A 72,089-nucleotide genomic window follows, 5' to 3' on the forward strand; every position below is an offset into this window, starting at 1 on the left:
TGTAAGTACGATGGGCCCGCCACACCCTAGTCTAGACTGCCAGGTGGACATCTACAACTCTACATTGAAAGCCACATCGACTATCCATCTTCCACCTCCTCGTGGGGTGGTTAGCAGCAATCTGAACATAGATATCTTATCTATAAGCTACGGTACCGTGCTCTTTAAACTGAACTAAACTAACATTTGGGTTCTAATAACATATAGTACATGATAATATAACATTTAACATAAATAGATTGATAGCATTTCTATAATTTCATAAATATGGCCTCAGGCCAAACATTTTATAAATACGACCTCGCGCCGAAATCATACGTAAAACATGACCTCGCGTCAGCTATCAATCATGGTCTTGCGCCAAATATCTCATACATATCATTCAGAATAAATAAATCATTTATCATGTACTTTAAAATCATAATGTACTGCATTCTTTCATAAACTCTGAAAAACATACTTCATTCATAACATTGTCATATCATAATACTTCTCACGTAAAATAATATTCATGCCACACATTTGCTGTATAAAACCATACATTGTATTCTAAAATCATAATTTCTAGCATCTCACACATATATATACATTTCAACATAAAAGCAGTATTTTCCCAAATGTGCATTTCCTTCGTAATATACAGATATAATACGTGCTTTCCTGAAAATTAATTTACTGATAAATAATAATAATTTGCATGGAAAATAACTGCTTTAGTTTATTTCCTTACCTGACACTGAAAGAAACCCCCTAAAAACCTACTCATTCTGCACCCACAGGGATCCTCGAGCAACACCCTGAAACCAACAACTCACAGAACTAAACTTCGGTATTTTCATGTGAATATCATTTTCTATAACTACAGTAAGACCAAATTTGACATAAAAGTCTTATCTCAACTCAGGGATAAATTTCGACTAGCTTCCACCAATGATCCGCTCCAACAGATTTGGAGAGAACTTCCCCAGGAGCGTCGTGGCGGCCTCAGATCATGGATCCGGCGAGCGACGGTGCCAAATTTGAAGAGAGAAGGGAGGGGAACGAAGGGAGAGAGAGAGAGAGAGAGAGAGAGAGAGAGAGAGAGAGAGAGAGAGAGATAGAGAGAGAGAGAGAGAGAGAGAGAGAGAGAGAGAGAGAGGGAGTGATTTTTCTTAATTTACTGCATTTAAATTTGGGTTTTAGCTATTTATAGGGTTGGATTCGTCAACAAGATACGTCACCTCGTCGATGACTCCTGTAGAAAGTTCGTCAACGAACCTGCACCTTCGTCAACGAATTTCAGACTTCCCCAAAAATCCTCTCTTGGCATCTTCTCATCAATGAAACTTGTCTTTATCGATGAGGCCCTCTTGTACCCTCGTTGACGAATCCCTCCCTCTTTATTATTTAAATATCATTATTCTTCGGGTCGTCGCGATTAGCCATTCTGTAGATTAATTGATTTATTTGGATTGTGGATTTGCATATATGTAATATTGCCTTTGACTCCTTCATCATCCATTATTGTGACAATTGAAAAGATCTGACTTCTGGCTCTTTTTGCAGATAAACATCTTTAATTTGGGCTTTCTTCAAACCCCTCACTTAAGAAGAACAGTGTAGGGGTTGTAGCTTATGGGATGCTTATCTAAGTTTTTATTTGGTTTGCTTTACAAGATTTTCAACATTAGATCCTACTAAGAGTATCAATAGTCATAAATTTAAAAAATTTGAATACGTAAAATAATTGATTAATCAAAATCTAATTGAGGGCAGTATAGTTTCTAATTAATTATTATATTAAACTATAATGATTAAATTATTGTTATAAAATGATAAGTATATTATGTAATACTTATCTTATTAATTCAGGTAAATAATAATGTTACTTTTATTTTACTGATAATTTATTATTTTAAATATAATAATAGAGCGTGATATACTATATCATAGCTAAGGGCATTGTTATCCAACCCCTTAAAATAGTGAGCACGATTTGGTTCAAAAAGTAGGGATTCTCATGGACTTCTCTATTGGAAGGGTGGGAATAGGATGCACATGAAAACCCTTTCAATCCTAGGAATGTAAATATTCCTGTCACTTTAGATTCCTATGGTTATACAAACATGAAATGAGATATTATGGACATCACAATCCCGTAAGTCTTGTCGACCAAATGTCCCTTTAATTTTTATTTTTTTATCAATTTAAAAGTTACATTAAAAAATAATATTTTTAGCACATTCAAAACACCATAATTCGTATCATATAATGTTGGAAAAAAAATAAATATAATAAATTAATAATAATAACACATATACTTATCAAAAATTTTGGATCATTGCCTTAAAATCGAACAATATTTGCACAATATCTTTTAAATTGCACAAATAAAATAGAACAATAGATTAAAAAAATATAGTCATCAAATAAATCAATAAATAATAAGCAAGAAAAAAAGTAAAGGAATAACACATCCAAAAATGAGACACCAAGAATTTACTTCGAAAACTCCCAAAGTGGGGAAAAACTATAGGACATCCAATCTAGGCCAAATTCACTAAATAAGAGAAAAATACAAGGGTGTAGACACCCTAAATAGTTCTTGTTGAGAATTCTACTTGTGAGTTTATCTCACATTTGTTAACGTTATAGGTTGCACCCGGTTTTGATAATAACAAATACTGATATTTGATGATTGTCAAGTGTTTGTGCAGGCTCAAATAAATATCCCAAGGAAGGACACTTAAAGAAACAAGAAGAGCCTGAAGACTTGTAATTTGTAATTGTAAATTTTAATGTCTGTAATATGGGTCTGTAATAGTAACCTAGGTTGTGGTTTGTATGTTTCTTACCTGCACATCATGCATACATGATAGATCGTAAACTCAATAAGACCATAGCAAGACCCTAGGTTCCAACACTCACACACACATAGCATATAATATATAGGTGTGTTAAAACTGTGCTTAAATTGAACAATTCTAAGCAACTTGATAGAGCTCGGGCGACCGAATCCTTGGAGTACAAAACTCCTCGGGCACCCGAATGTTGACAAGTCAAAATGTTGACCAAGCTCTCGGGCAACCAACCCTTGAATGCACACACCATCCACGGGCACCCAAACCCCTCGAAAGGGACAACTCACCAACTAGGGCAACCGATCATTTTAGTTCAAAACGGAACCCCGAGCGACCGAACTTATGGATTTGAGCCACCGAATATTGGTCCGAGCATCCAAAGTCACGAAGCTTCGCTACTAACTTTGATTCAAGCTACCAAAGCTCTATTCGGGCGACTGAACTGCTTTGAACACCTTTTTAGCATGTGTCTGGATGGGCAACCAAACTTAGGTTCAGCTATCCAAACCCCAGCCGGTTAAAATTATTTTAACCACGGTAAAACAGGGTTAATTCGGGCTAATTGTCTTTTAATCATTTGAGACTTTTTTAATTATTCCCATTATATCTCAAACGGTTATATTTTTACCCTTGGCTATAAATATGAGTTCATTTTTAAGATTAGAGGGTGGTTAACAAAGTGATTAGTCAAAAAAATTCCTCTCTCTTGAAAGTTCACCCTTTGCCCAAATACTCTCAAACTTGCATCATTTTGATAAAATTTGAGATTGTGAGAGTTCTTTTTGTATAAATGTGATTGTTATTCTGTGCTAATACTCCCACTTGTATATGTGTTTGATATAATTTCTTGGGACCTTAGCTTAGGTTTATCCCACGGATTTTTCTATTATAAATCTTGTGTGGGATTAAACCAAGGAAACTTTGGATATTTGCATTTTGTTGCAAGTGTCCAATAGCTTTGTTTTTTGTGTGTAAAGATTTTTCAAACAAGCAAATATTTTTAAACTAATATTGTGCATATTACATTGAGGAAAATTCTCTTAAGCTAGTTTGATTATTTGACTTGTATACTTGGAATATTAATTTGTTATTGAAATATCTTGTTTTGATTCCAAGTCATTGCTTGTGTTGAATACTCGTGAGCATCATACTGATTATACTGTGTTGAGTATTGATTGGACAAAACTTGCATCATTGAACTTACACTATATCCATGTTATTGATGTGTATGTGAACGTGCGCATTTGGGTACATATTTGCTTTACGTGAAAACAGTATTTTTTGTACCATCTATTTAAGAGAATATTGTTGTATTTCCAGGCGTGGCCTGAGGGGGTGGTACTCCAGCCCGGTAAGGATTGATTGTTAAGGTTGAGGTCAGCCATATGCTAATTGACCTAGTTTGTATAGGTGCTGCTCCACCCATTTAAGTGAGCAATTATAGTGGTAATCATTGTGCTTGTTAGCCAAGGCAGGGACGTAGACAATTGGCCGAACCTCGATAACATTTCTGTGTGTCACTCTTACTTTACTACTTTCCAGTGCATATGCTGTTAATTAAATTGTTTTATTTAATTTCTGGTATATTTACATTATTTGCACTAGATTGACCATAGGGTTGTGAAAATATTGTTTTTAGGAGATTGACGTAGGGCTTAAATTTTAAAAGTACTAATTCACCCCCTTTCTTGGGATCACGATAAAGGTGTCAACATTGGAAAAAGTGAGTGAATGATGAGTGCTTATATATATGGTTGGCAGGGCCGACTCTTCATTAAGGTTATTGAGGTGCTTGCTTAGGGCCCCAAAAATTTTGGGGCTCCTAAATTTTTTTTAATATAATAATGTTAACTTTAGTTATGAAATTCACGTGTTTGGTGGGTGGAGTGCACATGCAGTACAGCTAAAATTATTTGATGTACCTAGAAAAATTAATTTTAAATAAAAATAAAATTAAATAAAATATTAAGGGCCCCTAATTAAATCACTCGCCTAGGGCCCCATATTGTGAAGAGTCGCTCCAGATGGTTGGGCCCAAGATCCAATAGGTTTAAACTTTTGGGTCAAGTTGGTGCTCACCCATGTGTATCAAGCACACTTATGGACTCTTCCGGTGCTAACAAGTAGTATCAGAGCTGATGGTTTATAATGCTGGGTGTGGGAGTGTGTGATCAAGGCTGAGAATGATCATCTAAGCTGCCAAAATGGATCCAAATTGGGTTAAGATGTGGGAGGTAGGATTTGTTTGGAGGCGCCATTTGGAATACAATCGGAGACACATAAGATGACCCACTTGAGTTGTTGGAGAATTTGTCCCATGAGGGAGAAGATGGCTTCCGTTCAAGGGGGAGCATGTGATGGAGCTTTTATTCAAGGGAGAGCAGTTGGAACTCACAAGTGAGAGGGAGATTGTTGAGAATTCCACTTATGAGTTTGTCCTACATTAGAAAAAGTGAGAAAATGATGGGTGCTTATATACATGGTTGGGCCCAAGATGCATTATACTTAAGCTTTTGAGTCAAGTTGGTGCTCACCCATGTATATTAAGCACACATATGGACTCCTGTGGTGCTAATAGTCCGGACCCTTATATAACAAAAATAAACAATATTTTATTTATTTTTTAATGAAAATGTTAAAACTTGATGTACATTGTTGGCCCATAATCTAACAGCTCAAGCATTTAGGTAAAGTGATAATCTAACGTGGTATTAGAGCTAGTTACCAGGAGGTCCTGGGTTCAGTCTTGTTGCTCGCAATTTAAAAAAAAAAAAAAAATTACATTCCTTATTATAGGTGTTATATATTATGTGTTTATCTCTCCACGTGCTGTCGGGTTGCACATTCGGGTGAGTGTTAAAGCTTGATATACAATGTTGGCCCATAACCTAACAACTTAAGCTTTTAGGTAAAATGGTAATCTAATAGAAAAATATAAATACAAGGAAAATAGATCAGAAATAAAGGTGATTTGTAGGTTAATTCAAAATTGCAATTTTGATTGATCAAACCAGGTAATTTGTTTTAAAATTTGATTGAGCAATCAAAATTATTTGGTTAATCAAATTGAATTCAAATCACTCATCTAAGCCTATAAATAGAGGCTTCTAACATGAGGAGAGGACAGAGAAAAATACACACAAGGATACATCCACAGAGAGACAAACATACAGGGAACTAAGAGTAAAGAGTTCTTAAGAAGTTGAGATTGAAGAATTTGCGAAGCTGCATAGAGAATTCCAAAGCTTAAGGGTTGCTAAAAGTCAAAATTTAGGATTAAGGATATCAAACAAAACCAAAAGGAAAGCAAAAAAAACTGAAGCATACATGCAATTGCATATCTACACACTAGGTTTTCCAGGCCAGTTGTCCATAGGTACATTAAACCTGACATATTTTTCTTGGATCAACAGAATCTTGTCAAACTATTTGATTTCTCACTTTGCATATCGATTCCTAATGGCAAATCATGTGTACAAGATGGATTGTATGGAAATTTAGGATTTATTGCACCTAAGTATTTAAGTTCGGGTAGTGCGAATGAGAAAGCTGATATCTTTTCTTTTGGTATGCTTTTACATGTTATTTTAACTGGAGAGAGGCCTTGGCCTTATCATTTTGTAAGAATGAAGTTCATATTGAATTTTTTTTGGCTCAAAGAGAAAAATAGAAAAAAAATCAAGTTTTAAAATGAATCAATATAATTAAACTCTTACAAGCTTGATCTATATAACACAAAGTAGCTCTTTTGGATTCCCTATATCCCTTTCTCACCTAGCATAAAAATCTCAAGTTTAAACTTTTGAGATGCACTATAGGAGACAAAAGATACCTATTCTAATTCTTGTAAAAATAAAAATTAAAGGAAAAAATGTTGTGATATGGATCGAATAACAAAGATGCACAGCAAAATAAACAACAAGAAGTAAATAACACAAAACCAGAACAAGAACAACACAAAGATTTACGTGGTTCGACAAAGCCTACATCCACAGAAGCAATGACACAAATTTCATTATGGAAATCACAATGTTCACAATACACTTCTCAAATGATCATTCTCTCTTCAATATATACCCAGAATAACATATATAAAATTTCATCGAAGGTTTCCCTCCATTTACCCAACCACCCAACGTTCAAAAATTCAAAATTCAAAATTCAAAAAAATTGCTCGCAACCTAGGCACCATTTGTCAATGAGTATAGGCTTCATCGACAATCCAAAGAAGACAATTCATCGACGAGAAGACGATTTCGTCAACGAGTCCAAATCTCCAAAATTTTCTTGCTCTTGGTATTTTCTCATCGACAATTTCAGAACCTTCGTCGACGACTCGTTGCTGTCCACTCATCAACGAACACAGGGCATTCGTCAATGAGCTCTGATGTGCTTCCCCTTCATGTTTTTCCATCTTCCTTCTTTTGCCTACAAAAACAAAGTATAAGAATCACAAATAACAATCTCCACCTTGGCGATTATACGCCCCTTAGGAGAATCCCGAAAAACATGAACTGCTCCATCTTGAACTTGAAAGCTTGGTTGGGTATGTCTCCCTTCTATCATTTGGAGACATAGAGTAAGTCCAAGCAATGCTTGAACTTTTCTGAAGTAATTGATTTAGTTAGAATATCCACTGCATTTTCAGAAGTGTGAACCTTCTTTAACACAAGTTCACCCGAAGCAATCAATTCCCGAACCCTATGGAACCTCTCATCAATGTGTTTGGTTCTAGCATGGTATACCTGATTCTCCACCAAGTAAATGACACTCTGACTATCACAATGTAGCACCACTCCATATTGTTGTAATCCCAGCTCTTTGACTAAACCGATAAGCCATAAGCCTCCTTTGCAGCTTCAGCAACTTCCATATATTCTGCTTCAGTCATGGATAATGCTACCAAAAACTGTACCATGGATCTCCAACATACCAGTCCTCCCACAAGGGTAAACACATATCTCATTGTAGACCTTCTGTCATCCATATTTCCAACATAATCAGCATCAACAAACCCCATAACTGAAGGATAACCCTATTGCTTGCCGAACATGATGTCATATCTCGATGTACCCCGTAAGTATCTAAGTATCCATTTGACGGCTTCCCAATGTTGCCTTCCCGGATTAGAAAGAAACTTACTTACCATGCTCACAGCATGAGCCAAATCTAGCCTCGTACACACCATGGCATACATCAAACTCCCTACAACACTATCATAGAGGACCTTTGACATATCCTAGATTTCCTCATCCGAACTTGGGCAATCTACAGTAGACAACTTGAAATGATTCGCTAGAGGTGTACTTGCCAGTCTTGCATCAGCCATGCTAATCCTCTCCAACATCTTATGCATATAACTGCCCTGAGATAGCCATAATCTCCTTATAGTATTGTCTCGACGAATCTCCATCCCAAGTATTTTCTTAGCTAAACTAAGATCCTTTATGTCAAATTCCTTATACAACAGGTCCTTTAATTGATTCACCTCAGTTAAATCTCTTGTAGTTATTAACATATCATCGACATACAATAACAAGAAAATAAGTGAGCCATCATCGAGTTTATTCACATATACGCATCTGTCATACTCACATCGTTTGTAGCCAATTTTTATCATATAGGAATCAAACCGTTTATACCATTTCCTTGGAGAATGTTTCAGCCCATAAAGAGATTTCTTAAACCTATAAACAAAATTTTCTTTTCCCAGTTCAATGAATCCCTCCAGCTGAACCATGTAGATTTGTTCCTCCAAGTCACTGTGAAGAAACGCCGTCTTCACATCCATTTTGTAACGACTTGCTTAATTTACTACATAATTATACATATTAAATACTCTGACACCATTAACTTATAACATAACAAAGTCAACCTAATCCCGTGGGTAACGGGGACACACCTATCATTCACAGCGGACACCTAAGTAGCAGTAAATATAAATATCATCCAACCAACCATAGAATACAATACCAGAGTTACCTACATTCCACCATATTTCTGTATATATATATATATATATACAATCCTTAAAACATCAAAATATAAAACTAGGATCTTACATAAAAAACCTACTAACTCTAATTCAAAAGACTCATCCTCCTAGTGAGGTAGTACAGCCGCCTCAACGGCGCGGGGCTCGGTCCACCTATCTTTCTGGATTTCCTGAAATGGTTTAAGCTGAGGTGGGACACCTCTTAGTAAGGGAAATAAACTAAATACAGTTGTGTGGCAACATAAATATTTACGTGCTTGAATAAATATATAATACATATCACATGTTTGAAAAATTAATAATATCATAACTGAATAAACATGCAAATTCATAGTTATACTAAATCATACTGCATCTCATTGTTCTTAAAATCATCTTATATAACTAGTAATTTTGAAATTTACCCAAGATGAATAGCTAGCTGGTGTCATATATTACCCCCCATGACGGGTTGTGCAACCCAAAGGCGGGACCCGACAATGGCTGGCTAACCACTGCCGAGTCATATATGTTTGTAAGTATGATGGGCCCACCACCCCTGGTTCGGACTACCAGGTGGATATCTACAACTTTACACTCAAAGTCACATCAACTATCCATCTCTCACCCCCTCTACTAGCAAAGGTAGTTAGCACAAGTCTGAACTAAACTGAACTATATAACTATGGTACCGTGCTCCTGATAACTGATCTGAACTATCATCCAGATTCTAATAACATATAGGGCATAATAATATACTGTTTTAACATACATAGATTGATAGCATTTTCTGAATTTTGTTATAACATAAACAATCATGGCCTTGTACCGGATACATACATAACTATGGCCTTGCACCGACTATCAATCACGACTTTGCGCTGAACATTTCATAAATACTGAACTGAGCATATGTACTGTTTATCATATATTTTGAAATCATAATCTCCTATTTTATCATATTATTCCTAAAAATAACTGTAAACATGTTTTTTCTGTAAGTATGACTTAACATAATTTAATATACATGAAATAATATTCATGCCACACAAACTAAATAAAATCATGAATTCTGTTGTGAAATCACAATATACATTCCTATGTAACAGCAATATTTTCCCAAATATATATAATTTTCCAATTATACTCACACATAATACATGCTACCTGAAAATTAATACGCTATTAAATAATAATAATTTTCATGAAAAATTAATGATTTAGTTTACTCCCTTACCTAACTACTAAAAAGCCCCTAAAATGACTAGTCCTGCACCCGTTGGGTTCTCTGTTCAACACCCTGAAAACAACATCTTCCTGAACAAAAATTTAGTATTTCTTCGAGTACTACTTATTCTACAACTACAGGAAGGTTAAATACTCAACACAAAACTTTACCCTGAATTTGGGATGGAGTCCAAGTTAACCCCACCAATGATCTACTCCAGCAGACTTGAAAAGAACTTTCCTAGGAGTAGCATGGCCGCTTCGGATCGTCGATCCGGTGAAGAATGGACCCAAAATCTTAGAGAGAATGGAGAGGGGATGAACAAGAGAGAGAGAGAGAGAGAGAGAGAGAATCTGTTTTGGTTGAAAAATCTGCACTAAATCCGAGTTTGGGGCTAGTTATACTCCTTCCCTAGTTGACGAGCCACGTCACTTCGTCGACGAGGCTACGAAGGGAGTTCATCGACGAAGGCTTATTCCTCGTCGATGAAATTCAGAACTAAAGATTGCCTCTCAGAATCTTCTTATCAACGAGGTGCGTGTCCTCGTTGACGATCCCATCAAGTGTGTTTGTCAACAAACGTGCTGCGTTCGTCGACGAGACTCTTATTGAATTCCAAATTCAATTTCCTTTTCTCTCCTCATCCTATTATTTAATTAATATAATTTACTAGGTCTCTGCACATTTGTTCCAAATGAAGATCATAATGAGCTACTAACCCCAACACAATTCTAATAGAAGTATGTCAGACCACTAGAGCAAAGATCTCATCATAATCTATCCCCTTCTTTTGTGAGTATCCTTTTGCCAATAACCATGTCATGAACTTCTCACCTTCCTTTTCTGATATTGCCTCCTTCTTCCTATAAACCCATTTGCAACATATCAGTCTTTTTCCATTTGGAAGCTCCACCAACTCCCAAGTTTGATTTTTACGCAGTGACTCCATTTCCTCAATCATTGCTCCCATCCATCTATCTTTCCCTTGGCCGTGCACTGCCTCTTGAAATGTAGTTGGATCATTGCAGCTAGTAAGAAAAGCATAAGACACTAACTCTTCAAACGCATACCTTGGCAGAGGCCGAATAGTGCGTTTGGATCTTCTTAACAGAATATTGTTGACTTGCTGGCTTTCTAAGTTAGAGCTCCTTACAACCGCGGGACCATGATCATTTTCGTTGCCCTGAGCTTCCAACTCCACCTACACGATATGTTCATCACTGCCCCAGCTTGCTGGCTCCTTTTTCTATTCACAACATTCTCAAGTATGCTTCACCATAGTCTTCTCATCAAAGACTAAATCCCTACTTATCACCAGCTTATTTTCCACTGGGTCCCATAGATTGTACCCCTTTACACCTATTGGATACCCCAAAAAGATGCAACGACGAGACTTCGGGTCAAGCTTAGACCTCTCCTCACTAGACACGTGGACATAGGTTGGACACCCAACTACTTTCAATTCGGAATAGTCTACTGCATTTTTCGTCCAAACCTCTTACGCCACCTTACCCTCTAGTGACGCTCTTGGTGATCTGTTTACCAAAATTCAATCCATACTAATTGCCTCAGCTCAGAAGTTTTTTCGATAGCCCTGTATTCAATCTGAGTCATCGAGCTCTATCAGCAAGAGTCCGGATCATCTGTTCTGTCACACCATTTTTTTTAGGTGTCCAACGAACTATAAAATGTCTTTTGATACCCTACTCCGCACAAAACTACATAAACCAAGAATCATCATACTCGGTCCCATTATCGAACCTTAAACATTTGATTCTCCTCCCGTCTGGTTCTCCACTTCAGCCTTCCAAATCTTAAACTTGGCAAACATACTTGATTTGTGACGCATGAAGTAGACCCCAAACCTTCCGTGAGTAATCATCAATGAAACTCACATAATACACATGTCCACCCTTTGATACAACTCTAACTAGGCCCCAAGCATCTGATTGTACATTGTCAAGAATACCCTTTGTCTTGTGAATAATTGGTATAAACTTTGCCCCGTTCACCAGCTGACATGATTTCAAGCCCTTCAAGAGTTTCCTATTGTGTAGTTCCTTCATGTCGTGTTCCCCCATATGCCCAACGCGCATATGCCACAAGACGGTCTCATCCGATTCAGCATCCACGGCTACAACTCCACCTACAACAGTAGTTTCCTACAATGTGTAAATATTCTCATCCAGTTTCTGCCCTTTCATTATAGTCAGATTACCTTTCCATACCATCAAGACTCCACCTTTGGACTTGTAATTGAAGCCATTACAATCTAAAGTGTCAAGAGATATTAAACTCTTTCTCAACTCAAGTATATGTCTTAAATTACACAATGTTCTTACAACATCATCAAACATCTTTATCTTTACATTTCCTATGCCAACGATCTTGCAAGAAGCAACATTACCTATTAGAACTGATTCAGAATTCACTATCATGTAAGTGCTGAACCACTCCTTGTTTGGAGTCATGTGATAAGAACTTGTTGCGTAACAACCCGAAGAATAATGGTATTAAAATAATAAAAATAAAGGAAAATGGAAACAAAAAATAGAAGGAGGCAATCGACTTCATCGACGAACGACGACATTGCATTTTGGAAAGGATAAATCTCAAGAAATTCTCAGCTCCTCGTCGATGAATGCAGGGGACTCGTCGACGAGGGTTGGAATTTGTCGATGAAAATATAATTGAGTTCATTGACAAGGGTTGAAGTTCATCGACGAATTTTCTACAGGACTCGTCGACGAGGTGACATGGCTTGTCGACAAGGAAATACTGAGAGGATGATTTTGGGGTTTCTGAATTTTGTCGACGAAGGGGACAATTCGTTGACAAATTTTGTACTGACCTCGTCGATGAAGTGATGTGGCTCGTTGACAAAGGCCACAATTTAAATAGCCCTAAAGTTCATTTTTGGATGAAATTCTCTGCCCAGATCCCTTCTCTCTCTAGATTTTCGGTCCCTGCTCCTTCTCTCTTCGATTTCAGGTTGGATTTTCGTCGGTTCGATGATCTGAAACTACCACGATGCTCCTGGGAAAGTTCTCTACAAGTCTGCCGAAGCAGATCGTCGGTGGGGCTGAGTTGGAAACCATCCCAAATCTAGGGTAAGACTTTCTACTCAATATTTGGTTAATTGACAGTTGTAAGAAGTGATATACGCGTAGAAATACTGAACTTTAGTTCTGAAAAATTTCGTTTTCAGGGTGTTGAACAGGGAACCCTGCGGGTGTAGGATAGATTTTCTTAGGGGCCTTTCAAGAATTAGAAAAGGAGATAAACTAAGTTAGTTCTTTTTGAGAAATATATGTATATATAGCATTTGATTTCAGGAAAGTAAATATGTTCATATATATAATTAATATTTGAGAAAACATTGTTGAGAATGATGGTATGTTGAATATATGAAAAACCTGTTAGTGTGGCATGAGTAGAAATTATTTTGAAATACTGTTTTGAGAATGTGATTATGATACGAATTTTTATAATGGAAAATCGGCGTACGGACCGTGATTTTGATATGTTTTTCGAGCGTACGGGCCGTGCTATAAATGTGATTTACCAGTGTACAGGCTATGCTATGATATGATTTGCTGGCGTACGAGCCGAGCTATGGATGTAATTTGCCAGCGTACAGGTTGTGCTATGATTTGTCGGCGTACGGGCCGAGCTATGGTAAAATATGTAATATCGGCGTATGGGCCGATGATTTTCATGATAAACGTATATATGCAAAATGATATGATTAATTTGAAAATGAATGATATGAAATATCCATGTATCACAGTTTCAGTGTGTGTTATATAATATCATAACCTAGTTGGCTTGGTCTAGGCTAGCATTTGCACGGTACTGTTGCTATGTGTCCATGGTCTTCATGATCATGATATTGGTGTTAACGCCGCTATATGAAGTGGTGTGAGATTGGATGGTCGATGTGGTTTTTAAAGAAGTGTGTGAGCGCTCCTGGTGTACGAACCAGGTCTGGCAGGCCCATCAGACTTACAGATTGTACTTTTGACTTGGCAGTGGTTGGCCAGCCATTGTCAGGTCCCGCCTTCGGGCCACACAACCTAGTCATTAGGGGGTAATACATGACAACAACCAACTAACCTACTAGGAATGTTTTTGTATTATTATTATATGAGATGAAGTATGTTTATGAAAATGTAGTATGTTCTGCCATGTTTTAATGATATATATATATATATATATATATATATATATATGTTTTCCCAGATTTGAAAAAATAGTTACTGAATATGTTCTGTATGGTATATGTATAACACGGAACACTCATGTTGCCACACACTAGTATTAGTTTATTTCCCTTACTGAGAGGTGTCTCACCCCAAATTTTCATAAACTTTTCAGCAGCCCCAGATAGGAGAGCAGGAAAAGCCCACTAATCTAAAACTGTTTATCTGCCCTCTTTGAAGGGTAAGTTTTTGTAGGGACAGTTAAATTTTGTGGAAAATGTCCCTAGATCTGAATTTTTGGATGTATATACTGAAATACAGTGGGTATAGTGACTCTGGTATTTATGGTGATGTGATGGATGTTTTTGTATTTATAATATTGTGATTGTATGTTTCCTGCTGCTTAGGCTTCCGTTATGTGTTCTGATGTATCCCTGGTACCCACGGGTCCAGGTGGATTATGATTTGCTGAGCTGAGATTTGTGATATTGGTTTTATTATACTAAAAAAAATGTAGAAATTAAGCAGGTGATGCCGAGTCAAGTATCCAAGAGTCCGTTAGATTATCCGACCTCGCTCAAACTGATAGAACATCACCATCTGTTGAATCTTCTTCCTGAACAACATTCAAAGATTTTGAAACACCTTCACGTTTCCCATAATTTCCCTTCTTCCAATCCGGACACTTCGGTTTCACATGCCCCCTTTTACTGCATTTATAACACTGGATTTCTTTCTTCTTGTTGGATTGATTTCGAGATGATTTTTTACTAAACCCGTTCTTAACCTTTCCTTTGCCTCGCTCATTACTACCCTTTACCACAAGTCCTTCTCCTTCATTACATATCTTTAACCTTTGATGAAAATTTAACAAAACATATGTTACCTCTTTTAGATCAAGAGTTTCTTTTCCCCACGTAAGAGTGGTCACAAGATTTTCATAAGTATGAGTCGAGAGTAAAGAATTTAATAGCATCAAAGCCTTATCATCCTCATCAAACTTCACATCAACTCTCATCAAATCACTTATGATTTGGTTAAAAACATTGATGTGTTGATCCAGACTTGATCCTTCAATCATCTTAAGTCAATATAAACGTTGCTTAAGAAAAAAATTGTTATTGAGGGATTTAGACATGTATCGACTTTCTTACTTTCACTAGATAGCCGCTGGAGAATCCTCCTCCATCACCCAATAGAGAACTTCTTTAGCCAAACACAAGCGTATTGTAGATGCTGCCTTTACTTTCAAATCTACCCATGTTGCCTCATCCATTCCTTTTGGTTGAGTATCAAGCAAAGTCTTAGTCATTCCTTATTGCACAAGAATGTCCTTCACTCTCCTCTACCATAAATCGAAGTTTTCGGTTCCATCGAATTTGACAACGTCAAATCTTGTAGAAGATGATCCCGATGCCATAACAATAATCGCTCTGATACTAATTTTGTTGTAATATGGATCGAATAATGAAGACATACAGCGGAATAAACAATAACAAGTAAATGACACACAACCAGAACAAGAACGACACAAAGATTTGCATGGTTCGGTAAAGCCTACATCCACGGAAGCAATGACATACAAATTTCATTATGGAAATCACAATATATACAATACAATTCTCAAATTATCACTCTCTATTCAATAAATGCCCAAAATAACATATATAGAAGTTCCTCAGAGGTTTCCCTCAGTTTACCCAACCACCCAACGTTCGAAAAATCAAAATTCAGAAAAATTGCTCGCAGCCTAAGTGCCATTCGTCACGAGTACAACGCTTCGTCGACGATCCACAGAAGAAAATTCGTCGACGAGAATAGGCTTTCGTCGATGAGTCCAGATCTCTAAAATTTTCCTGTTCTTGGTATTTTCTTGTCGACGAGCTCTGTTGTGCTGCCCCTTCATATTTTTCCATCTTCCTTCTTTTACCTACAAAAATAAAGTATAAAAGTCACAAACAAACAAACACAAAAAAAAAAAAAAAAAAAAGAGTAACCGTTGCAAGCTTTGGTATCTTTAAGGATTATTTAATTTTTAGGGTAAAAGACACTCACTTCCCTTGAGATTTGAGAAAGAAAAAAAAAAAAACAGACTTCTCCTAAAGTTTCAAAAATGGCGTAAAGCTCTCTTGAGATTTGCTAAAAAGACACAAATCACCCCTCACAAAATTTGTCTTCTTGTAAAATATAAAGGGAGGTTTATGTCTTTTTGCAAAATTTCAGGGGAGATCTCTGGAATTCTTGAAATCTCAGCAAATGTCCCTAAAATTTTTGAAAGTTCAAGAAAGATCAGTGTCCTTTTATCAAACCTTAGGGAGGACAATGCCTTTTGACCTAATTTTTAAGTTTTACAAAAATTAATCTAAATTTTTAAGGGCACTCAAGCCTACATCTATATCTTGTAGTTGTTGCCAAAGTCAAAGGGAACCTACTTTGATTGTACCTCACCCAAGGTTCCAATTCTAAACATGTAAGGTATAATTTAAGCTTTCAATTTAAGTACAAATCCCTTTTTATGGTTGCATTTTAAAATTTCTTTTGAATGGAGGTAAATAAATATATAAATAATAAAATATTATAATTTATATATTTTTAGAGTAAATAATTAAAATACACATACATTCATATTTAATATAGTTATTATTTAAATAATATTCATTTATAAAAATGTAAAAAAAAAAAAAACACTTAACTTTGAATACATCACTATAATTAACTTGTACTATTTTATTTATTTAACTTAAAAATTATGAGTCTTTTATATTTGTTATTTTAAAAAATGGACAAAATGATATTTTCATTAAAACCCTTAAATTTACTGAAAATTTTTTTTCAAAATTTCAATGAGACAAGTGCATTTCATCCGCCGCTACTCGGATAAAAAGGTTTGGCTAATTCATTTCGATTAATATTTTTTTATATATATTTTTGTGTACACAAAATCAATGGGGGAGCGCATTCACAGGTAGGACATGTGGACACTTTGACATGGAGGAGGTGTGGGTGTATACATAAAAATTTTTGAGTATTTTCTTATCAACACATAACTTTTTATGGAAAAATAAAAAGTATTAATTTTTTTATCTATTAAATTATAATTGACTAATTCATAAGGACTCTTGAAAGTTTCCTTATCTTCATGTAACTTTTGATGATAAAATATAAGTATTAATCTTTTTTATCTATTAATAAGGATTCTCAAGGGTTTCATCAACTTCATATAACTTTTGATGGTAAAATAGTATTTGTCTTTTTATCTATAGATAATGGTTGAGTGATTTATAAGGATTCTTAAGAGTTTTCTTATCTTCATATAAATTTTGATGACAAAAAAGTGAATTTAAATCTTTTATCTATTAGATTATCGTTGAGTGATTTATATGGATTTTATAGAGTTTCCTTGTCTCTATATAATTTTTTATGGTAAAATAATAATTATTTAATCCTTTTATCTATTAAATTATTCAAAATGGATAATTATTATTCTAAAATAATATATAGTCCGATCATATTCTAATTTCAAAAGATGATAATTGTGCGAAATCTACTTCCGAAAGTGCTCAAAAATATTTTAATTTTCCTGGGATATTAAATAATTCAAAATAGATAATTATTATTCTAACATCACTTATAGTTTAATCATATTTTGATTTCGAAAGATGATAATTGTGCAAAATCTTTTTTCAAAAGTGTTCAAAAATATATTATTTTTCTTGTAAGGATAAAATGTAAATACCTTTTCTATCCTTAGATTAATTATCTATTAATTATAGTCCACAATCAGACATTAATTGCTTAATTGATAAACTTCTAATCTCATAATTTTTTGTAGGAGATGGACACTTGGCATGTGCTCAAAATTGATCACAAGACAAACAATACTCCTAATTAGCTTAGTGGACTTGAATCAAGGTTAGTTAAGGATGATCTACTTCTCTTAAACCTTTCCTTAGTTTGCACAAGTATTATTAATGCCACGTGGCATTTTCGTTATTTTTCTTAGCCGCGTGTCGTTCTACCATTGAATAATTTAGATTGCCTTATTTAAAATTGGTCGATACCTCCAAAACAATCACGATCCTCCTTCACTGAATAATAGTCACACATTTAATTAATACTATAAATACCACCTTTCTGGCTCTGCTTACGGATTTTTTTTGGCCCCTAATTTTCTCCTGACACTTTCTCTCTCTAACCAAAGCTTCTCTCTCTAAGACCACTAGCATCTTTACAGCATCCCCAGCACCTACCACTTGAGCTTTACTTCTAAGATTTGTTCGGTTCTCGTCTCCTGGCAACCTCTGTTGTATTTTCGTTACCTTCGTTACCTGTATGCGACATTGTTTATCATCCACATCCAAAAATTCACATTTGCAACTTTCAAAATGAAAATTGCAAATGTTAACTACTGGTTGTAAACAATTAAATTTTAAAATCGAGGCCTATTTAGTCGTGGGAATAATCTTCATTTTTTTTTTTTTTCTAAGCAATTACAAAAATAACATCTTATTTTTAAATTTTTAATATTTGTACAATTTCAAAAAATAATGAAACCTTGTTTTCAAATTTTTATTGTAAAGATTAAAAAACTTGAAAATAAAGTGAAATTTTTAAAAATTTTCAAAATAAAAATATTTTCCAGAAGTAAAGAGACAACGCTTGTAGAAGATTTGTTCAAAAATTACAACATAAAAAAAAAAAAAAAAACATAGAAAATTAAAAAGTAAAAATTAGTAACTAACAAAAACTAATAACTAACTGAAAAAAGGTCAATGAACTTGGCGGCTAGCGCAATGGTCTCAGGCAGAGGGTAGCTTATGGCTTCAACTGCTTTAAAACCACTCAAATCCAATCTCTTCTCATCTTCATGCTTCCTTTTCGTATCCATTATTTGGTCCTCAGAACTCTTTTCAGACTCTTCTCTTATTCCTTCGCAACCTCTGCTTCAACAAGCAAAGATGCCCTGTTCATCCAGTCACCCCCGATTGTCCACAAATTCTTGTCACTCTTGCAAGAATTCTCGAAAAATGGCATCTGGGTCAGGTCGATTCATGCCCAGATTATCGCCAGTTCCCTATCCACTAACCAATTTGTCGCTACGAAACTTGTTAAGACGTATTCCGATTTGGGTAGTTTGGAAATTGCCCGCCAGGTGTTCGATCAAAATTTCCACCCAGAAGTATTTCTTTGTAATGCAATGATGAGTGGGTATCTGCGAAACCAGCAGTACAAGGAGACCATTGAGTTGTTTCATATGATGAGACATCGCAACTTGGAAATTGATAGCTGCGCTTGTAATTTTGTGCTCAAGGCGTGCACGGGTTCCCTGGATTATGAGACGGGGATTGATATAATTAGAGTTGCTGTGGAAAATGGGGTGGACGGAGATCGTTTCTTTGGGAGTTCAATGATACATTTTTTGGTGAAATTTGGTAATGTTGACGATGCTCGAGGGGCATTCAATAAAATGCCAGATAAAGACGTTGTTTGTTGGAATTCGATGATTGGTGGTTATGTGCAGGCACATCAGTTCGATAAGGCTTTTGATCTGTTCTATGATATGCGTGGTTGTGATGTTAGTCCAAGTCCAATAACTATGGCAAGCTTGATTCAAGCTTGTGGTGCGAGTGGAGATTTGGAACTTGGAAAATGTATTCATGGGTGTGTGATTGAGTTAGGAATGGGCAATGATATTTTAGTGCTCACCTCATTGGTTGATATGTACAGTAAGATGGGAGATGCCAAAAGTGCTTATCAGATTTTTAAAAGAATGCCCATGAGAAATTTGGTTTCATGGAATGCCATAATCTCCGGATTTGTTCAAAATGGGTTGACACATGAATCGTTTGACCTCTTTCGTAGATTACTCATAGATGGTTGTGGGTTTGATTCTGCTACGATGGTTAGCCTCCTTCAAGTTTGTTCCCAAACAGCTAATCTGGAAAGTGGAAAGGTCCTTCATGGTCTCATTTTTAGAAGGGGCATTGAATTGAATCTCATTTTATCTACAGCGATTGTTGATTTGTATTCTAAGTGTGGTGCATTGAAGCAGGCAGTTACTGTCTTTTACAGAATGAAAGAGAGGAATGTGATATCATGGACTGCTATGCTGGTAGGGTTAGCACAAAATGGGCTTGCAGAGGATGCATTGAAATTATTTGGTCAGATGCGAGGAGCGGGAGTTGCTGCCAATTCTGTCACTCTTGTCAGTTTGGTCCACTCTTGTGCCCATTTAGGCTCTCTTAAGCAAGGAAAGAGTGTCCATGCTCATTTAATTCGACATGGCTTTGCTTTTGATGTAGTCAACATGACAGCCTTGATTGATATGTATGCCAAGTGTGGAAAAATAAACTCTGCCGAGAGAGTTTTTAAAAATAGGCCCATCTCTGAAGATGTTATTTTGTGGAACTCTATGATAACAAGCTATGGAATACATGGTTGTGGACATCAAGCTGTGGGAGTTTATAATAAAATGATAGGAGAAAGAATTAAGCCAAATCAAACTACCTTTGTTTCTCTTCTGTCTGCCTGCAGTCACTCAGGGCTTGTGGAAGAGGGGATGACTTTGTTTGACAGCATGAAAACCAATCATAATATAATGCCTACTGAGAAGCACTATGCTTGTTTGGTGGATCTTTTGAGTCGAGCAGGCCGTCTTCAAGAAGCTGAATCTTTGATTAAAAAATTGCCTTTTCAACCAAGTAGTGCCATTCTTGAAGCTTTGCTAAGTGGGTGCCGAACTCACAAAAACATTGACATGGGTATACAAACTGCAGATAGATTGCTTCAGTTAGATGCGATGAACCCAGGAATTTATGTTGTGTTATCTAATATATATGCTGCGGTAAGGAGATGGGATGCTGTAGATTATATCCGAGGCCTCATGAGGAAGCAAGGGCTGAAGAAAACACCAGGTTATAGCTTGATTGAAGTAGGAAACCGAGTCCACACATTTTTTGCAGGAGATGATTCACATCCAAATTGGGCAGAAATTTATCATATTTTGGAGAATGTAAGGTTAGAAGTGGAGGCTTCTGGGTATGTGCCTGATACTAGTTGTGTTCTCCGTGATGTGGATGAGCATACGAAGGTGAAATTGCTTTGGCGCCATAGTGAGCGACTTGCCATTGCATTTGGGCTTTTAAGCACTCCAGCTGGAAGCTTGATTAGGATTACTAAAAATCTTCGCGTGTGTGGTGACTGTCATAGTGTAACAAAATATATATCAAAGACAGTTAAGAGAGAAATTATTGTGAGAGATGCCAATCGTTTTCATCACTTCATTGATGGAAAATGCTCTTGTGGTGATTATTGGTAATGACAACCTGCTCCAGGACGAAAGGACAAGTCCAGTAAGGTTCCCCCGCCTCCACCTCCCAGATAGTATTATTCAACTTTCATCTGCAGCAAGTTCTCGGACAGGATTGTAGCTGTAAACCTCCCGTGGGTTGCTGCAAGAAAAAGGATTTTGGAAGTACCTAGGTAGCAAGCATTTTGTTGGATTTTATGTGAATCTCTTTCAACTAAACAACTATTTTGCATATTAAAATTATTTGAATCATCATGTTTTCATCCTAAAATTTTAGACGGATGATTGTTCGTCTTATCTCATATATTGTTGTCTTGTTTTATTATGAAAATTGGGAAATGCATAGTGAAAGGATTCTGCAAAATAGTACTTGGGAAGGAATGAAGTGCCTTCTTCTAATGTCATCCAAATATGCCATAATTTGTAGTATTTTTTTATATAAAAAGAAAATATATTGGGACAGAAGAGAATTATAATGAAGAAATCAGAAAAAGAAGACAGAAGAAAAAGAGAGACAAGATAACGAAGAAAAAATCAAACTAACAATGACATTCAATCTCATGGAAAGCACACTCCTGTGAAGCAACTGGATGAAGATTCCTATAAAGAAGCCAGAAAACTAACTCTATCACAAAGCAAGCGTAAAGATGGAAATAGACCACCAAAGCTGTGAGCATTCCTGTCTAGCCAGATAGCTCAGAATGCTGAAAAAACAGCACAGTTCCACAACTTGCTTGCATCCTTCTTCCTACTTGCTGGACAATTGGGTTCAGCTTCTAATTTGATTATTAGATTGGAATGCTATAATGTATTATGTTTTAATCATTTTTTTTCTGATGCTTGGACTATCATTTATCTGCTGCACTGTTACTACTAATCTTGCTCAACTGATTCAGGTGCGATGTTCTTTGAGTCAGAAAATTATGATCGTTCTGTTTCAATCATTTTTAGTTGATGCTTGGACTATCTTTTTACAAGTTTTTCTTTTTTAGGATTATGTTTCTCTTACTTTTTATTTTGATTTATTTGTTAGAAAAATAATCAAAAAGTTTCAGCTAATGCAATATTACTACTAATCTTGTGCAACTCATGCAGGTCTGTTTCATGGGTCAGAAAATTGTGATGGCGTTACTTGGCTTCTGTTTTCTTCTGTCTTCTTTTTTATTAAACAATGTTAAAAAAGAGTTTCCTGAGATTGTAACTGTTAACACTTTATTGAGGATAAAATTGTCACTTGATAATAGTTTTTACCTCCTTTTATGATATATATATATATATATATATGGAAACATATATGTGTGTGCATGCATGTGTGTTTATGAATTTTAGACATGAACATGCTGAAAAATGGAGTAGGCATTATTATAGACAAAAACTTAAAAGATAGTGTGGATGTAACTAGAGTAAGAGATAGAATTATAAAAATCAAGATTGTATTAGGATAAGATATAATAAATATCATTAGTGCTTATGCTCCTCAAGTTGGCTTAGCAGAAAATCTTAAGAGACAATTTTGGGAAGATATGAATAGTATTATACAAGGCATACCAGGGACTGAGAAAATATTTATAGGAGGAGATCTGAATGGATACATTGGAAGAGATAATAAAAATTATGAGAGGATATGGATATGGAGACAAAAATGAGTTTGGGGAGATGATCTTAGACTTTGCTATGTCATATGATTTTAGTATAATGAATACTTGCTTTAAGAAGAGGGAAGAACACTTAATAACCTTTAAAAGTGGACAAAATAGAAGTCAAATGGATATGTTTTTTTTAACTAGGAGGGTAGATTGTTTATCATGCAAGGATTGTAAAGTTATTCCAGGTGAAAGCCTAACCACACAACATAGTCTTAGTGTTAGATATATGTATTAAAAAATGAAAGAAAAATGATAAAATAAACCAGTGTAAAAGAACTAGATAGTGGAACCTAAAAGGAGAAAATATAATAAAATTTGAAGATAAAATGATCAAAAATAGGGATTAGACCATAGAGGATGAGATAGATACAAATACTCTTTGGAATAGATTAGCTAGTTCTATTAAAAAAAATAGAAAAAGAGATTTTAGGTGAATCAAGAGGAAGATTCTTGAATAGCAAAGAGAGTTGGTGGTGGGATAAAGATGTACAAAAAATCATAAAGACAAAAAAGAATTTCGTATAAAACGTGGCAAAAATGTAGAAATAGAGATAATTTTGAAAAATATAAGGAGGCAAGAAAAGATGTAAAAAGGGCCGTTAGTGAAGTTAAATATAGATCTTTTAATAGTTTGTATGATAGATTAGGTACAAAAGAAGGGGAAAGAGATATATTTAAACTTACTAAAGTTAGAGAAAGGAAGAGCAAGGATTTAGGAAATGTAAAATGTATAAAAAGTGAGGATGATATTGTCTTGGTTAAGGACAAAGATATTAAGAAAGAGGACGAAGTTACTTTAGTAAATTGTTTAACGAAAACCAAATAGAAGGCTTAAACTTAGAATTATCAAATAAGGAAAACACTAAAAATATAAGATTTATTTGCAAAATTAGAGTTAACGAAGTTAAGTTTGCACTAAAAAAGATGAAAAATGGGAAAGTTATGGGACCAGATAACATCCCAATTGAAGTTTGGAAATGCTTGGGTGATAACGGAATTATATGGTTAGCTAATTTATTTAATACAATTGTAAAAACTCAGAAAATGCCAGATGAATGGAGGAAAAACACTTTAATACCTATATACAAAAATAAAAAAGATATTCAAAATTGTAATAACAATTGTGGAATTAAACTTATAAGTCATACAATGAAACTATGGGAAAGGGTAGTTAAACAAAGATTAAGGTTGGAAACGAAAATCTCAGAAAATCAATTTGGTTTTATGCTTGGGAGATTTACCACAGAAGTTATTTATCTTTTAAAAAGATGTCACGACCTGCTCATTTTTCCACAATTTTTTTTTTATTATAATCAATACCACACATCTCATATCCCAACTCAGCAGGTCACAATCCACCTGAACCCGTGGGTACCAGGGATACATTAGAGCATACAGCAGAAGCCTAAGTAGCAGGAAATATACAATCATGTGCATCTAAATACCATATATCACAATATACCAAAGTCACTATACCCACTGTAGTTCCATATATACATCTCAAAAATAAAATCTAGGCACATACCCCACAAAATCTAACTGTCCCTACAAAAAACTTACCCTTCGAAAAGGGCAGATAATCAGCACTAGGTCAGCGGGGCTTTTCTCGCTCTCGTATCAGGGGCTCTTGAAAAGTTTATAAGATTAAAGGGTGAGACACCCCTCAGTAAGGGAAATAAACTAATAGCAGTGTGTGGTAATATGAGTATTCTGTGTTCTACATATACCATACATAACATAATCAGTATTGCTTTATCAAATCTGGAAAACATAAATATATCAGCACATGGCAGATCATACTGCATTTCATAAACATATCTCATCTTATAATATAATAATAACATAAAAACAATCCTAGTAGATTAGCTGGCTGTTGTCATGTATTACCCCCACATGACTGGATTGTATGGCCCGAAGGCAAGACCTAACAATGGTTGGCCGACCACTGCCAAGTCAAACAGTAGTCTGTAGGTCCGATGGGTCTGCCAAATATCATGATCACGAAGACCATGGACACATAGCAACGGTACCGTGCAAGTACTAGTCTAGACCAAGCCAACCAGGTTCTGATATCATATAACATATACTAAAACCGTGATACATGAATATCTCATATCATTAATTTCCACATCAATCATATCATTTTGCATGTATATATGTGTGTCATAAAAATCATCGGCCCGTACGCCGGTATTACACATTTTATCATAGCTCGACCCGTACACCAGCAAATCACAGTTACATAGCACGGCTCGTACGCCGGAAAATCATAGCCCAGCCCGTACGCTGGCAAATCACAATCTCATAGCACAGTCCGTACGCTGGCAAACCACAGCACAGCCCGTACGCTGGCAAATCACATCCACATAGCATGGCCCTGTACGCCGACAATCACATATAAAAATCTCGGCCCGTACGCCGATTTTCCATCATAAAATCCATACCATAAACGCATTTCCAGAAATAGTATCTCATACATTTTATACTCATGCCACACAACAGATTTTCCAAATATTCAACGTACCAATATTTTCAACATTATTTTTTTTCCTAAATATAAATCACATAAAATGTATATATATATTCCTGAAATCAAATGCTACTATATATACATTTTCTCAAAATGAACTGGCTTAATTTATCCCCTTACCTGATTCCTGAAAAACTCCTAAAAAAAATCTTCCTCGCACCCGTAGGGTTCGCAACTCAACACTCTAAAAATGGATATTCTCAGTATTAAAGTTCAGTATTTTTACACGTATATCACTTTCTTCAACTGTCAACAATCCAAATATTGAGTAAAAAGTCTTACCTTGGATTTAGGATGGTTTCCACCTAACTTTCACCAACGATCTGCTCCAGAAGATTTGGAGAGAACTTCTCTAGGAGCGTCGTGGTGACTTCGGATTGTCGATCCGGCGAAGATCTGGCCCGAAATCGACGAAAGAAAGAGGGAGAACCAAAGGGGGGGGGAGAGAGAGAGAGAGTTAGCTTCTGAGAGAAGCTTAAAATTCGGATTTTCATATTTATAGAACAGGGGATTTCGTCGACAAGCCCGTCCTTCGTTGACGAATTCTTTATTAATTTCATCGACGAAATTCAGTCCTTCGTCGACGAAGTTCAGTCAGCTCCAACCCCCTCTCGGTATCTCTTCGTCAATGAGTCCCCTATATTCGTCGACGAATTCTCTGAAGCCTTCATCAACAAATCCCCTGTATTCGTTGACAAAGCCCTGCTGATCCCCTTTTTCCTTTATTCCTTCCAAAGTTCAATGTCGTCGACGAACTCCTTTTGTTTCCGGTCTTCATTTCTCTTCCTATTTATTATTTAAATTCCATTTTTATTCGGGTCATTACATCCTCCCCTCCTTATAAAAATTTCGTCCTCGAAATTTACTGTTTCTGTAACTCGTCATCCCTTAACCAGGAAAAGGGTCTACTCATTTTATTACCTACCCTCACTTATGGCGGAGGAATACTGTGGTTACATTCCAAGTCCTGGAAGATTACATATACAAAAGAAAACTTCTCCCATAACTAAAATACTACACTAATTAAACCATTACATGTACCTGCCAAAGAAAACTACTTAACCACTTACATTTTATCCACTCAGACCTCTTGAAATAAATGCGGATACCTCTGCTTCATCTGCTCCTCGGACTCCCAAGAAGCCTCTTCTACTGCATGATTCCTCCACAAAACTTTTACCTGAATAATCTTCTTGTTACGTAGCTCCTGCACTTTCCTATCCAGAATATGTACTGGTATCTCCTTATACCCCAGTGAATCACTAAGCTCCAATTCATCATAACTGATGACATGAGAAGGGTCTAGGATGTATATCCTCAACATAGCCACATGAAATACATCGTGGATCCTGGACAACACCGGAGGTAAAGCTAACCTATAAGCTACCGGTCCCACTTTATCTAAAATTTCAAATGGACCGATAAACTTAGGATTAAGTTTACCCTTCTTCCCAAATCGCATAACCCCTTTCATCGGAGCTATCTTCAGGAACACATGATTACCTACATCAAATTCTAGATTCTTGCGGCGATTATCAACATAACTTTTTTGTCGGCTCTGAGCTACACTAATCCTGTCCCTGATAAGCTGAACTTTATCACGCGCTTGCTGCACAAGCTCAGGCCCCACTACTCGCCGTTCACCCACTTCATCCCAAAACAAAGGAGATTGACATCTCCTACCGTACAAAGCTTCAAAAGGTGTCATGCCAATACTGGACTGATAATTTTTTTTATACGCAAACTCTACCAGCGGCATGAACTGAGTCCAACTACCCCCAAAATCTAATACACACGCACGGAGCATATCTTCTAGTATTTGTATTGTCATCTCAGTCTGCCCATCTAACTGAGGATGGAATGTCGTACTAAACGATAACTGAGACCCAAGAGCCTCCTGTAAATTCCTTCAAAATCGTGACGTGAATCGTGGGTCTCGATCTAACACAATCGATACAGGCACCCCATGAGAATGAACTATTTCCTGAACATAAATCTCTACTAAACGGCTGAGGGAGTAGCTGATCTTGATAGGTATAAAGTGGGCGATCTTAGTCAAACGATCAACAATCACTCAGATGGCATTCTGGCCATGTAATGTCGTCGGCAGTCCTGACACGAAATCCATCGATATATGATCCCACTTCCACTCTGGGATGAATAACGGCTGCAACTGTCCTTCCGGCCTCTGGTGCTCAGCCTTTATCTACTGGCACGTCAAACACTGGGTTACATACTCGGCAATCTCTCTCTTCATACCACTCCACCAATACGACTCTCGTAGATCTCTGTACATCTTCGTACTACCGGGATGAACTGTATACAAAGATCTGTGAGCCTCCTCTAAAATAGTCTTCCTAATCTCAATATCGGCAGGAACTCATAATCTGGTACGGAACCGCAAAGCTCCGTCATCTGCAATACTGAATTCCTCCGCCTGACCACTCTGCACTCTGTCCATCACCTCTACCAATTCTGGATCTTCTTTCTGGGTAGCTTTAATTCTTTCCTGCAGAGTAGGATGTGCTACTAGGCTGGCAATACAAACTGAAAGTTCACTCTCTACCAACTCTATGTCGAGTCTCTTCAGATCCATCATGATCAGATGCTGGATCTCTATAGCTGCCAACACTGGTTCCCTGGATTTCCTGCTCAAAGCATTAGCTACCACGTTTGCTTTCCCTGGGTGATAACTGATGATACAATCAAAATCCTTTATCAGTTCCAACCACCTTCTTTGCCTCATGTTCAGTTCCTTCTGCGTGAAGAAATACTTTAAGCTCTTGTGGTCGGAGAAAATCTCACACTGCTCGCCGTACAGGTAATGCCTCCAAATTTTCAACGTGTGTACCACTGCAGCCAATTTAAGATCATGTGTAGGGTAGTTCTTTTCATATTCTTTCAACTACCTGGGTGCATACGCCACTACCCTACTATGCTGCATCAATACACAACCAAGTCCCTTCAAGGACGCATCACTGTAAATGACATACCCCTCGCCCCTTGATGGGATAACCAATACTGGTGCTATGACTAATCTGTATTTCAGTTCTTGAAAACTCTGGTCATAGCTGTCGTCCCACTCAAATCTAACATTCTTCTTCGTTAGTCGTGTCAAAGGTTCTAACAAAGCTGAGAATCCCTCAACGAAACGACGGTAATATCCAGCGAGACCCAAGAAACTCCTGATCTCCTAGACATTTCTCGGTCCAGTCCAATTCACTACCTCCTCAATCTTACTAGGATCCACAGAAATACCATCTCTAGATATAACATGCCCCAAGAACACGACCTTCTCCAGCCAAAATTCACATTTACTAAACTTGGCGTGCAACTTCTTTTCTCGAAGTGTCCACAAAACTTACCTCAAATGCATTTCATACTCCTCATAACTCCTCGAATAGACCAGTACATCATCAATAAACACAACAAAAAACTGGTCTAAACATTGGTGGAAGACTTTGTTCATCAAGTCCATAAATACCGCAGGAGCATTCGTCAAACCAAATGGCATAACAAGAAACTCGTAATGCTCGTACCTGGTCGTGAAGGCCGTTTTTGAGACGTTTTCTGCTTTCACTTTTACTTGATGGTGGCCGGATCTGAAGTCAATCTTTGAATACACCCGTGTACCTTGGAGCTGGTCAAACAAATCGTCGATATGGGGTAGATGATACTTGTTCTTGGTTGTTACTTTATTAATCTCCATGTAGTCTATACACATCCTCATAGTCCCGTCCTTTTTCTTCACGAATAGAACAGGAGCTCCCCACGGAGATACATTGGGTCGTATGAAACCCTTATCAAGAAGATCTTGTAACTGATTCTTCAACTCTGCTAACTCCACTGGCGCCATCCGGTACGGTACTTTAGAAATCGGCGCTGTACCGGAAAGTGGATCAATAGGGAAATCTACCTAACGGTCGGGTGGCAAGCCTGGTAATTCATCTGGGAAAATCTCCGTAAACTCCTTTACTACAGGATTGCTAGCAAGTTTTAGTTCATTCTCCGACATCTCTTTCACAACAGCTACAAACCCCTAACAACCACTCAGCAGTAGTTTTCTAGCCTAAATAGTTGAAACTAGCTGAGGCGAGGATTGCACTTGCCACCCTACGAACTTAAACTCTGCTTTCCCCAGGGGTCTGAATATCACTTCTCGTGCACAACAATCTATGCTGGCAAAATTAGCTGCTAGCCAATCCATGCCAACTATAACATCGAACCCATGCATGTCTAGCACTATCAGATCAGCAGAAAAAGTCTTTCCTTGAATATCAACTGGACAACCTCAGAGCACCCTACTACACCTCACTATAGACTTAGTTGGTGTAGATACCAACAGTTCAACTTCTAATAGTTGTGTTTTAGCCCCATATAGTTTAACACACCCCGAAGACACGAACGAGTGTGTAGCTCCTGAATCAAATAACGCAATAACTTTAAAGGAAAGCATAATGACCATACTTGTCACCATGTCACCTGATGTCTCAGCCTCACTCGGCGTCAGAGTAAACACCCTAGATGGAGTCGTATTCCTCTGCTGGCCCCCACGTGGCGCTTGATAACCTCCCCAATATGGTCTAGGAGCTGGAACTGTATCTGGTGGGGTAGGGCAGTCTCGTACCATGTGCCCCAATCTACCGCAGCGATAGCACATCGGAGCTGCATCTGGTGGGGTAGAACAATCTCGCACTATATGCCCCGATCTACCGCAGTGATAGCACACTACACAACCAGCTCGACACTCTCCCCAGTGCCTTCTACCACTAGTCTGACAGACTGGAGAACCCTGCCCTGTTTGTATCTCACGTCCTCCCGTCTCCTGTCTTCGCCCTCTGCCATGATTACCTATTCTCCACTGGCCCGGTCTATGACTCTGCTGGTAGCCCGTAGATGCAGATCTCTTTCTGTGTCCCTGCTCCTTTGCATCAAGACGCTCACCAATCTCTACCAAAGCCGCCCTCTCGAAACTCAGCAAATTCCTGAATCCGCAACACCTCTACCTGCTTGAATATATTCCGCCTCAAGCCTCTCTCAAACTACTTGGCTTTCCTCACCTAATCAGGAACAATGTATGGGGCGAAACGAGAGAACTCGATGAAACGTGCTGCATACTACTAGACCAATAGTTGTCCTTGTTTCAGACTCAGGAACTCTTCTACCTTAGCCTCCCTTACAATAGTTGGAAAATATCTGTCAAAGAAGAAATCTTTAAACAGGTCCCATGTCATGGCTATCAGAGTCACCCTCTACTGCTCCAACAGTCTCACCGCGGTCCACCACCTCTCAGCCTCTTCTGTCAGTCTATAGGTGACAAAGAGGACCTTCTGTTCCTCAGTACACTGTAGTATAGCCAAGATCCTCTCAATCTCCTGCATCCAGTTCTCAGCAGCTACAGGATCAACTCCACCTAAGAACGCTGGAGGATTCATCTTTGTGAACTTCTCTATGGTGCACCCATGGCCTGCAGATGGACCACTCTACTCCCTTGAACTCCTAGTGATCTCAGTCATAACCTACTGAGTCACGCTACGTAATACTGCGTCGGAGTCGGTCCCAGCTGCACGTCATGGTCTTGCTCCATCACTGCCACTCGCATGGGCACTATTTCCTTTCGGATCCATCCTGAAAACAATAGACGCAACTCAGAAATCCTATCCTTATATTTTACCCACCTATCCTCACCACTTATCTCAACATTTCTAACTCATTTCTAATCCTCAGTCCTACATTCTAGGAACACAACCTAACAATAGCTTACTATGGTTTTCCTGAAATCGTCACCCCAAGAAAAACATAGAAACTACCACGGAAGTCCTGCTTCCAGATTGTAGAACAAAACCTCAAATCATTTCCTAAACTTTAGTATTGTTTCTACTACATTCTAAAGTCTACCGAACCTAGCAACCTAAGCTCTGATACCAAGCTGTCACGACCTGCTCATTTTTCCACAATTTTTTTTTATTATAATCAATACCACACATCTTATATCCCAACTCAGCAAGTCACAATCCACCTAGACCCGTGAGTACCAGGGATACATTAGAGCATACAGCAAAAGCCTAAGTAGCAGGAAACATACAATCATGTACATCTAAATACCATATATCACAATATACTAGAGTTACTATACCCACTGTATTTCCATATATACATCTCAAAAATAAAATCTAGGGGCATACTCCACAAAATCTAACTGTCCCTACAAAAAACTTACCCTTCGAAAAGGGCAGATAATCAGCACTAGGTCAATGGGGCTTTTCTCGCTCTCCTATCAAGGGCTCCTAAAAAATTTATAAGATTAAGGGGTGAGACACCTCTCAGTAAGGAAAATAAACTAATACCAGTGTGTGGTAACATGAGTATTCTGTGTTCTACATATACCATATATAACATAATCAGTATTGTTTTATCAAATCTGGAAAACATAAATATATCAGCACATGACAGAACATACTGCATTTCATAAACATATCTCATCTCATAATATAATAATAACATAAAAACAATCCTGGTAGGTTAGTTGACTGTTGTCATGTATTACCCTTACAGGACTGGGTTGTGTGGCCCGAAGGCGGGACCTGACAATGGTTGGCCGACCACTGTCAAGTTAAACAGTAGTCTGTAGGTCCGATGGGTCTGCTAAACCTGGTTCGTACACCAGGGGCGATCACAGTACACTTCTTTAATAACCACATTGACCATCCAATCTCACACCACTCCGTACAGCGGCGTTAACACAAATATCATGATCACGAAGACCATGGACACATAGAAACGGTACCGTGCAAGTGCTAACCTAGACCAAGCCAACCAGGTTTTGATATCATATAACATATACTAAAATCGTGATACATGAATATCTCATATCATTAATTTCCACATCAATCATATCATTTTGCATGTATATATGTGTGTCATAAAAATCATCGGCCCGTACGCCGGTATTACACATTTTATCATAGTTCGGCCCGTACGCTAGCAAATCACAGTCACATAGCACGTCTCGTACGCCGGCAAATCATAGCCCAGCCCATATGCTGGCAAATCATAATCTCATAGCACGGCCCGTATACCGGCAAACCATAGCACAGCCCGTACGCTGGTAAATTACATCCACATAGCACCACCCCGTACGCCGGCAATCACATATAAAAATCTTGGCCCGTACGCCGGTTTTTCAGCATAAAATCCATACCATAAACGCATTTCCAGAAACAGTAACTCATACATTTTATTCTCATGCCACACAACAGATTTTCCAAATATTCAACGTACCAATATTTTCAACAGTATTTTTTTTCCCCAAATATAAATCACATAAAATGTATATATATATATATATATATATATATATATATATATATATATTCCTTAAATCAAATGCTACTATATATACATTCTCTCAAAATGAACTGGCTTAGTTTTTCCCCTTACTTGATTCTTGAAAAGCCCCTAAGAAAATCTTCCCCGCACCCGTAGGGTTCCCAACTCAATACCTTGAAAATGGAAATTCCTAGTATTAAAGTTCAGTATTTTTACACGTATATTACTTTCTTCAACTGTCAACAATCCAAATATTGAGTAAAAAGCTTTACCCTGGATTTGTGATGGTTTTCACCCAGCTTTCACCAACGATCCACTCCAGCAGATTTGGAGAGAACTTCTCCAGGAGCGTCGTGGTGACTTCGGATTGTCGATCTGGAGAAGATCTGGCTCGAAATCGACGAAAGAAAGAGGGAGAACCGAAGGGGAGAGAGAGAGAGAGAGAGAAGCTTAAAATTCGGATTTTCATATTTATAGAACAGGGGATTTCGTCGACAAGCCCGTCCTTTATCGACAAATTCTTTATTAATTTCGTCGACGAAATTCAGTCGGCTCCAACCCCCTTTCGGTATTTCTTCGTCGACGAGTCCCCTGTATTTGTCGACGAATTCTCTTAAGCCTTCATCGACGAACTCCTTCTGTTTCCGGTCTCCATTTCTCTTCCTCTTTATTATTTAAATTCCATTTTTATTTAGGTCGTTACAGAAGATCAATGAAAAATTTTAGGGAAAAGAAGAGGGACTTTCATATGATATTTATTGACCTTGAAAAAGCATATGATAAGATACTTAGGGAAGTTCTATGGTGAGTTTTAGAAAAAAAAGGGTGTATGTTGTAGGTATACCGATGTCATTAAGGATATGTACGATGGAGTAATGACTAGTGTAAGGACTATAGATGGAATAATGACTAGTGTAAGGACTATAGAAGGAGAAACTAGAGAATTTCCCTTTACCATAGGTGTACATCAAGGATCTGCTTTGAGTCCTTATCGTTTTGCTTTAGTGATGGACCAATTGACTAAGAATATTCAAAAGGAGGTTCCATGGTGTATGTTGTTTGCAGATGATATTGTATTAATTGACGAAACTAGAGACGGAGTAGAGGCTGAGTTAAAATTATAGAGAGAAGCTTTGAAATCTAGAGGCTTTAGGATAAGTAGAAATAAAACAGAATATATGAAATGTAATTTTAGTAATGATAGGAGGAATATTGGAGATAAAGTTAAACTTGATGAAGAAATAAATAGCACTTGTAGATTTCGATACCTTGGATCTATTACGCAAGTTGAAGAAGAAATTGAAGATGATGTAATGCATAGAGTTAAAGAAGGTTGGGTAAAATGGAGAAGTGCTTCAAGTGTGCTATGTGATCATAGAATACCCTTAAAATTGAAAGGGAAGGTTTATAGGACGGCTATAAGACCAGCTATGCTATATGGATCGGAATGTTGGGTGACGAAGAAACATAATATCCAAAAAGTAAAAGTTGCCGAGATAAAAATGCTTAGATGGATGAGTGATATAACATTGAAAGATAAATTAAGGAATGAACATATTCATGGTAAGTTAGGTGTAGTTCCTATAGAAGATAAGATAAGGGAGGGACGACTCAAATGGTATGGACACTTGCAATGTAGGCCACATAGTGCACCTGTGAGGAAGAGTGATTTAGTTACTGTGGGGGGCAATAGAAGGAGTAGGGGTAGACCTAAAATAACTTGGGAGGTGATAGCGAGTAAGGATTTAATATCCTTGAATCTATCAAAACAAATGGTCTATGATCGCATAAATTGGAGGAAAAGGATTCATATAGCCGACACCACTTAGTGGGACTAAGGCTTGATTTTGTTGTTGTTGTTAACATGCTAAAAATGGTTAAATGTAAAATTTTAATTTGTTTGGGGTCCAAGCAATCAATTTGGGAAACATTCCCTCACTGTTTTAAATTTGAATTCTTGAAGGTCATTTGCCTGATCCCAAAGGGTCAGTTGCCTATACCTTTAAATCACAGCGAATTTTCAAACTCAGAACAGGGTCAGTCGCCTAATGCCATTCTATCTGCTCAAATTACTTAGCATAAAAATTGTCAGTCGACTGATCAGACATGATCAGTCGCCTGAGGTTACCACTTTCCAAAAACTTTTGAATTTCTATCCGTTAAAGATGTCAGTCAACTGATCTTACAAAGTCAGTCGCCTGAACCAACAATTTTACAAAAACTTTGCTTTTCAACCTTAGAACTTTGAAAACTTAAATGAGACTTAAAAAATATTTTCCGGGGTTTTCAAAATATGGTCTCTAAGTCAATAATTGTTCCTAAGAGATTCAAACACTTATATTGAAAATATGTGAAATACTTACATGAAACTTTTAAACAATTATGACCCTTCTATTCACTAAGTCTTCATGCATTGTTTCCTTTCTTTGTGTTTGTCTTGACTTCATGCTTCACTAGTCTTTTAGCTTCATAAGATCTTCTATCCTTGAGTTTGAGCTTTCAAAAGACTTTGTCAAGCACTTATTCTTGATCACTTGAGTCACTTGATCTTGATACATAAGTTATCTGAAATATTATCACCTAACCAAACATGTTAAGTTCCTTTGATTTGTTATCATCAGAATAAGGTTCTTAAGCCTTGTTAGGCCAATAATCTCCCCCTTTTTGATAATGACAAATAAGGAGCAAAAATGAGTAAGCCTTGAGAAGGCTCCCCCTTACAATAAGCATATTCTTAACAATATTTGAAGAGTACGTCAGTATTTAAACATATAGATCATGAATGTATACTAACTCAGTATATATTTCAAGAATCAATATCAATATCATGCCAATATTTCAAGATCATATCATATCAGAATTCATAAACGTGCTCAAAAATATCATGCTCAAATATTTCATTTCATAGTTGAGCCAATATTCAACAATTTATATCAATTCATTGTTAGCAATATAGATGCTTAGGCATGCAGTGTCATGCTCCATTTTTGCCCAAAAATTCTCTCCCTTTTGACATCAATTAAAAAGAGCAAAAAAATATAAATATCAAGGCAATGAGTAACCATAAGCAAAAGTATATATCCAGTGAAGGCACAAAATAAAAACTTTGCATTTATCATGCATAAAAAGATAGACAATAAGTCCCAAAATAGCATGAGAAAATACAAAAGATTGTATATCATAATTTTCAATAATTTCTAGTAATGAACATAAATCATGATATCATTACATAATAAGTATAACTCTCTTTGAATGAAATGTATTTCATATTCAATAGATTCATAATTTCATTCTTGAAGTACAAACTATGAATCCATGTATAGTATAAGTGTAAATATCATGTAAAGCTATCATCATTATCAGTTATGCTTTTAAACTTTTAAACTTATCATGCCATGCTCATGCTCAGTTTGCTAAATTGTCTCCCCCTTTTTATATCAACAAAAGGATAAATCGAAAGAAATATTATGCAAAGGTACTAAAGACCCAAAAAAAATCGCATTTATATTGCAATAACAAAGTCCATAATCCAGCATATATTTCAATCATAACATGGTCATCCATCATTCAGCATGCCAAAATATATATAACTTAATCCAACATCAGCATGTGAACTAATATGGTCAAGAAAAACAAATAAAAGAGTTAAGCACAACAAAATAACAATATCAAACATGTCAACCCAGATTAGTGTTTGATTTCACGAAAATATTCATGCATCTGCAGTTCTATCAGAGTTGTACTCATGCTCATGCTTGCATGCTTTAGTCATATTTCAAAGATTCATGCTCAGAGTCATATGTTAGATGGTATGAATTAAATATCCATGCTTAGTTTTTATGTTTTTGCTCAACACATCTCCTCCTTATTACATTGCATCAATCAAAAGGAGAATGTCATCAATAAGCATATACCATCAGCATAAAACAAATAAATGACTATTCATCATGCTTAAGACGATAATCAAGAATCCAAAATTGCATGAGAAACATCAAACGAGCAGAAAATATCAGGTGCACAATTTAGTATTGTTAGTCAGTACTGAGATCGAGGGGCAGTTGCCTAATATTATTATTTATTTGATTTTTCTCCAAACAGTAGAGCTTCGGTCGACTGGGCCTCAGAGAGTCAGTCGCCTGACTTTACTGAACCTGGAAATTTGAGCAGGTTAGAGAGCAACCAGTTGACTGAGGGCAACATATCAGTCGACTGTACTTCAGTGTTTTTGACTTACCTGTTTTCCTCAACCATTTATCCTTGTTAAAAAAAAAAAACTTCTTTGTTATGCAATAAGCTCATTTTCTTTTGAATATGGATTTACTGATCTTCAAATATCTTTCCAAATTGTCTGTTGAAGCATATAATTCTTTCAATTTAATTCTTTTGAAGCCTTGTACAATTCTATACGAAAATGAAAAGGGATGCCTCCACAACCTAACAGGATTTAAGGTACTCAAATTCAAAGAGATTTAGTGATAATTATAAGTGTGCTCCGATACCGATGAGAAGTAAGGTGTACTCTCAAGAGGGGGGGTGAACTGGGATTTAAAAATTTCAATATATGCTTTATCAATTTTCTAAGGATGAATTTGTTTTACGATAATCAATGAATTTGGTGTGATTTTCTAAGGATGCATGGTCACAATTTTATCTTTCTTCAATGTTTGACAAAAAAAATAAATAAAAAAAATTGAGAGAGAGAGAGAGAGAGAGAGAGAGAGAGAGAGAGAGTAGAAACCTCATTCTTTAATTCTGGGGTTTTTTTAAAAAAAAAAAAAAAAAAATGGTGAACCTAATATATGTTTTTTTTTTTTTTAAAATGGTATGTCTCAGGGAATCCATTGGTATACATATGAAGTTCAATATAAACAAGCTAAATATCTGAGAGCAGTTTGCGGTGGCAATGTCTGAAGCTCCAACAACATTAACATCAAATTTGATTCCGGATGTGAAAAATCTGAACGGAAAAAATGAACAAAAGCTCTGTTTCTCTTTCCCTGTGGATGAGTTATCACCACATATGCTTGGAAGCCAAGGAAATAAAATTTGATCTCAACCTTCACTTTTTTCCCTCAAAACATGCAGTAAGCCAACTCTTGGAGAAAATGCTTGCTGCAATCGTTTCTCAGCCAGGTTCCACCTAATCTCACTCCTGTAACTAAATGCCCGAGACCCAAAAAGGAAAATGCTATTTGGAGAGAGAAAAAAAAAACAAATCCCGTTTTCCTCCCTTCTGTTCTCAGAGCTTTGCATATCCATTTGGAGTTTGGATGCCAATATCCTGGATGTTGATGCACTGTGATAGTGCAGTTGCGAGCTTCTTCACATCACCTCTCGTGTGTGTGTCGCACTCAATGTAACTCTTAACCTTGGAAAAACAGGGGGGGGGGGGGGAAGGAAATGCATGAGAAGAAATTTACAATGTACATATAGAAGGAAAAATATTAGGTTTACAATATTAGCAAGACTACCAAGAGTCTAAAATGAAATGCTAAAAACTTCGACTCCATGACCTTAGATTTAGATTTTGATTGATTTGGTTAAGTGCAATACAACATTGTATTGAATTTTGTTCAAATCCAAATCCGATGCCTCAAATCCATGTCACCATACACAAAACGCACATAAAACATTGTGTATACAAACCCATGCATGAAAAACTGGAAATATGTTCCAAGAATCTGCCAACATCTAACAGATTGGGTTTAGCTAACCATTCCAATAAAGCCAAATAAGATCAACAGTTATTTTCCGAGCCACTTAAAGATGAAGTAGTCAATGGAAGGCAAATTTCGAGCCACTTGAATCAGCCTATTTAGTTGTAGCTCAATAGAGAGTGAAAAACTAGTTTTCAAAACACAAAACTTGAGTACATGAGAATGTTGTCGGTATGTGTGAAAGAAAGCATATATTTACATGAATAGTACAAATCTCAAAGATCATGTAAAAAAATGATTCAGACGTAATCTCGTTGCTTGGTTCTGCGAGATTTAAATAAATTTGACTGGATCAAGTAGCGAGACCAACTTATTTTTTAAGCAAATCTTAGTAGACCATCTCACGAGATTTGCTTGTCACGTGTCGACAGATAATTAGTTTATCTCGCTGAATCATTTAGCGAGATTTAAATTAAATTTACATGGTTTTGTAAGCATTTATTCTTTGTAGGAATTTTTTTTTTTTGGTCTTTTCATCCCTCAACATAGCTGCCCTACCAAACCCGCCATGGCCGAAGCGCTCTCTTCTCTGCCCCTTCCGTTGCTCTTTCGAATTGCAAGCCATCCCATCACCTCTGCAAATGCACTCTTCCCCACCCAATCAATCAAAATCCCTCAAGCCTGCACTTAATGGCTGGACACAGACTCTCTCTCTCTCTCTCTCTCAAAACAGCATTTTTATGATGAAAGTTTGAATTTCTATATGTATGTATTATAAATCTCAAGTCCGGATCAAGAATTTTGATTAGCAAAGGGGTAAAAAAAAAAAAAAGGAAAAATTCATTTTCGATTATATTTTCTTTTTATATAAAATATTATTAAAAATAAAATTTGTTCTAATATAATAAAAAATTTATCCATTAATTTGATATATTTTTGTTCTCTTTCTCATCTTCTTTAATAACGAAGCATAATAAAATGAATTCTTTTATATTTTTTTTTTCCTTTTTTTTAAATGTTTTTCAAGTTCCGATAGTAATTTGTATTATATATAAAAGTACAAATAATGTTAACCATTTTAAGCACAAGAATATTTTTATCCTTTAAAAGAAACACTAAGAACTACTAAAAAAATGTAAATGTAATTAATTTGCTGGCATAAATATCGTTATTTTTTAAAGTAAATTTCTACAAGACAACATTCTTAAAAGGAAGTTAACTTCTTTATTGTTATATATAGAAGTGAATTGTGGAAATCATTTTACGGATAAAAATATTTTTATTTTTTGAAAATAAGATCAAATATTCTTAAAGGAAATAAATTTCTAAAATATATATATATATATATATATATAAATTTAATTCAACCAATGATGAAATTACATTTAACTTGTCTAAAAGCTAATGTTTGAATTTTTTTTTTAAAAATTCCACTTAGAATAAAAAATAAAACAAACTAACATATATATATATATATAAAATCCTCAAAATCTTTACTAGTGGTGCTGCAGAACCATCAATTTGCGGTGTATTTTTTCATAATTTGATTAAAAAAAAAGATTGGCCATTTGAATTTTTTGTCAAATAAGTGAGCTTTTTGGTGAATTTTAATTTTTTGCTTAATATTCCAGTTATGAATTTTTTCCACCAGTCTGGTAGTGTTGTCATCTATCATTCACCAATTTTTTTTTTTTTTTTTGGATTACGCTCCGGGTATCCACGTGTCTATTTTACAGTCTACGTGACTAATCCTGCGCCCCTTGAAGTTGACCCCACAACTCTAAAGGGAGGGTAAATTCAGGAATTCAGGGGCGAAAACGATCATTCACGAATTTGTTGTTAGGGAGGGAGGGAGGGAGAGAGATTCAACATTGGCAAGGATTGAGACAATCAAGAAGAGGTTCAACCTTGGCAAGAATTGAGACAATCAAGCTCAATTTGCACTTTAGAACAACTCCCAAATGACCCATAAGCTCATTTTAAAATCAGAGATTGCAAGTAATTTTAGATTTTAAAAGTATTCTACGTCGTTTGATTAAGTAATTCTACATTACTTTGTCATCTTTGAGTCAGATTTTTTTGTCCAAAATTGAAACTAACTTTAGTAGTCTTATGATTCCATCTCCATTCATTTTAAGTACTGCATTGCTAGCACAAGCAGTGCCGAGATCACAAATTATATTTCCCATTGGGCATTATCAGGGGGCATTCAGTTCAGAAAATCAAAGCCTGAAATAATACTTGAGATTAGAAAATCCTGGTTACCAAAAAATATGCATGAAAATGCTCGTGAACATAATAGACTTTGAAACCAAGCTCAGATGCCCGAACACAATTTTCAAAACGGATCAATAAAGGCAAACATTCTCAACTCAACATTCCCGCGAAGCCTCAAAATTTTCACGACTAGCTATGCTATTCTGCTTCGTATTACGCAGATGAAAGAAATATACGAATCAATTTAAGTCTAAGATGATACACTTAGGGAATCATAAGACTACTCAAGTTGGGGTTTTATTTTTGTTCAAGTTTGTTTCAATTTTGTAGACAATTGATCTACAGTTTAAGAAGTAATTTACATTAAAATTATGTTTAGTTCAACAGTTAAATAATTAATTCAGATTAATTTGGCTCTGGCGCCTGAACACTTGAATATCTAGAACCACTGGTCATGAAATGAAAGCCACTGGATTGAGCTTGGAAAATAGTCCATAGTTACCATAGCCAAAAAATTATTACTGCCAGTGATTCTTCAGTCAATATCTTATGTTGTTCTTGTTGTATTCACTTGGGGATGGTAGGTTGAACGCGTTATAGTCTTTTGGGAGATAGTTGTTTCAGGGTATAGCATAGCTGGTTGGGGTTAGAGGTGGTTGGGCTATATTGTACAGCTCCTTTTAATAAATTATCAATCTTTGCTGATTGCATAAAAGGTTCATTCATTAGCTTTCAATCTTTCATGTATTTTGAGAAACAGTGTGTAACGCTCCAAACCCTTAAACCTGGGTCCGGCGCGTTATACCTAATAATCCATAATTAACATAACATACGCAGCGGAAAGCATGATCATAATCTCCACATAACATAATACCAGAGTTTACTAATTCTAACTATCAACCATAATAAATTAATCATCCACCAGTATTCAAATATATGCATGTCTCCAAAACATTATCCACTAATACCAGTATGTTTTACAACTGTCCTTTCATAACTGAGTTAAAACATAAAGATATAAAACATAAAATATACATATCAGAATTAACATAAAAATATATCATTTTTCTTATATCTTCCAAAAATGTTATAAATTCTCGAGCTCTCAAAGTTCGATCCTGAGAAATCCTGAAAAAAATGAATTCATATTCGGGTGAGACACATCTCAGTAGGGGAAGAAACAATATATTAAACTCAGCGTGTGCCCATCATGAGATTATATATATTATTTTATAATATTTGCAAATCATTAACGTAATTTCTTGAAACCATTTTCTAATCCTAATCAAACGCATACAAATGTTTAACCCACAAGATTACCCAAGGATATGGGTGATTACCCGCTCATACAAGTAGCACCCCTCTGCTCTGATACTTAGGTAACCCTAAGGTCACAATTAAAATATACCAGAGCACTCACCTTACTCAGTAAGCCCTCAAGTATTAAATTGATCACGTACTCACGCATTCAACAATAGTTTAATGGCAAAAGCCCTAAGGATAGGGAAATCTATCCGCCCATACAAGTAGGTTCCCACTGCCTTAGTACGTTATGCGGCTACTGCCACATCTATAGCTATTAGTGCACTCGCCTTACTCAACAAGCCCTGAGGCGAAAGGTACGCCTTACCCAATCGTAACATGTTCCACGTACATACATACTTCTAATATCATAATACATCATTCTTTTCTGTTATTATACATTCATGCACATTCATTCATGTTCATAACTTAACTTTACATTTCGTTTCACTTTAAGTGACTCTTTCCCATTTGTATCATTTACCTTGATCATTTCATTTCATTGTCATTTCATCGTCTTTTCATTTCATAACATTTTCATTTCATTCTTTCGTACTACAGTTGGTCTTTAGCCATCATCAGTTAGTCTATGTAGAAACGTGCTAAATCTACTAATACAGCTCATTTTAGCTGTCATCAGTTAGTTTACACAGAAGTGTGCTAGATCTGCTAACATGGCTCTCTTTAAGCTGTCTTACATTTATATGGTTACATTTAACATACACAGGCAACATTGTCTATATCATATTTTATTTTCATTACTTTACTTACTTAGCCTGCATCTCATACATTTAACATATATTTGTACAGAATCTTATCCCACACAATTTAACAGTAAAATTCATACATTGCCTGTAAAATAAGCCAACCAACATTTAATGTTTATATACTAAAAATATCTTTCATTTCTTACTTAATTATCCTAAAAATATTTCTCACTTTCATCAGTTCGTTTTTGCATATACATGTCTAATAAACAGTCCTAAACTCGAAAAAAAAAAAATAATTTAAACAGTTGGCATTTTACCCATACTGAAACATATACACGTACATATAACATAATTTATTTTTCTATTAAATTCATAAAAATTCTGATTTAATATATATTTTTCCCCTTACCTGATTTCTTGAACTACACCAACAAGGACTCCAAAAAATACTTGCGGCGCTCACCCGGATCCTGAAATTAAATTCCTAATTCCAATAAATTATTCTTGAATAAAATATTATTTAAATATTTCCTAGGGTTATAATTTCTAAATAAATAAATATACCCTTAAATTTAGCCAAATTGCCAAAATTTTTAAATCTCACTCTCGCTTTGAAGTAGGGCTTAGAAAACCACAATTGAAAAATTACTTATGTCAAAATGACGACAACGATGATTAGGACCCCATGGTGGTGTCTGATCGTCGATTCAACAACAGATTTAACCAGAAATTGAGAAATTAGGAAAAAATTACCTTTCCCTAAGAGCAGTGCCTAAGCCGTTCCCACGACAAATTTGCTCCAGTAGAAATGTCAGTGGCGGAGTTAAGAACCCAACGACACTTTCCATTTTCCGATCGACGCTCGTTAAGTTGACAAAACTGAGGAGAGAGAGGAGGAGGACGGAGGAGTGAAAGGGGGACTGTGAGAGAAGCTGAGAGAAGAAGCAGAAAGCTTATGCATTCGCAGGAAGCCTTTGCTTCCTTCTTTTGTTTTGTTTTGTTTTTTTTTTAAAAAACTTACTTTTAACTTAACTAATATATATGTATTAAAAGTTTAACTTCACTAAACATAAATATATATATATATATATATATATATATCTTTACTCCATTTTTTTTTACTATTTATTTATTTAATTTAATAACATTTAGTTAATTCATTAATTAATTAATAATTATTTTTATTTTTATTTGTTTATTTAATATATTAATTAATAGTGTTTAACCAATTAATTAATTAATTTTTTTTTCAATTTTTTTTCTCGGGTTATTATACAGTGTAGGTGATTTTTTTTTTTAGAATTCCACTTGTAAAGTTTGTCCCACATTGGAAAAAATGAGTATTTGATCTGTGGTTATATACATGGTATAGCCCAAGACCCAATAGGTTTAAACTTTTTGGTCAAGTTGGTGCTCACCTTTGTGTATTAAGCATACCTTTGGACTCCTTTGGTTTTAACAAGTGGTATCAAAACCGACGATTCTTAACTCTAGGTGCGAGAATATGTGACTGAGGCTAAGAAGTATCATCTAAGCTACCAAGGCGGATCTAAATTGGTTCAAGACGTGGGAGGTAAGATTGGTTTGGAGGCCCACTTGGAATTCAATCCGAGACACGATGACTTCCGTTTAAGGGGGAGCAGTTAGAACTCACAAGTGAGGGAGAGATTATTAACAATTCCACTTGTGAAGTTTGTCCCACATTGGAAAAAATGAGTATTTGATTGATGCTTATATACATGGTGTAGCCTAAGATCCAATAGGTTTAAACTTTTGGATCAAGTTGGTGCTCACTCATATGTATCAAGCATACCTTTGGACTCCTCCGGTTTTAACACTTTTTTGCTTCCTCAAGCCGTCAAGAGATATTTTAGCATTTGAGTACAATGATTTGTATTATGAAGTAGTCGCCCTAATGCAAAAGGATGCAGGCATTGTGAACCTTGAGAGAGAGAGAGAGAGAGAGAGAGAGAGAGAGAGAGAGAGAGAGAGAGAGAGAGAGAGATTTCATTAACTAAATTGGCCAAAATTTCATGTTTAAGTGAATTCAAAACCGACTGAATTGAATTTCGGTTAAATCAGCTAACAAATTTAATATTTTAATATATATATATATATAATATAAATAATGTATATAATTTTAATATATAATATATAAAAATCAATAAAATTTAATATATATATATATATGTATAATATATAAAATATTTTCATATATGATATATATAATTATTTATTATTTGATTAATTCAATTAACCGAATTAATCGAATTCAAAAATTAAAAATTAAAATTTAATAAAAAATAAAAAACAAATTAAAATAAATAAATTTTTAACTGACTGGATTGAATATTTTCAATTAATTTGATTTTAACTTAATTATGCTCTGATTAGTACACGAAAACCTTGACTTTTGATGCCTGGGCCCCCTACCCTACGCACAATTATTTTGTCCCATCTAATCACACAACAGCCTACATCCAAATCTCCTATTATATTTTTTTATGTGTCTTTTCTATTCTTTCAGGCGACGACCAAAGAGATAAGCCGCCGACCAATGAGCTGTTTTACTCATTGCACAATTATTGAAAACCTAACCGTGCAATTAAGGCTAGCTTGTTTGTTTTTTGTGCAATACTTTTTTTTTTTTTTTTATCTTTTAAAAAAGAAATGGCTGATTGCTGTGGAGAAATGATTGGTTTAACCATTTAAATTTTATTTGATCATCCAATAAAATTTGCTTGTCATGTATATTGATTTAATTATTTAAATTTTATTAGACTATTTAATAAGATTTAAATTAATTTTATATAATTTAAAATTAATTTAATTATTTAAATTTTACTAGATCATCCAATAAAATTTAAATTAATTTTGCATGGTTTTGAAAACATTTCTCACAGTGCCGACAATGTGTTCTTTGCAGGATATTTTTTCTTATTTTTGGGTCTTTTCATTCCTCATCGTAGCTGCCCCACCAAATCCTCTGCCCCTTCCGTTGCTCTTTCGAATTGCAAGTCATCCAAATGCACTCTTCCCCACCCAATCAATCAAAATACCCCAAGCCTGCAATTAATGGTTGGACACAGACTCTCTCTCTCTCTCTCTCTCCAGCCTACTGACCCCTCAAGCTTGCAATTATTAATATAAAAGGAGCAAAATTTGGGGGACGCATTAATTGCAGGGGCGATGTTGGAAGACACTTTGCCTTAGGGGTTGATTCGTGAGGCAGTGCTTCCCAGTTTTCAAACTCTCATACTAATTTTTATTATTTAATTTAATTTAATTAATGTTTGATGGTGTGTTGGAGCATAATAAATTTGTGGGCGAGAATGCCCTTCTGATTGCACTTGATGCTTGGACACCGACTCTCTCTCTCTCTCTCTCTAAATAATCATTAAAAATTTGGTATGAAAAACTAAAATTAAATTAAATTTATTAATTAATTTCATTATAATTTGTATGTAAACTATTATTTCATTATGTTATTCTATTTTACAAATCCATGCGAAATGGAAGACCAAAGCTTATATGAAGGTCACACTTCCTTGAAAAAAGGCTGAGTACTCAACAATGTATGTAGGTATGTATATATATTTGGTAAGAGTTTCAAACTATGTATTTACTTATTATTATTTATTAAATTCGCTCAAAATATTAATAATGATATGATATATTATTTTAAAATAATAATTTGATTTATGACTTTACTACTTCGAACATAATTTAATTATAATAAAGAGATTAACTATTTTTAAAAATATATATTTTACAAATCAAATATGAGTATTACAAAATAGTTTAGAATATTCATATTTTAATATTTTTTTGGATGCAGTCATGTAAGCCTGCATGCTTCAAAGAGAGGTTCCAAGATTGAAAAAAAGAGCCCCCTACATGCCACCATTTTTACTCTTTCTTTTTTTTCACTACAATCATGAGTCTTACTCTCTTTCTTTATTTTATTTATTTTTATTGTAATCGTATTGGAGGAAGTAGACTTTTCGATTAAACATTGGTATAGAGAAGAAAATAAAGTGACAGATGTCTTGACTCGTCAAGGTGTTAGGGGGAGGAATAAGTTGTTTACAAATAATAGTCATCTTCCTAAAGTTATCAAGGGGTTATATAAATTGAAAAAGATGGGTACGGCTTATTTGAGATATGTTTAGCTAATTTCCTATTGGTTTTGGTCTATATTTTATGTTATTTATCTTTTGTTTATTTTGTTGCGTGATATTTGCCTTGTAGGTCCTTGTTTTGTTTTTGTTTTGTAATCTTTTTTTGGCTGGATATTGATGTTGTTTTTGGGAGGTCTTTAAAGGTTTGTCTTTTGTCCCTCCCTTTAAATATCTTGTAACCACGATTTATTAATAAATAAATAGAGGTCCCGCCCTTAAAAAAATAAAAAAAAAAGTATTTGTTGAATTCCAATGCAAATACTTCAAACATTAAATTCATTTCTATTACACAGAAGCAAGATTTCTCACAAGGGTTCTTGCCATGTGTCCAAATTTGAGTCACAGAAACTAGGCCTGGGAAGGTAGAAAGCAAGCAGGGCAGGATTCTGTGGCTGTGCAGCCAGTGACAGTAAAAGAGCATGCTGGCTCTGCACAAAGGATGCCATGGAAGGTTTGGTAGGGCAGTATGATGAGGTATGAAAAGAACAGAAAAAAAAAAAAAAGAAAAAATCCTGCAGAGAACACATTGCCAGCGCGTGAGAAATGTTTTCGTGCAAAATTAATTTAAATCTCGCTGAACTGCGAGAGGAATGTTTTCAAAACCATGCAAAATTAATTTAAATCTCGGTGGATGGTCAAGCGAGATTTGCTTAAAAAATAAGCTGATCCTGACGTATGATAAATCTCGTTACTTGATCTGACCAGATTTGTTTAAATCTCATTAGACCAAACAGCGAGATTACATTAGAGTCATTCTGGGAATTATTTTCCCAAATAAGATATTATTTAATATATTTAAAAGAAAGATAAATAGAGAAAAAACTCTTGATTTCACAATATGAAACAAAATACAAATACTTCCAAAATTCAGACTTTGATATCAAATAAGTTACTTGAATCAAATTGTATTTATAGAGTTTAAAATGTAATTTTTGTATTCCCTATGTTACTTGGTGTGTTTCCCTAGTTTTCTCATTGTTTGGGTTCCAAGCAATCAATTTTGGAAACATTCCCTCGCTGTTTTAAATTTTAATTCTCGAAGGTCAGTCACTTGATCCCAAAGGGTCAGTCGCATATGCCTTTAAATCACAGCGAATTTTCAAACTCAGAACAAGGTCAGTTGCCTGATCCTGAGAGGTCAGTCGCCTGATACCATTCTGTTTGCTCAAATTACTCAGCATAAAAACTGTCAGTCAACTGATCAGACATGGTCAATCTCCCGAGGTTACCACTTTCCAAAAACTTTTGAATTTCTATCCGTTAAAAATGTCAGTCAACTGATCTTACAAAGTCAGTCGCCTGAACTAGCAATTTACAAAAACTTTGCTTTTCAACCTTAGAGCTTTGAGAACTTAAATGAGACTTAACAAATATTTTCCGGGGTTTTCAAAATATGGTCTCTAAGTCAATAGTTGTTCCTAAGAGCTTCAAACACTTATATTGAAAGTATGTGAAGTACTTACATGAGACTTTTAAACAACTATGACACTTCTATTCACTAAGTCTTCATGCATTGCTTCCTTTCTTTATACTTGTCTTGACTTCATGCTTCAATAGTCTTTTAGCTTCATAAGATCTTCTATCTTTGAGTTCAAGCTTTCAAAAGACTTTGTCAAGCACTTATTCTTGATCACTTGAGTCACTTGATCTTGATACTTGAGTTATCTGAAATATCATCACCTAACCAAACATGTTAAGTTTCCTTGATTTGTTATCATCAAAATAAGGTTCTTAAGCCTTGTTAGACCAACAGTTTGAAACTCAAACCTATCTATACTAGTTGAGCCATTCTAAACCACCCATCCATTTGCCATTTGGGTTGGGGTTCTACACAGGCTATAAGAAAGGAAGTCAAGATGTGAATCCTCCAGGAAATCAACATGAAGAAGGGTTCTCTCTTTCACATGTGCACACATATGCACAAGGAATCATGTCTATATTGATCTTCAAGCAGGTGTCTTCTCTCTCTCTCTCTCTCTCTGACATACGCAAAGCAGCAGCAGGAGGCAAATTCTTGTAGAGGTTTTAATTCACTTGGGACTTGGGGATAATAAAGATTTTAATTCACTTGTGGATGACTTAGAAGTTGGAACTTGTGTTGAGCATGAAATAAAAATGTTGTGAGTAGCTTGGAATGGATTTAAATGGATATCAAGGTTAACTAATGTTAATGCATTAATTAGAAACTCTTCAGCCATTTGCAACTGGTAATAAAGGTGAAAATCATTCATGGTGAACAGAGGCCATTATAAAGAATGTGAGACAATCACTCATCTGTTGTCCTGGGATCATTTTTTGTATTTTGAGAGATCGCTCATCTTTTTTTTAGCATTTTACCATCGTCCATGATGGTGGCTACGAGATGATACACTTAGGGAATCATAAGACTACTAAAGTTGGGGTTTTATTTTTGTTCAAGTTTGTTTCAATTTTGTAGATAATTGATCTACAGTTTAAGAAGTAATTTAGATTAAAATTATGTTTAGTTCAACAGTTAAATAATTAATTCAGATTAATTTGGCTCTGGCGCCTGAACACTTGAATATCTAGAACCATGGGCATCCTAATTCCCTGGTCATGAAATGAAAGCCATTAGATTGAGCTTGGAAAATAGTTCATAGTTACCATAGCCAAAAAATTATAACTATCAATGATTCTTCAGTCAATATCTTATGTTGTTCTTGTAGTATTCACTTGGAGATAGTAGGTTGAACGCGTTATAGTCTTTTGGGATATAGTTGTTTCAGGGTATAGCTGGTACAGCTCCTTTTAATGAATTATCAATCTTTGCTGATTGCATAAAAGGTTCATTCATTGGCTTTCAATCTTTCATGTATTTTGAGAGACAGAGTAGGTGATCTTTTTTTTGAGAATTCCACTTGTGAAGTTTGTCCCACATTGGAAAAAATGAGTATTTGATGGGTGCTTATATACATGGTGTAGCCCAAGACCCAATAGGCTTAAGCTTTTGGGTCAAGTTGGTGCTCACCCTTGTGTATTAAGCATACCTTTGGACTCCTTTGGTTTTAACAAGTGGTATCAATCCTGACGGTTCATAACTCTGGGTGCGGGAATGTGTGACTGAGGCTAAGAAGGATCATCTAAGCTACTAAGATGGATCCAAATTGGGTCATGACGTGGGAGGTAGGATTGGTTTGGAGGCCCACTTGGAATAAAATCTGAGACACGATGACTTCCATTCAAGGGGGAGCAGTTGGAACTCACAAGTGAGGGGGAGATTGTTGAGAATTCCACTTGTGAAGTTTGTCCCACATTGGAAAAAATGAGTATTTGATTGGTGCTTATATACATGGTGTAACCTAAGACCCAATAGGCTTAAGATTTTGGATCAAGTTGGTGCTCATCCATGTGTATCAAGCATACCTTTGGACTCCTTCGGTTTTAACACTTTTTTGCTTCCTCAAGCCACCTAGAGATATTTTAGCATTTGAGTACAATGATTTGTATTATGAAGCAGTCGCCCTAATGCAAAAGCATGTAGGCATTGTGAACCTTGGGAATAAGAGAGAGAGAGAGAGAGAGAGAGAGAGAGAGAGAGAGAGAGAGAGAGAGAGAGAAGCTGATTTAGAGAAGCATAGCTTGAACTAAAATTCCAAACAAAATAGAAAAAGAAAGCGCAATTTCGCAATGAATGTAATGATGGTAGTGTTAGCGTATTTTAATATTATTATTTTATTAATTATCTTGGAAAAGAACATGTACCATGGAAGTTATGTATCTACATTTAATTAGGTCATTCATTCATGTATTTCATAAGTGCATAAGATTAATTATGTGAGTATACCTTAAATCTAGGTGTGTACCTATTTAATATATATGCATCTTATTTATTAAGTGTATGGAGAATGTAAGGTCATTTTATGCTTATAAATAGACTCTTAAGGTGTTGACACCATACACCATTTTCTTCACATCATTCTCATCATGTCATCCTTCTTTCAAGTCTATAGTGTTTGACGAGCAAAGAAAGCTACTTTTTCTTCATTTTGTTTTTGTTTTTTATTATTATTATTATTATCATTATTTTTTAGGAGCTTTATACTTTTCCATTTGTGCAGAATTGAAAAGAGTCATACGATTCAAATTGGGCTGTTATATCCTGAGGAAGACAAGTCTTAAGGAGTTCTGCTGCACTAGCCCATCGGCTAAGCATAAACCGTAGAGGGCTTGAATCTCCTTAAAGAGAGTGAGACATCCGTGCCTCAGCCTATTTGTGAATCGTGTTTATATTTGTATTTTTATTTGTGTTTATGTTTATTATTATTTTTTATATTAAATTTCTTATCAGGTAGTTACTTTCCTTTTAAATGGAACATAACTATGAGTATTAAGTAAGCTTGGGAAGATTTTACCATTTGTTTGGAAGGACGTTATATGAAGAATAATGAATGTAATTTAAAAGTGGAAATTAGACGAAGTGGTGGAAATAAGAATTAAGAGGAAGTTTATTGAAAAAAAAAAAAACGGGGGAAAGAGAGGAAGTTCAAAATTCTTATTATAGAGATTCTTAATGGTGGTAGTGTTGGGACCTTGTAAGCATCCAGATCAAAGTGACACCAAGAATTTTACGTGGTTCGGTCAAGAACAACCTACGTCCACGGAGCACACACCAACTATTCAATAACTCGCCGAAAAATGTTACAATTCTCTCTCTCTGTCTCTCTCTCTCTCTCTCTCTCTCTCTCTCTCTCTCTCTCTCTCTCTCTCTTCTTTCTCTCGGCTCTCTCTGCACTCTCTGTGCTCTCTCTGCACTGTGCTGTGCTGTTCTGTACACTATGTTGTATCACTTTCCACAGCCCTCTATATATAGGCTTGGAATTTACATCATGATTAAATACAAATCAATTACAAATTAATCACAAATTGGAAGTTTATAATCAAGAGATAAATAAAGAATAAATCCACGTGTTTTTTGACTCAGCAACGCGTCATCTCCTAGATGTATTCTGGCTCCATCTCTAACAATCTCCCACTTGGAGACAGAGACACCTCCTCAACCAGTATCATGAATAAATGATGTGCTCATAATATGTGTCTTCAAGCATGAAGACCAACTGAAGTTGAACACAACTTCAACTTCTCTATAGTCACCACTTTAGTTAACATATCTGCCGGATTTTTGTTACCTTAGATTTTCTCAAGTATCAACACACCGTCCTCTATCAGAGATTTGATGAAGTGGTAACGCAATCCAATATGCTTAGTTCTGGAATGAAATGCTGAATTCTTTACCAGATGTATCGCACTCTCACTGTCACTATACAAAACATTCCTTTCCTGCTTTAATCCAAGCTCCGTTAACAAATCCTGAAGCCAAATCATCTCTTTACTGGCTTCTGTCACTGCTACATACTCAGCTTTTGTAGTAGATAAGGCAACAATCTTTTGTATCTGCGACATCCAACTAACAGCTGTTGTGCCAACAGTGTACACGTATCCGGTGGTGCTCCTGCGGTGATCTATTTCACCAGCAAAATCGGCATCTACATACCCTTTGACTTTCAAGTCTACTTTGCTGAAACATAAACACTTATCAATAGTGCCTCTGAGGTACCTGGAGATCCACTTCACTGCTTCCCAGTGAGTCTTCCCTGGATTAGACATGAATCTACTGACTGCTCCCACTGCTTGGCCAATGTCCGGTCTAGTACAAACCATGGCATACATGAGACTTCCAATGGCTGAGGCGTATGGAACCTTAACCATGAAGTCCTTCTCTTCATCTGTCTGGGGAACCTGATCCTTGGAGAGGCGAAAGTTTCCTACCAAAAGGTGTATTTACTGCTTTGGCATTGCTTATGTTAAATCTCTGTAGAACACGGCTAATGTACTCCGACTGAGATAACTGCAATATTCCCTGTCGCTTATCTCTGGAGATTCGCATCCCAAGTATTTGCTTCGCTGAGCCTAAGTCCTTCATGTCAAATTCCATTGATAATTGCTGCTTCAATTTTCTGATCTCTTCTATATCTGGTCCTACGATCAACATGTCATCCACATATAACAACAGAATGATATAGCTATACTGATACCTCTTGAAGTAGCAACAGTGGTCGGCTTTACACTTTATAAAATCATTCATGTGCATAAAGCCATCAAATTTCCGGTACCATTGTCTGGGAGCTTGTTTGAGACCGTACAAGCTCTTCTTCAACCTGCACACCAGATTCTCTATACCTTTCTCTGAGAATCCTTCTAGTTGATGCATATAAATCTCCTCATCAAGATCACTGTGAAGAAACGCCGTCTTCACATCTAACTGTTCAAGATGTAAACCCTCCGAGGCAACAATACTCAGAACAGATCTGATGGTTGTCAGCTTCACAACTGATGCAAAAATGTCGGTGTAGTCAATTCCTTCCTTCTGCTCGAAGCCTTTAACTACCAACCGAGCCTTGTACCTCCTGGAGCCGTCATGCTCCTTTTTGATTCTATAAACCCATTTGTTGTGAAGAGCCTTCTTATCATTGGGCAACTTAGCTAGTTCCCATGTTTTGTTGGAGTTAAGAGACTTTATCTCGTCTTTCATTGCAAGCTCCCACTTGCTTGCATCTCCTGCCTAACATGCTTCAACATAACATTCAGGTTCTCCTCCATCTGTAAGAAGTAAATGGTTCACATACCTCCTATTTGGTATGTGCTGCCGAGAAGATCTCCTAATCTCTAGTGCTGGAGTAGGAGGTGGTGGTGTAACAATCTGCTCCATATGTTCCTCTGACTAAGGAATCTCGGTAGTTTGCTGAGGATTTTCTATGTTCTGCCGACGTGTCCTTACACCTTCTAAAACAGCATCCACATCTACAAAGGTTGTTTCATATTCTGTAGACTTAGTTGTGTGTCTATTCTTGTACATCATATTTTCATCAAAAATAACATCTCTGCTTCTGATCACCTTTTTGTTTTCATCATCCCAAATGCGATATCCAAATTCATCTCCACCATAATCGATGAAAGTGCATTTCCGAGATTTCGGATCCAACTTATTCCTAACATGATCATGTACATATACGACATAACCAAAAACTTTCAAATGTGAAAATCTTACCTCTTTGTTACTCCAAACTTCTTCAGGTAGACTGTAGTACAATGGTATTGAAGGACTTCTATTGATCAAATAAGCTGCTGTGTTGACTGCTTCTGCCCAAAACATGTTTGGCAGGCTTGACTGCATACGCATGCTTCTGGCTTTCTATGTCAACGTTCTGTTCATCCGCTCTGCTACGCCGTTGTGTTGAGGCGTACTTGACACAGTTTTTTCCATTCTGATACCATGCTCATAGCAGAATTTCTTGAACTCGGTGTCAACATACTCTCCACCATTATCTGTTCTCAGCTTTTTGATTTTCAACCCAGTTTCGTTTTCTACCATCGCTTTCCAAATTCTAAAAGCATTAAAAACATCAGATTTATACTTTAGGAAGTAAACCCATACCTTTCGTGAATGATCATCGATAAACGTGACGAAGTAATGCTCTCCTCCTATAGACGAAATGGTTGTTGGTCCCCATACATCTGAATGGACTAGCTTAAGTATTTCTTTCTTCGGGGTATCGATATTTGTCTGGAAACTAACTCTCTTATGTTTCCCAAATATGCAATCCTCACATGTGTCAATCTGCACCGACTGTAAATCACTCAACTTACCCTTTGAGTGCATTACCTTGAGTCCCTTCTCACTTAGGTGTCCGAGTCGTTGTTGTCATAAGTTGCTATCATCATTTCCCGTAGCAACTGTAATAGACAAACATGTATCAGGAGTTATATAAAGAGTACCACTTTTCTTACCTCGAGCAATTGTCAATGCACCTTTCGAAATCTTCCATTCATCACCCATGAAAGATGTGTTATAGCCTTCATCTACCAATTGACCAACTGAGATCAAATTCTTCCTCAAGTCTGGAATATACCTGACAACCTTCAGCTTCCATACTGACTCGTTTATATTGATCTTCACAACTCCCTTGGCGGTTACATCGCAAGGTTGATTGTTGCCAAGGTACACCTTACCAAAATTACCTAGTGTGTACTTTTCTAGGCAATCTCTGTAGCATGTGGCATAGAGTGAAGCTCCAGAGTCTATGACCCAAGACTCCTGCTTGCTCTCCAAAGAGCAGATCAACATCTCATCATTCTCGGAAGCAATATGTGCTTCTGTCTTTGCCCTCGTCTAGAATTCTTTCTTTTGACTCCTGCACTGGTTCCTGTAATGACCAATCTTTCCACAGTTCCAGCACTCAATAACTTTAGTGCTTTGGGAACCTATGTCCTGAGTACCTCTAGGATTTCTAGATTGAGACCGCTTGGGCCTAGATCTGCCACGGTTGTTTGATCGTCCATGTCTATTTCCTATGCCTCGACTCTCCATGTTCAAGGCTGAACTCAAATTGGAGCTATGGTTTGGCTGCATTCTTATTTCCTCCGTAAAAATCATGTTGACGACCTCATCGTACACAAGCTTCGATTTTCCTGCGGAGCTACTGATGGCAGTGACGACACCATTCCAATTTTCAGGCAACTAAATGAGAATCAGTAGAGCCCGAATCTCATTATCAAACGTTATCCCGACTGAGGCGAGTTGATCAGACAACTCATTGAAAATATTCAAATGCCTGCTGAAACTCTCACCTACAGACATGTTCATCGTAAATAGTCTTTTCATGAGATGTACCTTGTTTGCGGCTGAAGGCTGCTCGTACATATTAGAGAGTGCATCCATCAGAGACTTGGTGGATGTTATATGCTTGATACTGAACGTCACAGGTTTCGACAACGTCATTTTGATGGCTTCGAGGGCTTTTTAATCAAGCAACTCCCACTCGTCCTCGTTCATGGATGTTGGCTTACCCTTCAATGGTAAGTGCAACAAATAGTCTCCTATTTGCATCTTCTAGAAACTGAAATTGTTCCCATTGAACATTTTGATTTTTGAGCTTTTTTCATTTGACATCTTGATTTACTGATCTAGAGATGGAATTAGCTCAAGTGGATAGCACGGCTGGATCCGGAACGATCGAAAACCCTGGAAATGGTTTAATTTGCTCAAAAAACGGACCTAAAACGACCCCGAAAAGCTTAGTCAAACCTGGTTAAACTGTTGAAGTAGCGCTGATGTGGCGCCTACTGACGTGGCAATGGGGTCTGTCTGTTGACATGGCAGTGGGCCAACCGACTAACGTGGTGGCTGACGTGGCAGTGGGCCCACTTGATGACGTGGCGCTCGCTGACGTGGCGCCCCCTGACTGACCTGGCGCACTTCTGCTGGCGTGGAAGCTGACGCTGAGGTGGCCGGTTCTGAACAGCGGATCAGATCCGAGGCAAGGATCAAATCTCAGGTCCACCCGGGTCTGAGTCTCTTGCCGGTTCGGGTCAGGTCGAGGCGGAACGGGTGAAGAAGACGAGTGCGGTGCATTTCTGGCACGTGGAGAGGTGTCTTGCTTCGGCAAGGTGCTTGTGTGCACGTGTATCCTTATCCGAACTCCATTCAAGCTCTAGTGGACATGCTTCTCTTCGTCTCGGCAAGCTAAATATGATGGTGGCCTCAAAACACAGTTTTGATCTACTGGACAGAGCTCTGAATTTTGGGATCACTTCCGATCTGGCTTTTCTGCTCCAATCGGGTTCTGATACCACTTGTTATGACCTTGTGAGCATCTAGATAAAAGTGACACCAAGAATTTTATGTGGTTCGGTCAAGAACGACCTACGTCCACGGAGCACACACCAACTATTCAATAACTAGCCAGAAAATGTTACAATTCTCTCTCTCTCTATCTCTCTCTCTCTCTCTATCTCTCTCTCTCTCTCTCTCTATCTCTCTCTCTCTCTCTCTCTTCCTCCCTTCTTCCTCTCAGCTCTCTCTGCACTCTCTGTGCTCTCTCTGCACTGTGCTGTGCTGTTCTGTACACTATATTGTATCACTTTCCACAGCCCTCTTTATATAGGCTTGGAATTTACATCATGATTAAATACAAATCAATTACAAATTAATCACAAATTGGAAGTTTATAATCAAAAGATAAATAGAGAATAAATCCATGCGTTTTCTAACTCAGCAACGCGTCATCTCCTGTGTAACATTCCTCAATTGCTTAACATAAAATATCACATAATAAATAAAATTGTCAACCCGAACCCATGGGTAGCGGGGACACCTGTCAAACACAGTGGAAAACCTAGCAGCAGTAAACATAAAATCTCAAACATCCAATCATAAAACGTAATACCAGAGCTTTCTATAACATCAAAATACTGTTATGATATACAACCTCCAAAAGTTAAAATAACACTAGGATTAAATAACAAAAACTTCCGATCCTAGTTCAATGCTTACCCTTCTAGTAGGAAAGCTCCAATCACTCAATGGCGGCTCTAGCCCGCCGGTCTCACTGGATTTCCTAAAAATCATTTAATGTTAGGGGGTGAGAAACTTCTCAATAAGGGAAAATAAACTAAATACAGCTGTGTGGCAACATGAATATTTAATGCATTTATACGTATACAATATATTTCATAATTCTATAAACGTCATCATATCGTACTGGGTAAACATATATTTTCACATTTGTTAATAAATCATAACATACATAAAATCATCTGTTATAACTGTAGTATTGAAAACAAACCCATGATGAATAGCTAGTTGGTGTCATGTATTACCCCCCATGACGGGTTGTGCAGCCCGAAGGCGGGACCCGACAATGGCTGGCCGACCACTGCCGAATCAAATATGTCTGTAAGTACGATGAGCCTGCCACACCCTGGTCCGGACTGCCAGGTGGACGTCCACACTTTACTGAAAGCCACATCGACTATCCATCTCCCATCCCCTTGTGGGATGGTTAGCACTGATCTGACGTAGATATCTGATCTACACATATAGCTACGGTACCGAGCCCCTGAATTGAACTAAACTAACATCCTGGTGGTGATAACATATAATACATGATCATATATATAACATCATTACGGCCTCGTGCTGAAAAAATAGTAATTACGGTCTCGTGCCGAAAACATAAATACGTGGCCTCGCGCTAATAACATAAATACGGCCTCGTGCCGATAACATAAATACGGTCTCGTGCCGATAACATAAATACATGGCCTCGCGCCAATAACATAAATACGGCCTCGTGCCGATAACATAAATATATGACCTCGCGCCAAAATTGTATCAGGTATATATATTCTGAAAATATATCATTTATCACATAATCGTCAAAACCATCACAACATAACTCATATTTTCATAATACCTGAAATCATGCTTGGTTCGTAAAATCTTTCACATCATAATACATTTCACATAAAATAATATTCATGCCACACATATGCTGTTAAAAGTCATACTTCATATTCTAAAATCGTGAATTCCTTACATCTCATACATACATATACATTTTAATCATCATAGCAGTATTTTCCCAATCGTACATTTCATTCGTAATACACAATATAACTTATGCTTTTCTGAAAATAAATTTACTCATAATCAATAATAATTTATATGGAAAATTACTGCTTTAGTTTATTTCCTTACCTAGCTACTGAGAAATTCGTTAGGACGCAAAATTTCACGCCCTTGGCGCTCGAAATTCAACTCCTGAAATTTACATTTTCCCAGATTAATTAATTTATTTCTCCAAAATAATACTCATCTAGCCTTCCCTAGGCTCCATATGCCTCAAATTAATATTTAAACTATTATTTAACATCCCCACTTAATTTTCCAAGTTTTGCCTGCGGGTCCCAAAATTACACCCGTGGCGCTCACCCGGACCCTAATTCCAGAAATCCTACTTCAGTTTTAGATGCTTAATATTTTAGTATTTCTAAATTAATGCTAATTAATTAAAAATAAGCCCCTTAATAACCGCCACACCCCAAATTTGGGATTTTGGCCCGACACCCCCACGAGAATTCTGTCCCTCTAGACTTGTAGAGAATCATCCCTAGATTCTCGTGGTGGTGTCCGTTCATCAATTAGGCTTATATTTTGCAAGAAATTAAAGAAAAAAATGAAAAATGGCTTACCCTAGGAAATACGCTTATGCCGCTCGTACCACCGATCCGCTTTAGTAGAAATGACGACAGCGGCGAATGAAGTCTAGTGGTATTTTCGGATTTTCGATCGGGCGAAAATTCATCACGAAATCGAGGAGAGAGGGAGAGAGAGAGAGAGAGAGAGAGAGTTCAGTGCAGAGAAAAGAATAAAGAAAAGGAAAAGTAAAGAAGAAGAAGAAGAAGAAGAAGAAAGTAAAATAATAAAAAAAAAATTCATTACGTATTCAAATCAACCTTTAGGAAACGTTCTGAAGGTTTCTCTTCAACTTTACCTATATAATTATATTATATTATTATTATTATTATTATTATTTTCTTTTTACTTTAATCCTTTTATATATATACACACACATATATCTTTAATATTATTTATTTAATCAATTCAATTTAATAATATTTAATTAATATTAATAATATATTTTATTAATAAAAATAGAAATAAATTTTAATTATTATTTTTTTCTTTTTTTCTTTTAAATCCGTTTAATTAATTAATTAATTAATTTTTTATATATATATTTTTTTTTAATTTTTAAAATCAATCCATTAATATTTATATCTCTTTTTGGGGTTTTTACATCCTGGCTGTGGCTCCATCTCTGATAGGTACTGCTTAGTGCATTACTATTTTTGAGTTTAGAGATTCTTTTGGAGTTCATAGGTAGTCAAGATAGAGAGATAGACTATGTGCATGAAAAGAAACATGAATTTCGTGGAAGTCAACAAAGGAGGGCAACTTCTCAGAAGATTGCATGAATTCTTACATAGTGCCAACTCTCTCTCTTTCACACAAACAAAGCTTACACAGACTGATTCCCTGGGAGCCCCCATTTCCTCTTCTCTTCCATATAGAAGGCATTCTCCCAGTCTCCTGTCTGACAAAACAGAGTTAGTAGCGGTCAATTCAGAGATTGACCACCCGGCTGCCCCTTTTTATTTTAATATCGCCGGGTGTCCACAACTATCAACGATGTCCATTTTACGGTCCATCGCATCGATCATGACTAATCCCACGTCCTGTAGCGGTGGCCCCACACACACCACAGAGAGGTAAATTCAGGAGCTCGCCGCAGAAATCGAAACCGGAAGGCATTTCTACTAACCGTCAAGCGGCACTTCCAGAATTCGCCCTTGCCAACTGAGCTATATAAAAGGATGATTTTTGTTCTCTACTAGAGTTGAATTTGAAGACAACCATTCCAACTTGGAAAGATTTATGAGTTTTGAGACTGGAGTGGGTTAACACATGAACTATAAATTTCCAGCCATCTCCCTCTTGTTTTTATGTAGATTTATTTGTAACCATGTCTTCCCTTGAAGTCTTCTACAAGGTGCACAGAAAGCCATATGCATTTCCACGTCATCAAAATTGCTCTTTCTTTCTTTTGTTTATAGGTAAGATTTTATACTTGAAGCAGTTTTAATCTCGTAAATTTGCTATATATATATATATATATATATATGAAATTTTGAAACTAGATTGTCAGCAAAACTGTTGTAGGTATTGCCTCCACAACTTTAACAGCACGTAACTGCTACTAGGCCAAAATTATATAAGAGAATTTTGAATGCTCCACATAAATCCTATGCAAATAGCTCTACAAATATTGTCCATTGAATAGCAATTTGTTTGTTGAGCATTTTCAACAGTGAGCATATCTTCCATAAGTCATTGAAAGTGTGGTTATATGACAATTTTAAAGAATTACGTTTCATCAATTTCATTGGACAAGATACGGAGAAGAACAAAAATGCTACTTATGCTTCAGGAATTTCAGCAGTAATTAATTGTTTTTACGCTTCATGGACAAAGTAGAATATGATTCTTTGGTCCATTATTTCTAAGGATGAACTTGCAAAGACTCTGTAAAAAAAATAATTTTTTAACATGACAATGATTTTTTTTTTGCCATTTTAGAAGCTAAGAAGCTTACTGGTCTTCTTTGAAGGGGAAAATGATTTGGGTGTTAAATTAATGGTTTACACTTCAAGGAAAAAGCAAATATGCTTCTTGAACTATTATTTTGAAGGAAGGATTCATAAGGATTCTTTGTTTGAAAAAAGCTGGACATAATTTTTCTAACATGAAAACGAACCTTTTTGACATTTTAGAAGCCTAGAAGGTCATTGGGTCATCTTTGAAAGGGGAAAGGGTTTGGATGCAAATTTAAGCTATGACTGGATATGGTTACTTGAGGAAGGCTCCAGCTTTTTCTTCCATATAACAGGTATGCGCTGGATTGACTTCGAAAAAAATCTTCCAACCCGGAATAAATTTAAATGAATTTTGACGCCAGACCAGGTTAATGCATGAAGTAGAGAATATTTATCTCCCTGCCTCTTGTTTAGCTTTTGTGTACCAATTTTATGCTTCGCCATTTTCTTGATTATTCCATGTTGAAAACGATGTTGGTTACTTGTTTGTATGCGCAAAGGTAGGCATGTGTTCTAATTCACTTGTTTGATGGGTTTTCTTGACAGGAGCAAGATGAGTGCATGCTTGAGAATAAAAAGGAAAAAAGAGAAGGAAACAGATTCAAGGGGTCAGTCGTCATTCATAAAAAATGGAGGATTATTATTGGAAAAGCTGATTGCAATTCGTAATGAAAAGCGCAGTCCTGTCCGTAACTTTTCAGCTGAACAGCTCAAGTCTGCAACGAATAACTATGATGAACGTCAGATTTTGCATGAAGCAGGTGATTGCAAGTTGTACAAGGGCACTCTTCAAGACAGACCAATATGCATTAAGAAGTTTGTAGCTCAGCCTGAAAGGCTCAGGTCAGATGTCAATGAAATTGCTATAGCAACCCGAATGAGTATTCATAAGAAAGATGATGGTTATATATTTTACAAGGGCACTCGTCAAGACAAGCCAGTCTGCATTAAGAAGTTCTTCCCTTCATCCTCTAAATATGTCAGTTTGGCTATTAATGAAATTGCAAATGCATCCCAAGTGAGCGCTCACAAGCATGTCCTGAAGCTTCTGGGATGCTGTTTAGAGACCGAAATTCCCATTCTAGTATATGAATTTGTGCAGAATGGGACTCTCTCTGATAGACTCTATGGTTCTGATAGGCAGCCTTTACCATGGAAATGTAGGTTAAGGATTGCAAGGGATATAGCACATGCAGTTGCATATCTACATGCTGCATTTTCCAGGCCCATCATTCATAGAGATATTAAACCCTCCAACATTTTGTTGGATCAACAAAATGTTGCCAAACTGTCTGACTTCTCTCTTTGCATATCAATTCCTGAGGGCAAACAGCGTGTGAAAGACGCAGTGTGTGGAACAATTGGATTCATTGCACCAGAGTATGCAACTACCGGTTACATTTCAGAGAAATCCGATGTTTTTGCTTTTGGTGTGCTTCTTCTTGTGCTTTTAACTGCCCAGATAGTTTGGGATCAGAAGTTCCTGCACAATGATTTTTTCTTGATATCTGGTCGTGTGAAATACCATGTTGAAAACAACAGATTCAATGAGATTGTAGATTCCAGAATACTGGAAGAGACTCTCTGGTCCGGGACGGAGCAGCAGTTGCAAGATTTTACAGCTCTCGCCTTTAGATGCATCAATGAAAACGAAGAAGATAGGCCAACAATGATCAATGTAGCAAAAATACTTGGGCAGATGGAAAAATCTAGTCATTGTTAGAAAACTTGTCACGGTTTCATCACTACAATATTGAAATACAAATACTAATATAAAATTTTTCACGTGCATTGTCTTTTTAATAGGATTTAGCAGCTGTACTAAGAGTCCTAATTTTGTGCAACTCGTACAAGCAGCAGCCACTGTTTTCCTGCCCCATGTTTAGTTATCAGCATTGTGGCCAGTGGCCTCAAACTTGTGACTCATTTTGTCCACATGTTTAGTCCTTTTTTGTGCACTCATTTGCGTCCATGACAAACGGTAAAATAGGCCACGCAATCCTTGAATGATTCCCAGAGGCCAGAGGCTCATGTGCACCCAGTGGTTCCCATTATTGTTGAACTCTTCCTCTTGGTGATTTATATATAGCATATTTTTTTTTATCCATTGGGAACCATTAGGCCTAGATAGCCTATTCTCCTGAACTCCTCCTCACCCCTACTTTTGAGTTTTGAACTTTAAGCTTCTAAATAACATGAGAATCCTATGATCAAACTACTTTTGCGGAAATGATCATTTACTAATAAGGAAGAGGAGACCAAATGACTCTCAGTTTTGGAAATCAATTATGGCCACCATTCCAGAAGTTATGGATAATGTTAAAATTTTGGTGAGAGGTGGGAACTCTTCTTTTTGGTTCGACAGGTGACTATCATCAGGCCTGTTATCTGTAAGCACAGAGAATATTTTGAATAAAAAAATGTGTATTAAGAATTGCTGGCTAAATAATAATTTGAACTCAGATTTAGTACGGGAATTGGTTGGTGCTGATAAAAAAGGGAAATTTTGCAACAGCTGCCGGCGGGTAAAAGTGGGCAGGATATTTTTGTCTGGAAGCCTGCCCTAGACAGTAATTTTTCTACAAAAACGGCTTGGGAGACAGTGAGGAGCAGAAGTGATAATTTTTTGTGGAATGACTGGTTTTGACATTCTTTATTGCCTAGAAGAATCTCAATGTGTTTATGGAGAGCCTAATTTAGATGTTTGGCTGTAGATAATAGAATTCAGACCAAAGGAATATCGATGGCTTCGGATTGTGATTGCTGCATGCAGAGAAGTCAGAAAAACATTGATCATATTCTTTCTTTAGGAGAGGTGGCTTCAGAGGTTTAGCATCGGGCTAGTGTGGCTTTGGGGATTCCTTTCCAATGATCACTTCCTTGGAAAAATAAAATGGCAAATTGGTTCCACTATGCTAAAAAATCGTCTATTAAAGGTATTTTAATCGTGCTGATTTCATATTTGATTACGTGGTGCCTCTGGAATCGAAGATGTAAAGTGAGAATGGAAGGAGTTTATCAAAGTGCAGATCAGATGTGGAGAAGTGTTCGATTCTGGGTTAGTTTTATTGCTGAGAGCACTATTTCTTTTCAAAAATTGAAGAAGTCGGACATTAAGATTTTGAATGAGTTTCAAATTAAGCATCAGGGAGTTTGCGATAGGTCTGAAAAAATTATTTCATGGGTTAAACCTCTAGTAGGGTGGATAAAACTTAATTGTGATGAGAGTTGTAGGGGCAATCCGGGTACTTCAGGAGGTGGAGGAATTATTCAAGATTGCCATGGCATGGTAAAAGCGGTTTTTTCAAGTTATTTTGGCAATGGTACGAATAATAGTGCGGAATTAAAAACAATCAGGGAAGGAATTCGTTTGTGTAAATGTTTGCATTAGGTTAATGTGATTATTGAAAGTGACTTGCGAATTGTAGTTGATTGGTTTCAAAAAGGTAGATGTACTTTGTGGTATCTTTGGGAATTTTGGGAGGAGCTCGTGGCAGAGTTAGAAGGAGTGAATGTCATGGTGATGCATCAATATAGGGAAGGCAATAGTGCTGCTGATTTTCTTACTAAAGAAGGAGAAATGGGAAATAATGTAATTTACGAAGAACAACACCTTCTATCACGTTATCTGAAAGGTATCCTTCAGATGGATAGGTGGGGTCTTGTTTCTGTTCGTCGTTAGTTCATCTCTAGAGTTTCGCTTGGTGTATTTCGTTTTATTTTTGATTATTTTTTTTTTCTCCTTTGTTAGTTATGTTTAATTTTATTTGTCCTAATTTGGTTGGTTGGTGTTAACTTGTAACCACAGTATTCCTCCGCCAAAAGTGAAGGTTTATTAATAAATAAATGGAGGTGCCGCCCTCTTTTACCAAAAAAAAAAAAAACTACTGGGGTGAGCATGTACCATAACAATGTACATGGTGAAATTTTTATTGTTTGATTTAATTTTTGGAATGAATTAATGTAACGACCTGCTTAATTAATTAATTTTTTTTTACCATAATATTGAACATGCTCTGATACCAGACTGGGATAAACCCAATCATAAACCTAAGCAGCAAAAATCGAAAATCATATAAACATAACCATAAATCATTACATACAATACCAGAGTTCTGAAATGTTTCCCCAAAATATACATATATCACTGTCCCCAAAATAACATCAACTGGTGAGAGCTATACAAAACATATCCAAAAATATAATCACTCTCTGACAGAGCACTACTAAAACCCCTCTATCTACGAGTCTGGTCTGTTCGCCTACTTGGATCACCTGAAAAATGTTTCAACACTAGAATGAGTCAACGCTCAGTAAGAAGAAATATGTTATTACTAGTGTGTGGCAAATGAGCTATAATATAAAGAAAATTCGTATTTATATAAACATGCATAACTGAATATGTAAGTATAGTATAAGTAATAAAATTTCCCTCCATTTCCATGTTGCTTAACATAACAGTATCGTAGGTTACTATTCAAAATACTTCTATTATACGTAAGTATAATGCCTATTTCTGTAAATCTGTACGTACGTAATAGTAGCTGAAAATGTTCCCTGTGGATATCTGTGTGTCATGACTTACCCCCTCATGACAGGTTGTGCAGCCCGTAGGTAGGATTTACCCTGGCTGGCTAACTAGGAATAAATCACTATACTCCATCTGTCGATCTGCCCACCTCAACCCATATCTAGATGGGGAGTCTAACCTCTTCAAGGACCTAGGTGATCGACCTTACCACGTATAATCTAAATAGGTGGTTGCACTCATAAAGTAACATAATATCTGTAGCAACGGTACCGTGCTCTGTAGCTGCAAGTCCAAAAGGGTCTGATATCATATAATATATTTCTATATATATATATATATATATATATCTGATTTACCATGATTTTGGAATACTGAAATAACCATGATACTACATGAACTGTAACAGTAGTTCATACGTAATAGATAACTGTATATCATAACACTGACATCTGCATAATCATAATATTGAAATTGCATAATCATAATACTGATATTCGTATTATCATGGTACTGAGATTTATGAAATCATGGTACTGAAATATCGTAAAATCAGAATACTGAAATATCGTAAAACATATCTTCATACTATATTCATATTCACAAGCCACACGATACTTAATACATAATTTTCATGATTTAATAAACTATATAATATTTCAAAAGTTCCTAGCATAGCATATTTCCCTTACTTGACTACTAGAAAACCCCTATGGAATACTAGCCTAACACCCGCAAGGCCTCCTACACAAAACCCTGAAAATAATATTTGCCAGAACATAATCTCATTATTTCATCGCCTACATCATTTCTTATAACTACCATAAGGCCAAAAATAGGCTAAAAGGTCTTACGCTGAATTTAGGATGAAATCCAACTTCGTTTTTCTCACGATCAGCTCCAGCAGACGTGTAGAGAACTTCGCCAGGAGCGTCGTGGTAGCCTCAAATCTTCAATCCGACGACTAATGAGGCCAGAAACGAAGAGAGAAGGGAGAGAATTCATAGAGAGAGAGAGAGAGAGAGAGAGAGAGAGAGAGAGGAAAGAGAGAGAGGCGTTGAAAAATAGTTTAAAATACGGTTTTTAGATATTTATAGGGTCAATTTCGTTGACGAGACACGTCACTTCGTCGACGAATCCTTCAGTAAATTCATCGACGAAACCCTGTATTCGTCGACAAAATTCAGAACAGCCAAAAACCTCGCTCGGTATTTTCTCGTCGACGAAATCTTTCAGACCTTCGTCGACGAAGTCTACGGCCTCCTTCTGTTTCTGTGTCTATTTTCTCTCCCTCTTTATTATTAAAATACTATTATTCTTCATGTCACTACATTTAATTTTTGTATTCTAGGAAAACGATGTAACCCAGTTTTAAACTATGCTTGCTCGTTGATGCTTATCTGAAGTAGTTTTTCTTTATGTTTGTTTGAGTTATTCTGCGCTTAATGCTTTTAATTAACTTGCCATTAATTAATTAATATTAGTCTTGTGATTTGCTACCTAAAGGGGGGATTATAGGATAGATTTTGGATAATTTAGCATAGGTAAATATAGAGATTGAAAGACTTGTATGAACCTACGTAGCATAAAAAAAATTGAGGGTCTTAGTGTGTTCTTGCGTTATGAATTTGCATAATCTTATGTTAAATAATAATCAAGAATAGGTTCTGATTAGCTATCGAAAGAGACTTTTGGAAAAATTGGGGATTTGCTAACAAACAGAGAAAACGAATTAGAATTAGCTAGATGAGTAAAGCATAGTGAGAAACTATGTGAAATCGGTTTCCTAGATGTTTTCACCATCAGTAATTTGATACGCGGCATCCAGTTTTAAATTCTCTTGAATAGTTTATTTAAAGTAGTTTTGTTTAAATTTCGCAGTCTAAAATTATTAATTTTTCTAAATAAAATCAAGGTTGTTATAAATTCGGTACTTGGTAAAATTAAGACATCAATCCCTGAGGACGATACTCTACACATCATTATATTATAAAATTACGATATTGTGCACTTGCAGTTTGCATCGATCAAGTTTTTGGCGCCATTGTCGGGGATTGAGTTTTTCCTATTTTTGCCAATATCGATACAAAGTAATCTTGGTTTTAATTTAGAATTTCATTTTTATATTTTTCATTTTATTTTTTTTCTTTTTATTTTATTTATTTTTATCTTCTTTATTTCAAGTGTGTTTTTTATGTTGGATGCGCTATGTTAGAACCCGTGTCATTATACCTTTTGATCCGGAGATTGAAAGAACGCGTAGAGCACTAAGGAAAAAGAGGGTACTAGCCATGGAGAACGGACAAGATAATGTGCAGCCATGCGCCTTGAAGGATTATGTATGGCCAGTTGTGAATGACAACTATTCGGGTATCAAACGCCAGCCAATTAATGCCAACAATTTTAAGATCAAACTCGCATTAATCAGCATGGTGCAGCAGGCCCAATTTAGTGGATCACCTTTTGATGATCCCAATATCCATCTGGCGATGTTTCTGGAGATTTGTGACACTGTGAAGATCAATGATGTTATTGAAGACACCATTAGACTGAGATTGTTCCCTTTTTCTCTAAGCGACAAGGCAAGAGGTTGGCTATAATCCTTACAACCGGGAAGTATCACTAGTTGGCAGGACATGACAAAAAAATTTCTAGCTAAATTCTTTCCATCTACAAAAACAGCCCAACTCAGAAGTGAGATTGGTCAATTCAAGCAACATGAATTTGAATCACTTTATGAAGCATGGAAAAGGTATAAAGATTTGATTCGACGCTGCCCACAACATGGATTTCCGGATTGGTTGCAAATTCAGATGTTTTATAATGGATTAAACGGGCAAACTCGGACTTTAGTTGATGTTGCGTCTGGGGGAACTTTGATGTCAAAGACACCTGAGGGTGCTACTGCTCTTTTGGAAGAAATGACCTCAAATAACTATCAATGGCCAACCGAGAGAACTATAGCTAAGAAAGTTGCTGGAATTCATGAATTGGAGTCGTTTGCTGCACTTTCAGCTCAAATTGCTTCTCTATCTCATCAGATTTCAGCTTTGACAACCTAGAAGATACCACAAAGTGCAAAATATGTCGCAGCTGCAAGTAGGGCAAATCCGAGCAATGAAGCAAGTCATGAACAAGTTCAATACAACAACAATCGGAACTACAACTATAGAGGTAATCCAGTGCCATAATATGACCATCCAAGGCTTCGAAATCATGAGAATTTGTCTTATGGAAATACAAGGAATGTGCTGCAACCTCCTCCAAGACTTGATAGTCATCAAGGTGAAAAGAAGATGTCACTTGAGGATGCCATGATATCATTTGTTGAGGAGATAAAAGTAAGGTTTAAAAAGACTAATTCACGATTGGATAACATCGAGACTCATCGCAACAATATGGGAGTCACTATGAAGAATCTTGAAATGTAAATTGGGCAACTAGCCATGACTATAAATTCCCAACAAAGAGGAACTTTTCCTAACAACACAGGAGTCCTAAGGAACAATGCGAAGCCATCACACTTAGGAGTGGAAGAGAAATTGAGAAGTCACCAGCAAAGAAAACCATGTCCACACCTACAACTGAAAAGAATGGTCAAAGCAAGAATAAAAGGAAAGAAAAGGAGATTGTGGATGATACACCAGGAGAGACTGACACGTCACCAGCAACTTCATTTTCTGACAATCCTCCTATTCTCTCTACTCCACTTCCTTATCCTCAACGTTTTCAAAAACAAAAATTAAATAAGCAATTTTCTAAGTTTTTGGATATTTTAAAGAAAATTCATATAAATATTCTTTTTGCAGATGTCTTGGAACAAATGCCAAACTATGTCAAATTCCTAAAAGACATCATTTCAAAGAAAAGAAGGTTAGAGGAGTTCGCAATAGTGAAGCTTACCGAAGAATGCAGTGCTATTCTTCAAAAGAAATTACCTAAAAAATTAAAAGATCCAGGGAGTTTTACTTTGCCTTGCACTATTGGAAATTCATTTTTTGATAAAGTTTTATGTGATCTTGGTGTTAGCATTAATCTTACGCCACTTTCTGTTTGTAGGAAATTGGGACTTGGAGAGATGAAACAAACAACCATTTCTTTACAACTAGCAGACCGATCCATCATGTATCCACGAGGAATCATAGAAGACGTATTGGTAAAGGTGGACAAATTCATTTTTCCTGCTGATTTTGTGGTGTTAGATATGGAGGAAGACCTAGAAGTTCTGCTAATTCTTGGCAGACCATTCTTGGCTACTGGAAGGGCTTTAATTGATGTTCAAAAGGGTGAGTTAACATTGAGAGTGGACAAGGAAGAGTTTATGTTCAACATCTACCAAGACATGAGATGCCCAAAAGATCCAAGCACTTGCTTTTAGGTAGATATCATTCAGCAAGTTGTAGAAAAAGTCTTTCAAAAAGATGTACCAGCTGATCACCTAGAACGATCCTTGCAGCAAATTACAACACACCAGCGTATGGGGAGGCCAGAACCTATGGTAGTAAAGACGATTTTTGTAATCTCTAAAGAAAAGATGCAGCAACCTATATCCCTGGAGTTGAAGCAATTCCATGAGCATCTTCGCTATGCGTTCTCAGGTGATGCATATGAAAATGCAAAAATCTACAAAGAACGGACGAAGAAGTGGCATGACAAGCAGATTCTCAAGCGTAAGGTTGCTCTAGGACAACAGGTTCTACTCTTCAACTCACGATTAAAACTCTTCCCAAGCAAGTTGAGGTCAAGATGGACAGGTCCATATACAATTGACAAAGTTTTCCCATTTGGAGCAATAGACTTGAAGGACAAGATAGGGAATATATTCCGAGTTAATAGTTAGATACTAAAGCACTACTATGGAGAACAAATGGAGAGGAACTGTGCATTTATTCCTTTTGGAGATCCTAGTTGATGAAGATTGAAACGTCTAGCTGGAGACATTAAAACAAACGCTTATGAGAGGCAACCTAAAGAGTTTTTCTTTTGTTTATTTCTTTTATCTTTATTACTTTATTTATTTATCTATGCACTTTTGAATAATTTAGATTTTTTATGCAGGTTTATTTGGCATGAGTACAGAGCTGAAAACTTAATTCCTCAATGGATTCACCAAGAAGCCAGGGAAGTTTCTTTATTTTCTTTAATATTTCTTATCTTTGAATAGCATTGAAAAAAAAAAATGAGGAATATGGATGATTAGGTAATGAGTGACACTACTTTTGCCCTTCACATACTTGCATATAACCTAAGAGTGCACATTTGGGTTATTTATGTGTAGTTTCTCTTCATATGGCTAAACTGTGAGTTGTAACTCATTAAAGGCCTGATTGGTAGTTCAATTGTGTTAATATGGCTATATAAACTCTTGTATATACATGATATCTCTTGAGGCTAAAAAATACATGTTCACGTAACTTGTAGCACTTAAGGTTCCTTGTGAACACTGAGAGAGCACCCGTGGCGACTGTGACACCTTGTGAGGTACTGTTGAGTCATTTATCGTTCTTTTGAGTTTATGACGTCAACTCAGAGTTCATAAAACTCAACTTTCCCTTCTTCTTCTTGTTTTGGGTATTCTTTGTACACTAGTCTTGGTTTTTGAATTACTAGCCTAGAGGTGACATTTAGTGAGAAGATAGAAACCTAGGTCTTGTAGCCTACTAAAGATGTGAAGGCTAAGCCACCCGTAGAAATAGACTTATTTCATAGACTCTTGTTTGAGCTTAATGCACATGGGTGGTATAGAAACAATAAAAGAAGTGTTATGATTGTCCTAATTGACCATGAAAAGAAAGAAATTGAAAAATGAGCAAAAGAAAGAAAAAGAGAAATAGAAATACCCTAGAAGAGGTGAAAGATTAATACTTGCTCCACACAACTACAACAAAAGTCAGGGACACGACATGTTCTCCATATATGAAAACTCTTCACTCGCCTAATGCCTTAGATGTATTCACGCCTGGTTTTTGACTAAGTTTATCTAGGGTGGTCTTGGTTGGATATAGCGAGTAAGTGAGAAGATGATAGGGTGAAGGACCCGACACCTCGTAAATAGGTTGGATCCTTTTCAGACTCGTCCACTCCGTACATTTAGCATTTGTTCCTTGCATTATGTGGGATGTTTGATTATGACACTCCTCCTTACATACAATGAGTGAACCCATCCTTTTTGAGTGCTTTTTAGGGTATACCAGTTAGGCCGAGTCAAAGTGACAGTTCTTTAGGTGTCCATGGATATCCTGGGTGTAACGAGTTACACACATTACACATGCCTCGAGAATTCGCCTACTTATACTCAAATTTATATGGCTACATTAACTCTGAATTGTGATTGTTGGTTAATTTTATGTGAGTATAATGTGTTTAATGGTTATATAATGATGAGAATTACATAAATGACTTGCTTTAGAGTTGTGTGAA

At 36.3% G+C, this 72,089-nt stretch overlaps 2 protein-coding genes and 1 non-coding gene across 3 annotated transcripts; 2 read left to right on the forward strand and 1 right to left on the reverse strand.

The window, feature by feature from the left end:
- The first annotated feature begins 18,396 nt into the window (after positions 1 to 18,396).
- Positions 18,397 to 22,807, forward strand: LOC131154448 (pentatricopeptide repeat-containing protein At3g12770-like). Its single transcript, XM_058107234.1, has 2 exons — positions 18,397 to 21,726; positions 22,649 to 22,807. The coding sequence occupies exon 1, from the start codon at positions 19,112 to 19,114 to the stop codon at positions 21,560 to 21,562; it is 2,451 nt and encodes an 816-aa protein (XP_057963217.1). The 5' UTR covers positions 18,397 to 19,111; the 3' UTR covers positions 21,563 to 21,726; positions 22,649 to 22,807.
- A 38,863-nt stretch (positions 22,808 to 61,670) lies between these two features.
- LOC131153935 (serine/threonine-protein kinase ZRK1-like) lies at positions 61,671 to 62,864 on the forward strand. The gene has a single exon (XM_058106380.1). The coding sequence runs from the start codon at positions 61,671 to 61,673 to the stop codon at positions 62,862 to 62,864; it is 1,194 nt and encodes a 397-aa protein (XP_057962363.1).
- Positions 62,865 to 68,353: 5,489 nt separating this feature from the next.
- Positions 68,354 to 68,460, reverse strand: LOC131154605 (small nucleolar RNA R71). Its single transcript, XR_009136524.1, has one exon. It is a non-coding gene; the product is annotated as a small nucleolar RNA R71 (small nucleolar RNA).
- Between the last annotated feature and the right edge of the window lie 3,629 nt (positions 68,461 to 72,089).

This window comes from Malania oleifera, chromosome 4, assembly GCF_029873635.1.
Source record: "Malania oleifera isolate guangnan ecotype guangnan chromosome 4, ASM2987363v1, whole genome shotgun sequence".
In the NCBI taxonomy this organism is placed as follows: domain Eukaryota; kingdom Viridiplantae; phylum Streptophyta; class Magnoliopsida; order Santalales; family Ximeniaceae; genus Malania; species Malania oleifera.

Coding starts and splice junctions, on each gene's coding strand:
- LOC131154448 (XM_058107234.1), top strand. CDS start 19,112: ATGCTTCCTTTTCGTATCCATTATTTGGTCCTCAGAACTCTTTTCAGA.
- LOC131153935 (XM_058106380.1), top strand. CDS start 61,671: ATGGGTTTTCTTGACAGGAGCAAGATGAGTGCATGCTTGAGAATAAAA.